The sequence below is a fragment of the Nerophis ophidion genome, linkage group LG10 (genome assembly GCF_033978795.1).
Source record: "Nerophis ophidion isolate RoL-2023_Sa linkage group LG10, RoL_Noph_v1.0, whole genome shotgun sequence".
Taxonomy (NCBI): Eukaryota; Metazoa; Chordata; class Actinopteri; order Syngnathiformes; family Syngnathidae; genus Nerophis; species Nerophis ophidion.
The window spans coordinates 47,793,595-47,865,683 of record NC_084620.1 but is presented as its reverse complement, the minus strand read 5'-3'; the positions used below and the strand labels follow the sequence as shown (position 1 = coordinate 47,865,683).

The 72,089-nt window shown below is 39.2% G+C and overlaps 2 protein-coding genes across 5 annotated transcripts; both read left to right on the top strand.

Moving 5' to 3' along the window:
* Positions 1–18,031: 18,031 nt before the first annotated feature.
* On the top strand, positions 18,032–51,850 carry nap1l1 (nucleosome assembly protein 1-like 1). Of its 4 annotated transcripts, XM_061913977.1 has the most exons (16): positions 18,032–18,158; positions 31,344–31,382; positions 31,742–31,830; positions 35,061–35,163; positions 35,466–35,607; positions 39,702–39,794; positions 39,930–40,058; positions 40,793–40,864; positions 43,382–43,521; positions 43,582–43,727; positions 45,704–45,723; positions 45,810–45,932; positions 48,381–48,413; positions 48,487–48,537; positions 48,998–49,034; positions 51,069–51,850. In XM_061913977.1, exons 2-15 carry the CDS (start codon positions 31,366–31,368, stop codon positions 49,001–49,003), a joined length of 1,164 nt encoding a protein of 387 aa, XP_061769961.1. In that variant the 5' UTR covers positions 18,032–18,158; positions 31,344–31,365; the 3' UTR covers positions 49,004–49,034; positions 51,069–51,850. The 4 variants fall into 4 exon arrangements, with proteins under 4 accessions (XP_061769961.1, XP_061769960.1, XP_061769959.1 ...); XM_061913976.1 differs by lacking the exon at positions 48,998–49,034 and having other exon boundaries at positions 39,702–39,782; XM_061913975.1 differs by lacking the exon at positions 48,998–49,034.
* A 5,726-nt stretch (positions 51,851–57,576) lies between these two features.
* phlda1 (pleckstrin homology-like domain, family A, member 1) lies at positions 57,577–66,971 on the top strand. Its single transcript, XM_061913974.1, has 2 exons — positions 57,577–58,266; positions 66,593–66,971. Exon 1 carries the CDS (start codon positions 57,774–57,776, stop codon positions 58,236–58,238), a length of 465 nt encoding a protein of 154 aa, XP_061769958.1. The 5' UTR covers positions 57,577–57,773; the 3' UTR covers positions 58,239–58,266; positions 66,593–66,971.
* Positions 66,972–72,089: the final 5,118 nt, after the last annotated feature.

Genomic DNA, 72,089 nt, shown 5'->3' with positions numbered 1-72,089 from the left:
CTTGGTCGCTGTCTGGACTAAATACATGTCATACACACCAAGTAAAGGACATGACGGGCCACATAAAATGATGTGGGGGGCCACCTTAATTATGTGGCGGGCCACGTGAATAACATGGCGGGCCACGTATATAAAATGGCGGGCCACTTATGCTTGCTCAACTTGTGGCTCCATCCGTTTTACTACCCTGTTGCAGACACCGTTTGGAAACAATTAAGGTATGTAAATAAACATTCACAGAATATTTCTGTTCAAATAAGTCCTTTCACAATGAATATATATGGGGCTTATAGTCCAGTGTAGCTAATATATGGGAACATATTTTTCTCTTATACAAACTTAGTGTGTGCGGCTTATTTGCATATGCGGTATATTTATATATTAGGGTTGTCCCGATCCGATATTTGGATGGGATCGGCTGCCGATATTTGACAAAAAATGCATATCGGCAAGGCATGGGAAAATGCCGATCCAGATCTAGTTTTTAAAAAAAACTCCCGCCCGTGTTTTCCAACGCACCGATTTAAATAATACATTCCACTCTTCTGCTGCTCCCTAAACTCTGTTCCGCATTTTCTAGCACACCTTCAAAACATCCACAAGTCTGTGTTCTAACCGTTAAGGCGGCCGTGTGAATTAAAAGTTACGGTAAAAAATGTCAGCTGTGTGGGATTATTTTACCCTACAAAAAGAAAAAGATGAAGAGGTGGAGTGTAAAACATGCCACAATGAAGTCCAGCGTGGTGGTAAAGTTCTAAGACATTTTAATGACTCTTCAGAGTGAGAGGCTTTTTAGCAATCATCAATGATGAACACAGGAGCAGGCTGACACCTGAGCATCTTGAAGTGCTCGTCTTGTTAGAAAGAATCTCCCCATTATGCTGGGACTTCAATTGTTTTCCCCCCCACCCCTGACTGGGGAAAACAATTAAAGGGAGTGTGTAGATATATATATGTATATATATATATATATATATATTTTTTTTTTTCTTTCAAAGTTTACACTTGTTCAAGAGTAAGTATTGATACTGAGTTATAGACATTTTATCCCACTCAGGTTGTTTGTTGTATCGATCCGTTGTGGTGAAGAAGGAGCTGAGCCGGAAGGCAAAGCTCTCAATTTACCGGTCGATCTACGTTCCCATCCTCACCTGTGGTCATGAGCTTTGGGTCATGACCGAAAGGATAAGATCACGGGTACAAGCGGCCGAAATGAGTTTCTTCCGCCGGGTGGCGGGGCTCTCCCTTAGAGATAGGGTGAGAAGCTCTGCAATCCGGGAGGAACTCAAAGTAAAGCCGCTGCTCCTTCACATCGAGAGGAGCCAGATGAGGTGGTTCGGGCATCTGGTCAGGATGCCACCCGAACGCCTCCCTAGGGAGGTGTTTAGGGCACGTCCAGCTGGTAGGAGGCCACGGGGAAGACCCAGGACACGTTGGGAAGACTATGTCTCCCGGCTGGCCTGGGAACGCCTTGGGATCCCCCGGGAAGAGCTAGACGAAGTGGCTGGAGATAGGGAAGTCTGGGCTTCCCTGCTTAGGCTGCTGCCCCCGCGACCCGACCTCGGATAAGCTGAAGATGATGGATGGATGGATGGAGGTTGTTTGTGTGTTTTGCTTTTTTAAATAATGTTTACAGCATTATTTGCACTTTATACAGTTCACTTTTTTTACTATTTAATGTTGCCATTTCTGTTTGTCATGTATAATTTTTGATATTTTGTGTTTATCCTTGAATACCAACTTTTGTGTATTATTCAAACTCACCTAATTCAGCTGGCTAGTTGTTATCAAGAGTACTAAAATCCTTTCCAGCATGAATCTGACAACTAAGTAGGCTAAATAACTTTAAACTTTAATACATGCTCGGATAGGCCGGTATCGGCCAGTATCGGTATCGGATCGGAAGTGCAAAAACAATATCGGTATCGGATTGGAAGTGCAAAAACCTGGATCGGGACATCCCTAATATATATATATATATATATATATATATATATATATATATATATATATATATATATATATATATATATATGTATATATATTTATGTATTTCTACATACATATGATCCAGATCTTTACTGACATATAATATTCATGTTTAAATAACTTTTACTGCAAATATCACTTCCAAATATCACTTATCGGCCTCCTTGACTACTAATACTCGGTGTCAGTATCGGCCCTAAAAAGAAAACCCATACGGGTGGATTTGTCGTCCTGAGCAAGCTCCCTGCTGGATGCAGTAGTAACCGATGCAGTACTCAGCACTTACGTCGCCGCCATGGCCCGTCGCATTCCTGCTTTTGACCGATGACAATGACCCGTCAACCCAAATAAACCAAGTCGGCACTTTTCATTGGACCTGAGGGATTAAAACCCACCCTGTCTTCTCAGAGGCCCCCGCCCATCCCCTTTAGGCCCCCCAGGGGCTCACACTGGCATCAATGAAAAAGTCCGACACAGGTACATCATTGTCATTTTGTAGTGGGGGGGGAAACGTCATATTTACTAGCAAGCTGGCACCGAATCAAAGAGCTAATTCCAGCAGTCATTTGAAATAAATGAGTTCATTATGTTAATTTAGTACCCTAAATGTGTACACACACTAAAACTGCTATACAATCATCATACTGTTTATTTTTCATTGATCATTTGCATGATATATTATAAAACCATGCAAAAATGTTGTTGTTCCCATGTACATAGTAATATTGTTTTCAGATAATAGTATTATTTTCCATACAACAAAAAGTGGTTATGCCATTCAATAAAGTCATATTTTCCGTTCCACATCATAAAAAGTGGTATTTTCCATATAATAAATAATAGTAATTTCCATATAACAAAAAGTAGTAATTTCCGTATGATAAAAAAAGTAGTATTTTCCAGATAATAAAAGGTATCATTTTCCATATAATAAAAAGTAGTATTGTACATATCATAAATTGTAGTATTTTTCCTGTGTATTAAATAGAAGTACTTTCCATGCAATAAAAAGTATTTCCCATGTAATAAAATATAGTATTTTTCATACGGTAAATAGGAACAGGAAATGATCCATTTTTCAATATGGGCTAAATGCTCACTTACGTTGCAAAAGCCCTGTACATGCTACTGATTAGCATTAGCAATTTTACACGGCCATTTCAACACCTCCAAATTTGTTAATGGAAATTACAACCAAGATGCATGTTACAATCCAACAGCTGATGTGTATTGTGAACAATATTTACAGTACTAACACTTTTTAGGGTGCAACAAGAGACAGGACTGGCTTCATGACAAAGACTACTTCCTGGTTAAGACAACACACTGTAAAAAAAACCTATATATATATATATATATATATATATATATATATATATATATATATATATATATATATATATATATATATATATATATATATATATATACAGATATATATATATAATATAATATATATATATATATATATATATATATATACATATATATATATATACAGATGTATATATATATATATATAATATATACAGATATATGTATATATATATATATATATATATATATATATATATATATATATATATACACACACAGCAGCTTGACACCGCAAAGCTTTGTATTTTTTCCTTGTCGAATCTGTCTGGAGCCAGGGCGATGTGTTGATGCTTGATTATTTGACCTTCATTAAGGATAGTGGATGATGTTGCTGCCATGACAGCGGCCCATTAAGCGCCAATAAAAACAACATTTGTCACTCTTCCTGATTACGTCCCCATCCACTCTATTTGAGCTGCTAGGTACAAATAATCCTTTTCCTCCTGCTGAGGATCAGTAATTCATCATTCTCTACAGTGTGGCCCTCAGCTCACTTTTTCACTGCCCTCGGCACATGTGTATAAATGAAAAAGTCAACTGGTGAAATGTTAAGTCGACTCTAATAACACATAGCTGACATGCTCAAAAAAAAAATAAATAATAAAAGCGTTCAATCGACAGGTAGATCTGACGTTGATCCTGAAATTTAAGCGTTGAAAATTTAAAAAAACACAACAGTATTTTTAACACTTTAATGAATGGGGCACTTTTAGTGGGATTTGAAAAAAAAAATCTAAAATAATAATGAATCAAAATCAATGTCGTTATAAAATATTGACCTATTGAAGGCTCCAAGAACTTCACATCAAATATTTCCCTTTAAAATACTTCTTGGAGAAAATATTGCATATTTTCTTTGTTTGCCACATAAAAAACTAAGTTTTATTTGACTAAAATTGCATATTACAAACAAAAAAATCTAAAAAAAATTATAATAAAAGCGTTTAATCGACAGGTAGATCAGAAGTTGATCCCAAAACTTAAGTTTTGAAGGTAAAAAAAAAAACACAACAGTATTTTTAACACATTAATTAATGGGGCTGTTTTAGTGGGATTAAAAAAAAAAAACTAAAATAATAATGAATCAAAATCAATGTCGTTATAAAATATTGACCTATTGAAGGCTCCAAGAACTTCACATCAAATATTTCCCTTTAAAATACTTATTGGAGAAAATATTGAATATTTTCTTTGTTTGCCACATAAAAAAACTAACTTTTATTTAACTAAAATGGCATAAAATATATATACATATATTAAAAAATAATAATAAAAGTTTTTGATTGACAGGTAGATCTGAAGTTGATCCCGAAACGTAAGCCTTGAAAGTTTAAAAAAAACACAACAGTATTTTTAACACTTTAATGAATGGGTGTCTTTTAGCGGGGTTTAAAAAATATTAAATAATTAAAAAAAAAAAGTTTATACTTATAAAATATTTGAAATATTAGTTGTTTTTGTGTTTTTGCCATAAAACGCGGTTTTGACCAAAAATGCATAAAACATGAACATTTTCAAAAACTTTATATTGACAGTTGATCTACGGATTCAAGCTTGAAAAAAGACAATTAAAAAAAATATTTATGACTGATTTTTAAATTTTTATGACTGAGACCCTACTGGGTCCCCAGGGACCAAACTTGAGAGGAGCCCGAATGGCTAAAATATTTTTTATATATTGTATTCGTTTTGGAAATGAAATGTGTCAAAATGATTTTTCAGTGTAAAAATTTTCAACAATATTAATCAACAGGGCCATAGCAACAGATTCTAGGGCCCAGTTCCACCCTAAACCCCGCTCCCACGCTCACACTTGCTATGTTTTCAAGCACTAAAACATACATTTTTGCATGGTTTTGGTTAAAATCAGGTTTTTAAAACACATATAAAAGACTAAATCAGGTTGTTAATCTGTTTGAATATGGCATTTCCATATCTAGACAAAGCCCCACGAATAATTTGGTTTCAATTATTATATATATATATATATATACACCATTCTCTGCATTTGACCCGTCACCCTTGATCACCCCATGGGAGGTGAGGGGAGCAGGGAGCAGTAGCGGTGGCCGCGGCCGGTAATCATTTTTTGGTGATTTCCTGCATTGAACTCGCCGCACTTGTGACACCGTCGACTTAAATAAAACCACATCAAAAGTAGCGTGTTGTGAGGGACCTAAAAGTTATTCATTTACGATGTTGTTATCATAAGCGCTGACACAGAGGAACTACTTTTAGCGGCTTTGTGATCACAGAGAACTAACTATCTTATGTTGCTATATTGACATATCGAGCTGCTGCATCGCCTCTGAGTGGGTGAAAGTTAATTCTAGATAATAAATCATGCTTCTCGTCTGGATAGCAGAAGGTTGTGGACATAAACCCACAAGTTGGTCTTTTTGACATCCAACTTAGACTCGGATATATCCAGAAAGACACAAAAAGATGCTATTTTTTAACCTTCTGTGAGGATTTTGATGAATTGCTGATGTAAAGGGGAAGATACAACCATCCCATCAGTCTTTATCCCAGTGAGAGCAGATATTGTACAGTAAGTGATTGTGTTTATTATTTTGTTGTCTCTCTTTTAGTCTGCCATGATTAGTAGTGTTTTTGTTGAAGGGAAAGTGAACAAAATTAATACTTACAGTGGGGCAAAAAAGTATTTAGTCAACCAGCGATTGTGCAAGTTCTCCCACTTAAAATGATGACAGAGGTCTGTAATTTTCATCATAGGTACACTTCAACTGTGAGACAGAATGTGAAAAAAAAATCCAGGAATTCAAATTGTAGGAATTTTAAATAATTTATTTGTAAATTATGGTGGAAAATAAGTATTTGGTCAACCATTCAAAGCTCTCACTGATGGAAGGAGGTTTTGGCTGAAAATCTTACGATACATGGCCCCATTCATTCTTTCCTTAACACGGATCAATCGTCCTGTCCCCTTAGAAGAAAAACAGCCCCAAAGCATGATGTTTCCACCCCCATGCTTTACAGTAGGTATGGTGTTCTTAGTGGACAACTCAGTATTCTTCTTCATCCAAACAGGACGAGTTGAGTTTATACCAAAAAGTTCTACTTTGGTTTCATCTGACCACATGACATTCTCCCAATCCTTTGCTGTATCATCCATGTATCCATTTTGGTATAAACTCAACACGTCGTGTTTGGAGGAAGAAGAATACTGAGTTGCATCCCAAGAACACCACACCTACTGTGAAGCATGGGGGTGGAAACATCATGCTTTGGGCCTGTTTTTCTGCTAAGGGGACAGGACGATTGATCCGTGTTAAGGAAAGAATGAATGGGGCCATGTATTGTGAGATTTTGAGCCAAAACCTCCTTCCATCAGTGAGAGCTTTGAATGGTTGACCAAATACTTATTTTCCACCCTAATTTACAAATAAATTATTTAAAATTCCTACAATGTGAATTCCTGAATTGTTGTTTCACATTCTGTCTCTCACAGTTGAAGTGTACCTATGATGAAAATTACCGATCTCTGTCATCATGTTAAGTGGGAGAACTTGCACAATCGGTGGCTGACTAAATACTTTTTTGCCCCACTGTAAATTGATGAAAATATGTAAAAATTACATGTTATTATGACTATTCCTACATCACACATGTACTTAAAGTGTGCATATAAAACCTTGATGGAGGTTTTTGGATGTTTTTTAAAATGTTTTATTGGCAGAATAGAGTAAGTCCTATTATGCTATTGTTGGCTGACTTTTGCTAGAGTGTATTGACTATTTAGAATGTATAAATAAAGAAAAACACATGTGTTGTCCTACAAAAGGATTGCGACTGATAGACACAATTCTGTAAAAGCACACTTCAACCTTCTAGCGGCTTCCGCTGTGTTTCTTGTCTTGAAATTGGTTACCGCGGCAACGTGTGCGCTAGTCCAGGCGACGTGATCAGCGCTATCGATCAGCGGGACTTTAGCGCGGGCCTTCGGCGAGGGGAAATAAGCTTGTAACCCGTGGCAACCACGACCCCATCTTCCTCCCGCCTCCTGAATCTTGTCGTTATGCAACAATCTTGTATTTACCAGTATTTAGGCACTTTTCTTCAAGTATGTGTGTGTGTGTGTGTGTGTGTGTGCGTGTGTGTGTGTGTGTGTGTCCGTCCCATCACAAGAATGACAAACACATTTGGGGAGAACATCCGCACCGTAACACAACATAAACACAACAGAACAAATACCCAGAGTCCCTTGCAGCACTAACTCTTCCGGGACGCTACAATAAACCCCCCCTGCTACCAACAACCCCCCCCCCCCTCCCCCCCAAAAAGATAAGCCTGTGGAATAAGTTAATGTTGATATTTTCCTCAGAAGGCTGCAAATAGAAAAGAGGCATTACATTTTTTATTTACATTTTATTTAATATACCATTGATGTTTTTTAATTTGTTTTTTGAAAGTTGATTTTGTACTATTAGGTTACACAAGTGTTGCTTGTTCCATTGTCAGTGTTAAAGCAAATCAGTGTAGCAAACTGAGCAATAATTAACATTTTATTCATGCACTTTATCTTGCTACTTCAAGGCTTGACGGTTTGATTCATCCATCCATCCATCCATTTTCTACCGCTTATTCCCTTTCGGGGTCGCGGGGGGCGCTGGCGCCTATCTCAGCTACAATCGGGCGGAAGGCGGGGTACACCCTGGACAAGTCGCCACCTCATCGCAGGGCCAACACAGATAGACAGACAACATTCACACTCACATTCACACACTAGGGCCAATTCAGTGTTGCCAATCAACCTATCCCCAGGTGCATGTCTTTGGAAGTGGGAGGAAGCCGGAGTACCCGGAGGGAACCCACGCATTCACGGTTTGATTCATTCATTATTATTTTATTTTCAAATTCATTGTTAGCCTGTGGAAAAAGTTTATTTCGATATTTACCTCAGAAGGCTGCAAATAGAAAAGAGGCATTCAATTTTTATTAAAATTGTATTTGATATGCCATTGATATTTTTTTATTATTAATATTAATATTTCAAACTCGATTTTGCATGTCACTATAAAGATATATAAGCCTTGCTTGTTCAATAATCAATGCAAAACTTGTTTGGGTCACTATTAAAAGGTTAATTTGTTCAACCTTGGCCAGCGACTTTGTTCAGTTTTAAATTTTGGCCCACTCTGTATTTGAGTTTGACACCCCTGTGATAGATCCACTATGGACTGGACTATCGCTCTATTATGTTAGATCCACTATGGACTGGACTTTCACACTATTACATTAGATCCACGATGGACTGAACTCTCACTCTACTATGATAGATCCACTATGGACTGGACTCTCACACTATTATGTTAGATCTACTATGGACTGGACTCTCACAATATTATGCTAGATCCACTATGGACTGGACTTTCACACTATTACGTTAGATCCACTATGGACTGGACTCTCACAATATTATGCTAGATCCACTATGGACTGGACTTTCACACTATTACGTTAGATCCACTATGGACTGGACTCTCACAATATTATGCTAGATCCACTCGACGTCCATTGCACCGGTCGCCTAGGGAGGGGTCCCCACATCAGCGGTCCCCTCCAAGGTTTCTCATTGTTATCCCATTGGGTTGAGTTTTTTTCTTGCCCTGATGTGGGATCCGAACCGAGGATGTCGTTGTGGCTTGTGCAGCCCTTTGAGACACTCGTGATTTAGGGCTATATAAGTAAACATTGATTGATTGATTGATCTACTGGTCACACTTATCAGTAAACATTAAACCATGTACCAAATAACATTGCATCGACGTCGGTAAGCACAACCAGATTTATGCCGTACATTAGGCGCACCGTCGGTTTTTGAGAAAATGAAAGGATTTAAAGTGCGACTTATAGTCCGAAAAATACGGTATATGCCAATCCGGCTATTGACGCAGATTCTTAAAAACACTGGAGTGCATAGTTTTCAAACAAGTCTTGCCGGACAAACACTTGGATCAGTTGTGTGCGCCTCTTTAGTGGTGACAAGAGACACGTTTGTCAGGGTGCAATAACACCGGAAGCAAGTGTCAAATGGACCATGTCAGAAGGGGAATATTCACCCTCACATGTCAGTGCCTTGTCCTGGTTGCCTAAACGTGGCAACTGAGGCCAATAATGGTGGCATGAATCCGTCCATTAGGGACCCCCACCAATGTGCATGGTGCCACGCCCTTCTGGCAGATGTTCTTTAGAAGAATCTCTACTTTCTGGAACTGTCAACGTGTTCTTTCGCACCAATCTTCCTGCTGACCCACTTTCCTTTCCTGGATATCGCAGCAAGCACCTCCAGCATCTATTTTTGTGCCAGTGGCTGACGTGACTCAGCGAAAATAGTACTCACTTTTACTCATCAGTACTTAGCTGCTGGGTCCCTGTTGAGACCTTTTCCTTGATGGCAGCCATGGTTTTGCTCAAAGTCTACAAACATGTGCTTGTCAGTCCCCGGAAAAACGTGTGCCAGATTGCGTGGCGATTCGACGAAACACCCTGGAGGTTCAGTGGGTGTAGTCAGGGCTCGAATCTAACCACGGCAACCGCGGCAATTGCTGAGACCGCCTTCGTCATTTCAGATTCAGATTCAGAAGTACTTTAATAATCCCCGAGGGGAAATTAGATTTTCAGCACAATCCCATTCAAGAGCAGACAAACTTTACGGAGAGACAGAAAAAAAGGATCGCTGACTGGTCTGCCAACTTCCGGCGCCCCTTACAAAAAAAAGGTGAGAAACAAGGGCGGCGTGGCGCAGTGGGAGAGTGGCCGTGCGCAACCTGAGGGTCCCTGGTTCAAATCCCACCTAGTACCAACCTCGTCACATCCATTGTGTCCTGAGCAAGACACTTCACCCTTGCTCCTGATGGGTGCTGGTTGGCTCCTTGCATGGCAGCTCCCTCCATCAGTGTGTGAATGTGTGTGTGAATGGGTAAATGTGGAAGTAGTGTCAAAGCGCTTTGAGTACCTTGAAGGTAGAAAAGCGCTATACAAGTACAACCCATTTATCATTTAAACAGGTAAACGTTGGGGAGGAGAGGGGCAAGAGTAAAAAAATATTCAGTCAAAGGCTGGACTCCAGATTGAGACCAAGGAAAACAACTCATAGCCATAGCACACATAAACAAATTACATAGAATCAACAAAACATGCAACAGAGGGAAGGGAATGGGAGTTACGGAGGCCGGCTGCTGCTGTATAAGTGATCAATCGCCCCTAAGGGATTCAAGCGTCGAGAGCGTTGGATGGGGCTTGGGGTATGTGTATGTGGCGTATATTTATCGTGGATGCATGTGTGTGTGTGTGTAGGCCTGCAGCGTGTCTCTGTTCCGCGGTCTTGGTATGATAACAGCCGCCACTCAGTCAAAAATCAACAACAACAGGTGTGTGTCCATGAGAGACAGGAAGGGAGTTTGTTGCATCTTCGCCATACTGTGCTTCGGAAGAGTTCCAAAGCCCGGGAAACATTTTAAGTTAGAATGCTTTGAATGGGAGTGAAAATAAAATCTGCTTTTCACTCTAAATTGTCTATGACTGGTCCTCAAATTCATCCTGCAGTGCAGACAGTCCGATGTTGTCCAAATCACAAACTATCCAAAGTTCTTCCCGGATCCTCCAATTATTTGTGGCAGCTTTGAGGTACTTTGAAGACTACCAGAAACTTCCAATTTCTAGACAAACCAGAGCAACGCTTACTCCAATCAGCAGATATCCTGTGGTCATAATTCCGAAAAGGTGGATATCTTCACGTCCTCGACTGAAAGGGTCGCCAGGCCCGCGGGACTCCTTCTTCTCCCAAGAGTCCGTCGTTTGTCCAGCAACAACCGGTTCGTCAAGACAAGCAAGTTCCCCCAAACCTAAGATCTTGTCAATTTCTTTGAGAGGCTAGTTAATTAGTTCCTATGTTTGGATTTGGAGAGCAGTGCAAAAAGAGGCAACAAGAAAGTTAAGACAAGACAAAGAAGCAAGCAGAAGAGATAAGGGAAAGGAAAGTGGAGCGTCCGCCCTCGATGAGTGCCAGTGAGAAAATATTGCTATGATACCCTGACAAATTGACCAAGATCGCAGCAAGAACATGGCAGGACCGCCATTGACTTTTTACTTGTTAATGGACTAGGGATGTAACAGTAAACGGCGTAATGATAATTTGCGATAAAATTCCAGATGGTTAGTAACACCGTGGGCAGCACGGTGGAACAGGAGTTAGTGCATGTGCCTCACAATACGAAGTTCCTGAGTAGTCCTGAGTTCAATCCCGGGCTCGGGATCTTTCTGTATGGAGTTTGCATATTTTCCCCATGACTGCGTGGGTTCCTTCCGGGTACGCCGGCTTCTTCCCACCTCCAAAGACATGCACCTGGGGATAGGTTGATTGGCAACACTAAATTGGCCCTAGTGTGTGAATGTTGTCTGTCTATCTGTATTGGCCCTGCAATTAGGTGGTGACTTGTCCTGTCTGTACTCCACCTTCCGCCCGAATGCAGCTGAGATAGGCTGCAGCACCCCCTGCGATCCCAAATGGAACAAGCGGTAGAAATGGATGGATGGAGAATAACACCGTCTTCCTCATCTCTGGCTCCGCCCACGCCAACAGCATTGTCTTCCTCGTCTCCGGCTCCGCCCACGCCGACGACATCAGCCTCCTCTTCCCTGGTGGCCCGTCTCAAGGCTTCGCCAGCGTCTCCAGCATCGTCGCCTCCGCGACCTCTACCTGGCCTGATGCGTGGGCGGCTATTAGGCGCCGGCATGTGGCCCTCTCGACGGCCACGGATGTGGCCGTTCCATGGGCGACTGGCTCGCCACTTGCAGCGGCGTGCAACTCGCCGTTGCCGCCTGACTCTTGCCCGCTGGTTGCGGGGACACTTGGCCTAGCGGCCCACCGCCTCGTCCTCCCTCCGCCTTGCCAGTTGCCGTGGCGTTCAACTTTCCGTTGCCTCCTGACTCTTCCCTGCTGGTTGCGGGGACACTTGGCCTGGCGGCCCACCGCCTCGCCCTTCCTCCGTCCTCCCGTAACTTTGGACTTTTTTGTGTTTTGTAGAACGTCTGGTATCCGTTTTTGGAAGGGGGTATACTGTTTGGTTATGTTTTAGTTTTTCCTCTGTTTGTGTTGTATTTCCTGTCAGCGTCTCCCTGAGTGCTTGTTTCCCTCACCTGTACCTGATTGGCAGTCTGGTACACCTGTTGGCTATTGCCAATCAGGCCACTAATCATACCTGCCCCGCCCTCCAGTCAGCGCTGGAGTATTGTTTGCTGTCAGCTGTTCCTGTTTGCGGGTTCCTGGTAGCTATTTGAAGTTTGCTGTTTCCTAGCACCTTGTTTCTTGGTTTCCTGTTAGCTGTATCCTGTTAGCTGTTTCCAGTTTTCCTGTTTGCTGGTTCCTGATTCCTATTATCCTCTGTTTTTGTTTTCATTAAATCATGTTCCTTGCATCCAGCCTGCCGTCTCTGCATTTTGAGGTTTGTCACCACCAATACTTGACAAACAGGAAGTCAGGCGCATGCGCACTAGTGTCGTTTGGTTTGAATATCATGGCGGACTAACGACACGGACTTTGCTCCAGAGATATCCCCACGTTAAACGGAGCCAAGCGCTTGGTTTAACCTCATTTTCCCTCACTTCCCGTTGTGCGTTTGAGGCTGCTTCTACACTAAGCGGGCTAAGGTTGTACAGGGCATATGCTACCTGTGGAGGGGGCGTGGTCCAGGTGTCTCCTGTGGGCGGAGCATGTGCGGAAGCCGGCTACGAAGCAGCTGCATGTGAGTGGATAACCCAGCTGGAACAGGTTGTCTAATCACCTGTCTCTCTATTTACCTTCATAAACACCTGCTGGCACTGCTTCATCCACTGGCCCAGCTCTGGGGCACCCTTTTGGGTGAGGTCAGTCAGAGTGCAGGTAAAAAACGTATTTAATGCTTAAACCAAAAAATAAGCAAACGCTGCCTTAGAACGGGCATTGAAGCTTAGGGAAGGCTATGCGGAACAAAGCTAAAACTGAACTACAAAGTAAACAAAACCAGAATGCTGGACGACAGCAAAGACTTACTGCGGCGCAAAGACGGGTTCCACAAAGTACTTCCGTACATGACAATCAACAATGTCCCCACAAAGAAGCATAATCCGTCCATATTCTACCGGTTATTCCCTTCGGGATCACGAGGGGCGCTGGAGCCTGTCTCAGCTACAATCGGGCGGAAGGCGGGGTACACCCTGGACAAGTCCCAACCTCATCACTGGGTAAAAACAACTGAAATATTCTTGATTGCTAAAACAAAGTAGATGCGGGAAATATCGCTCAAAGGAAGACATGAAACTGCTACAAGAAAATACCCCCAAAAATAGAAGCGCAAGCAAGAAGTAAAACACTACACACAGGAAAACCGTAAGAAATACAAAATAAGTTAGTGCGTGATTTGACAGGTGGTGACAGTACACCTACTTTGAGACAAGAGCTATAGTGATGCATGTTTGGTTATGCTTTATAGCAGGGGTCACCAACCTTTTTGAAACCAAGAGCTACTTCTTGAGTACTGATTAATGCGAAGGGCTATACACACTTAAATAAATTGCCAGAAATAGCCAATTTGCTCAATTTATTTTTTAATAAAAAAATCTATATATATATATATAAAAATGGGTATTTCTGTCTGTCATTCCGCCGTATATATTTTTTTCCTTTTACAGAAGGTTTTTTGTAGAGAATAAATGCTGAAAAAAACACTTAATTGAACGGTTTAAAAGAGGAGAAAACGAGAAAAAAATGAAAATTAAATTTTGAAACATAGTTTATCTTCAATTTCGACTCTTTAAAATTCAACCGAAAAAAATGAAGAGAAAAACTAGCTAATTTGAATCTTTTTGAAAAAATAAAAAAAAGAATTTATGGAACATCAATAGTAATTTTTCCTGATTAAGATTAATTTTAGAATTTTGATGACATGTTTTAAATAGGTTAAAATTAATCTGCACTTTGTTAGAATATATAACAATTTGGACCAAGCTATATTTGTAACAAAGACAAATCATTATTTCTTTTAGATTTTCCAGAACAAAAATTTTCAAAGAAATTCAATTCGGAAAATGTAACCCTAGTGCGTCCTGATTCTGTGGGTCCAAATGAGAAAAAGTGTATGGAGATGAAGGGAGGGGGTGTGTAAAAAGGACAGGAAATTGTAATTTAGGTGCCTGGGTTAAGAAAAGAGAACATACAGCAATAACAAACAGAACAACCGCATGTGCATGTATTGCCTTATCTATATTGGAAAATGTGTGTGAGAGAGAATCAACAGCTAATACAATGCACTCATACTATAATGAAAGTAAGTCATTGATTTCCAGAATATTAATGCTGAAATTCTGACAACTGACGTTTCAGCATTAAGGATAGTTTATGCCATTTACGCAAGCGTTCTACTTCTCCTCCTCTTTGGCCTTGCCGTCTACCCATCAAACAAACGCCGTGGAAACATCGCCCCCTGGAGTTACAAATTCCGATGGGTAACAGATGGGGGTGTGGGAAAAAATCGATTCGAAACTAATCGAATCGACTACGTTGTGCGATTCAGAATCGATTCTCTTTATTTATTTATTTTTTTATCAATTCAACAAACCACTACACAGCAATACCATAACAATGCAATCCAATTCCAAAACCAAAGCTGACCCAGCAACACTTAGAACTGCAATAAACAAAGCAATTGAAAGGAGACACAAACACGACACAGAACAAACCAAAAGTGGTGAAACAAAAATGAATATTATCAACACCAGTATCAATATTAGTTATAATTTTAGCATAGCAGTGATTAAAAATCCCTCGTTGACATTATCATTAGACATTTATAAAAAATAAAAATAAAGGATGTGGGCGTGCTGTGAAGCCATTGCCTTTGACACCTTCAACAACATGTACACACCGATTGTTAGTCCGGCAAAATGTTGTGTGCAGCTTACGCTATCACACGTACAAGAATGAAAGGCATACTGGGTGACACAGAGTACACTGATGGTTGTGATATAAACAACTTTAACACTTACTAATATGCGCCACGCTGTGAAGCCACACAATACAAGATTGACAAACACATTTCGGGAGAACATCCTCACAGTAACACAACATAAACGCAACACAACAAATACCCAGAATCCTTTGTATCCGTGAAAATCCTGAATATATTTTACACCCCCGCGCCCCCAACCCCGCCCACCTTACCGACGCACGGGGTGGCGGGGTTTGCTGCTAGCGAGGTGTATAAAATAGTCAGGAATTATCATGGATACAAAGGATTATGGGTATTTGTTGTGTTGCATTTATGTTATGTTACTGGGAGGATGTGTTTGTCAATCTTGTTTGGTGTGTCTTCACAGCGTGGCACATATTACTAAGAGTGTTACAATTGTTTATATCACAACAGTATAGCGTGGTTAACGGTGTCAAAGGCCTTCTGAATGTCCAGCATGACCATGCCGCAGTATTTTCCCATGAGGTGGACGCGGGAAAATACTGCGGCATGGTCATGCTGGACATTCAGAAGGCCTTTGACACCGTTAACCACGCTATACTGTTGGATAAGCTCCGAGCAATCGGATTCGACGAAACCTCATCAAGCTGGATGCAATCTTACTTGGAGGGGAGGAAACAGATGGAAGAGGTGAACGGCACCATGTCCCCTCCCCTCTCAGTAAGCTGTGGAGTCCCCCAAGGCAGTATACTAGGACCTTTACTGGTCCTAATATACGTGAATGACATGCCATCAGCATGCCACTGTGAATTGTTCCTGTATGCGGATGACTCGGCCCTGCTGGTATCCGGCAAGGACAAGTCACAGGTGGAACAAATCCTCAGTGCTGAACTCCTCAATATTTGCACCTGGCTCGCTGACAACAAGCTATCCATACACTTAGGTAAAACGGAATCCATCCTATTTGGGTACCCTATCAAACTTAAGAAGGTCAGTGACTTCACTATAAAAGTGGGTGACATTGTTATCACCAGGAAGGATGAGATCACCTACCTAGGTTCCATTCTAGAGGCTAATCTTTCCTGTGATAAAATGTCAACCAAGGTGATCAAAAAGGTCAACCAAAAAACGAGATTCCTCTACAGAATCTCCTCTCTGGTCAACAAAAGCACCTTGAGGATTCTAGCGGGAACTCTCATTCAACCCTTCTTCGATTACGCTTGCACCTCCTGGTACCCCAGCACCTCCAAAACCCTCAAATCTAGACTCCAGACATCCCAGAATAAGCTAATCCGGTTACTTTTAGACCTCCACCCCAGATCACACCTCAATCCAACCCACTTCTCCAAAGTGGGCTGGCTCAGGGTGGAGGACAGAGTAAAACAACTTGCACTGAGCCTAGTCTATAAAATCCGCTACACCTCCCTGATACCGAAGTACATGTCCAACTACTTCCTTAACGTAAATGACCGCCATAACCACAACACCAGGGGGAGCTCCACAAACCACGTTAAACCCAGATTTCGATCTAACAAAGGTCTTAACTCATTCTCTTTCTATGCCACATCAATGTGGAATGCACTCCCAACAGGTGTAAAAGTAAGTGCATCTCTATATTCCTTCAAAACCGCTCTAAAACAACACCTCCAGGCAACTTCAACACTTTACTAATACCCTCCTCCATTCACATCCCATCTCCCCGGATTATAAACAACTCAAATGTACTTCTAATGTATATACTTGTTCTTATGCTATGTGAACTCACTATGTTCTCTGCTGGCTGTACATATCCTACTAAATAAGACCTACACTGTTTCAATGTCCATTTCTCTGTTGATGCAATTGTTGATGACTGAAGTACTGATATCAACCAAAGCTCCTCATCCCACCCCCCCGATTGTAAATAATGTAAATAATTCAATGTACATACTATGATGATTAACTTGTGTGATGACTGTATTATGTTGATAGTATATATTTGTACCATGAATTGATTAACGTGGACCCCGACTTAAACAAGTTGAAAAACTTATTCGGGTGTTACCATTCAGTGGTCTATTGTACGGAATATGTACTGTACTGTGCAAACTACTAATAAAAGTATCAATCAATCAAAAAACCATTAGTGTACTCTGTGTCTCCCAGTATGCCTTGCAGTCGTGTGCGTGTTGCTGCGGAAGCCACACACAACATGATCAAAAAACCATTAGTGTACTCTGTGTCACCCAGTATGCCTTGCAGTCGTGTGCGTGTTGCTGCGGAAGCCACACACAACATGATGCTGGATTGACAAGGAGATCGTACATGCTATAGAGGGCGATAAAGTCAATGACTTCATAGCACACCCTAAAACATATTATCTGGGTGACTGCCGGCAGTCATTTTAGAGAATGTTAGCGTCTCCTATTGTCTTCTTCGCTTTATGACACGGGTCTTAAATGGCTCTTTGAATGGCAAACGATACCGATCCCAGAACCATGTATATCAAATAATTTCCGGATGGTTCAACCGCCACCCGCCAGAATCTAATTAAAATCAATTTTTTCGTCATGTCACCCGCCCGACCCGTGGTTTATCCGCGGACTCCGCGGATGAGACCGCAAACCGCGCATCGCTATTGGGCACCGCTGCTTTATTCAATAAAAGTAGGTACGTCACTTACGTGATGACGTCAGATGTATATGAGCGCAGGCGGCGGGATCTCTCTCCTCCTTTTTTTTTTAGCGCCGTTGAAGCGCAGTCTTCTACCTCCTCCCACCCCGGACGGACACACTTGCGCAGCGCCGCCTCTCAAGCACCCGCCGCCCGGCTACACAAGCGAAGGTAAGCGTCGTCGCCAACGCCCTGCATGCAGGCAGAACTAATAACTCACGTTTTTACGCTCAGACATTTTAATTTTTAAATTTTTTTTTAAAGAGACATTTTTAATAATAGCACGCGACGGTGGCGGGAAAGACTGCTAATGCTAAGCGAATTAGCAGCCATAGAGACGCTCTCCTCCATGCTAACATTCCACGCGGGGCGGGGAATAAAACAATTAAGATGTCATGACGATACACGACACATCGTGATTATTTCACCAGGTTTTGGACTTTTTTTTTGTTCACATGTGTTGTGTCGGAGTTGACCTTATTCTCGGTATGGAGGTGCCGCAGTAGTCGTGTCCGACGTGACGGCTCCACGCTAGGCTACGTGGGGTGCTGCTAACCGGTCCTCCCGTGGAAAGGCTCCGTCACCACCGTTAAAAGGGGTTTTAAAAGCGTTGTCAAAGCGGTTCCGGCCGTGAACTGGCGGCGGCGGCGAGCTAGCTGGCGCAAGTGCATGGACGGCGTTAGCAAGGCCAGCTAAAGTTAGCTTGCGCACTCGTTTCTTTTTTTTTTTTTTCTTTTTTTTCCGCGCACCTGGCCCACCGCGTGGGTTCAGGTCCACGCCGGCGGTCACCTAAAGGCGCTTCGGACAGTCGGCGGATGTGTTTGCGTCGTCTTCGGTGCACTTTTGCGGGTGCAACACGTGGTCGCAGGGAGCAATCTCAAGTACAAAACCCCTCAATGTTCCTATATCTATCACTCTTTTAGGGCAGTGGTTCTCAAATGGGGGTACGCGTACCCCTGGGGGTACTTGAAGGTATGCCAAAGGGTACGTGAGTTTTTTTTTTTTTAAATATTCTAAAAATAGCAACAATTAAAAAATCCTTTATAAATATATTTATTGAATAATACTTCCACAAAATATGAATGTAAGTTCATAAACTGTGAAAAGAAATGCAACAATGCAATATTCAGTGTTGACAGCTAGATTTTTTGTGGACATGTTCCATAAATATTGATGTTAAAGATTTCTTTTTTTGTAAAGAAATGTTTAGAATTTGGTTTATGAATCCAGATGGTTCTCTATTACAATCCCCGAAGAGCGAACTTTAAGTTGATTACTTCTATGTGTAGAAATCTTTATTTACAATTGAATCACTAATTATTTTTCAACACGTTTTTAGTTATTCTCACATCTTTTTTTCCAAACAGTTCAAGAAAGCCCACTACAAATGAGCAATATTTTGCACTGTAATACAATTTAATAAATCAGAAACTGACATAGTGCCGTATTTTACTTCTTTATCTCTTTTTTTCAACCAAAAATGCTTTGCTCTAATTAGGGGGTACTTGAATAAAAAAATGTTCACAGGGGGTACGTCACTGAAAAAAGGTTGAGAACCACTGTTTTAGGGCATAGAGGCCGATGAAATGAGATTTTTATATTTAAACGAGGATAGCAGGTCCATTATATGTGTCATGCTTAGGGGTGTAACGTAGGCTGACCATATTCTGAAATCCCAAGGCCGGGAGTAGGTGAAAATTTGCCAATGATAGTCGACCTTGCTTTATAAATAATACATTTATTTATATAAAGCATTTTTTCTCCTCTGTTGACGGCTGTGTTGGCGCTAGGGATTTCTAAAATGGGATCCCAGGAGCCCCATCAAGTCATAAAAATGGGGTCCCACAGTAAATTTTTGGGGTCCCGCTTTTTTGAAAACAAATGATAAACGTATTCATTATCCTGTTGTATCTCACATTCTATATCTTGTTTTGGAAAAGGGTTGTCATAAATGTCACCTAATTATTTTTAAAAAATAATAAAAAAAGAAGAATGTGTATACATATGTAAATGTGTTCAGTTATAAACATTCATTCACTTTCTTCTTTCCTTCATGGATCTAAATCTTACCGCTGCTGGTAGTTTTTCCTGTGTTTTTATTTAATGGAATGAAACTGGACTCACTGGTGGTGGTGGCAGAGAAGAGGACTGTTGACAAACTAGTAAGCATCCTGGATGATGCCAGTCACCCTCTGCATAGCGTTATCAGTAGCCAGAGGAGCCTGTTCAGTGCAGGACTAATAGACTCAAAAACTCCTTTGTCCCACACGCCATTAGACTGTACAACTCCTCTCTGGGGCAGGGGGTACAAGGATGACAGGGGATGCAAAACAATAACAGTGCAATACGTTTTCATACCATGGTCACTACTGCCTACTTTCTCTTGTTGTATTCTTATTTTACTGTTATATTTTTATTCCCATTGTTGATTTTTATTCTTATCGTAATATTTCTCTATTTTGTTTCCATTTAAACCCCATTATTTACTTTTTATTAAATTGATCTCAACTCTGTACACTGCTGCTGTAATTTTAATTTTCCTGAAGGAACTCTCCTGAAAAAGTACTAAAGTATATATATATAAAGTACTATATCTGTCTATCTTATCTATTTAATAAGTTGTAGGTGTATTTATTTCAGTATAAAAGTGTAAAAAGTGTTTTGCTTGGGTCATGAAATGATGATAATAATGGTGTGCCAAGGCATACATACATTTTTACACTCACCTTAGTGTTTACCAAGAAATCCATTTCCTTTTCCCGGCAAAACTCGAACCAATACTTCCTGTCAATAGCGTCACTTCCCTAACTTCCCCTGAAGTCCTGCCCCCCAACCAAAGCCATTGTCTAACACCCCGTAGCCAGCTGCTACAACATTTACAGCTAGTGTGATGTTATGAGCCAGGGAATAAAAGGACTACACTACTCAGCATGCAACAGGAGTGACGAGCATGCGTGGTAGCCCGGTAAAGAGGGGTGGTGTGTCGCCATGATGGCATCTTGTATGTTGTGATATGCACGCTCTGAAAGTAAACGTTAAGAACTCAGCCAACAAATACACGCAACCCTAATTAAAAATGCCGGACATTTGACGCGTTAAAAAAAACACGCCCGGACAACGCCGCAAAAGAGGACATGTCTGGGGAAAAGAGGATGTATGGTCAGCCTAGTATAACGGTACACCAACATTTCGATTCGGTTCGTACCTCAGTTTAGAGGTCGTTGTTCGGTTCATTTTCGGTACAGTAAGAAAACAACAAAATATACATTTTTTGGTTATTTATTTACCAAATTTGTAAACAATGGCTTGATCCTTTTAACAATGGGAACACTGTAATAATTCTGCCCATGTTAATCCACATTAAACTGCCTCAAATTGTTGCTTAGATGAATTAAAATGACAAAACTTTTCTTCTACATATAAAAAGTGCAACATTAAAGGTCTACTGAAACCCACTACTACCCACCACGCAGTCTGATAGTTTATATATCAATGATGAAATATGAACATTGCTACACGTGCCAATACGGCCTTTTTAGTTTACTAAATTGCAATTTTAAATTTCCTGGGAGTTTTTTCTTGAAACCGTCGCGTGATGTCACGGGCTGTTATGAATATGAGCGCTGCACACCCACACACAGCTAAAAGTGGTCTGCTTTAACGGCATAATTGCACGGTATTTTGGAGATCTGTGTTGCTGAATCTTTTGCACTTTGTTCAGTTAATATTGGAGAAGTCAAAGTAGAAAGACGGAGTTGGGAAGTTTTAGCCTTTAGGCACACAAACACACGGTGATTCCTTGTTTAAAATTCCCGGAGGTGAAACTTTAGTATGGATCACAGCGGACATGTTTCCCGACTACATGTCAACCAGCAGGTTTCGGTGAGAAAATTTTGTTTAAAAAGTCCCACTTACCGGATATCAGCTGAGCTTCTGCATCCCGTACAGCTGCCGTCAACTTCCCTGAGACACTGCGCATCAACACCCAGCCGTGGACGTACACTTTGTACACTCAGGTACTGTTAAACTCACTAAAACACCAGCAACACAATAGAAAGTTAAGGGATTTCCCAGAATTATCCTAGTAAATGTCTCTGAAAACATATGAATCCGTCTCAATGCAATGCGATTGCAATCGCGTTTTTTTTTCTTCTTTCCTTTTTTCTTTTTTTTCACTTTTTTTTTTTCTAGTCTGTCGCGGTCAATATCCTCGTACGAATCTTTCATTCTCGCTCAAATTAATGGGGAAATTGTAATTTTCTCGGTCTGAATAGCACTTTTTGTTGGAGGCTCCCATTAAAATCAATGTGTATATATGAGGAGCCATCAACATGTGACGTCATCGTCTGCGACTTCCGGTAGAGGCAGGGCTTTTCTCCAGTTGCAAACTTTATCGTGGATGTTCTCTACTAAATCTTTTCAGCAAAAATATGGCAATATCGCGAAATGATCAAGTATGACACATAGAATGGACCTGCTATTCCCGTTTAAATAAGAAAATCTAATTTCAGTAGGCCGTTAAATTAGTGCAGTGGTTCTCAAATAGGGGTACACGTACCCCTGGGGGTACTTGAAGAAGTGCCAAGAGGTACGTGAGATTTAAAAAAAAAAAAAAATTCTAAAAATAGCAACGATAAAAAAATTATTTATAAATATATTTATTAGGTGTGTGGGGAAAAAATCAATTTGAATACGAATCGCGATTCTCACGTTGTGCGATTCAGAATCAATCATTCAATCAATGTTTGTTTATAAAGCCTCCCACCGGTCGAACGTGCCCTAAACACCTCCCTGGGGAGGCGTTCGGGTGGCATCCTGAGCAGATGCCCGAACCACCTCTCCTGGCTCCTCTCCGTGTGGGGGAGCAGCGGCTTTACTTTGAGCTCCTCCCGAAGGGCAGTTTCTCACCCTATCTCTAACGGTGAGCCCCGCCACCCGGTGGAGGAAACTCATTTTGGCCGCTTGTACCCGTAATCTTATCCTTTTGGTCATAACCCAAAGCTCATGACCATAGGTGAGGATCGGAACACGGATCGACCGGTAAATTTAGAGCTTTGCCTTCCGGCTCAGCTCCTTCTTCATCACAACAGATCGATACGGCGTTCACATTACTGAAGACGCTGCACCGATCGACCTGTCGCTCTCACGAACCACTCTTCCCTCATTGGTACTTGAACTTCTCCACTTGTGGCAGGATATTCTGAGATTGTACATAACATAATGTTGGGATTTAAAAAAAAAAAAAAAATACACTTCCATGTTGTGGTTAATATAGTGTTCTATCTTTATTTCTTGTTAAGTTAAAGTACCAATGATTGTCTCACACACACACACACACTCGGGCCGTATGTTTGACACCTGACTTAATCAATCCATCATGACTTGTCCAAGTTACCACCTCAAACACTCTAAGTACCATTACAATGACCCATCCATCAAACGCTTATTTCTTTTGTGGTCGCTGGTGCCTCTCAGCTACAATCGGGTGGAATGTGGCGTACACCCTGGACAAGTCGCCACCTCATCGCAGGCCCAACAAAAATCGACAGACAACATTCACACTCACATCTTTTTTGTTTCACTTAAGGGTTTATCACTTTCAACTTTTAAAAAGTGCGTTTTTAATGATAAAAAGTTTTTACTTTTATTGCAGACTATAATGTCCAAGTAGACGATCACATATAGTACATAAAACAAACAAAATACAGTATAAAAGGCATTATCACATATTAGAAACAGTGCTTGTGCATATTCAGTAAAAGGCATCTCATAAATAAATACAAGCAGCAATAAAAAATAAATGCGTCTACTAGGGCTGGGCGATATTGCCTTTTTTTAATATCGCAATATTTTTTGGCCATATCGCGATATACGATATTACGATATTTTGCCTTGACCTTGAATGAACACTTGATGCATATAACCACAGCAGTATGATGATTATGTGTATACATAGGGCCGGGCGATATATACGATATATCGCGAGTTTGTCTCTGTGCGATATAGAAAATGACTATCGTAATATTAGAGTATACGTTCTCACGCAGGATTTTTAGCTCCGGGCGTACACTTCAGGCTCTTCTTGCTCTTTCCTGCGTGTCATTCTCACATACAAGCAGGCGCACATTCTTACATACGTCACATATACGCCCTCGCAGGGCAGAGAGGTAGCGGCGTGGCTAACGTTAGCTGCTAACGTAGCCGTACGAGAGAAAAATGGTGCGGCTCTGGTAACAAATGAAGGGAGACTTAATTTCCGATAAAAACAGCAGGGTTTCCATCGTCTGGCGGTGGTTCGGCTTCAAGTGGGAATATGTCGAACAGACAACCGTAATTTGTCAAGTGTGGGGGGAGGAAAGCGTTGCTATAAAAATTAGCATCACTGCTAATATGTAGCATCATTTGTAAAGTAACTAGCTAGAGAATGAAGAGAATTTCATAACCTTAGTAACATACCACATAGTGAAGGATGAATACTATTTGATTTCCTATTATGCAGCTCATTTTTATTTGACACTTAAAATGTCTCTGACAATCTTGCAATTTATGTTTTGGAAATTACTTGAATGTTGGTGCCATTGCTTAATAACTTTAATAAATACACTTTTGGTCAATTGACTTAGTTATGATTTCCCTCTCTGCATGAAAGTTTAAAAGTAGCATATATGAATGTAGTATGAAGAATGTTTTAATGTATACACATATAATCACCATACTGCTGTGATTATATGCATCAAGTTTTCATTCAAGGCCAAGGCAAAATATCGTTATATATATCGTATATCGCGATATGGCCTAAAAATGCGATATTAAAAAAAGGCAATATTGCCCAACCCTAGTTCAACCCTTTTTTTTTCCTTTAGCGTTAAAGATTTATGTATTTAATGTTAACTTACTATGGTATATTATTTATGTATTTACTGTTCTGTTACAGAGAACAGGGAAACGGGATAGAATTCTTACGGTATGAAAAGGAGTAGGATTAAATAAACTCAGCTTCTTCGTTCTCCTTTTTGGGCGTGCTGTAATGAAACAACTGGAAATATGATATGTGATGCATGTTCCAAATTTAACTGAACTACTTCCTTTAGGTTTTATTCAGTCACATGACTTAAACAGAAGTAAAAAGGAAAGTGTTGGTCCACCAAACCAACATGGCTACTGTGGAGCAAAGTGCGAATTGAGTACACAAGGGGCCTTAATCTTACCATTTAAAAGTAGATACAAGGAAAAAATCAAACAATGGAATCTGTTCTTGTATGTTGTCAAATAAAATTTGTCGAGTGATTTTAAAGATTATCCGTCGGTCGCTTTACCAGACATGTCGAACTATCCGATCATTCTAGATAACAAAATATATGACAACTTAGGAAAGCGCTCATTTGTGGGTTGTTGGGTCAATTAAATTGGTATCAGGACTCTCCTGGATAGAATGTGTATAATTTTTGCACAGGTCAGGTTACGTTTCATGATTTACCATATTTTTCGGACTATAAGTGGCAGTTTTTTCTTCATAGTTTGGCCGGGGTTGCGACATATACTCCGAAGCAACTTATGTGTGAAATTAACACATTACCGTAAAATATAATTCATGGAAGAGACGAAGAAAATGTCAGCAATCGTCACATACACGTCAACCAATAAGAATTAGGCGGAGGAGGGTCATGGCAGAAGTGCATTGTGGGTCATGGAATGCTAACTGCTACATGCTCTATGATACTGCCGTAGCTATTAAAATGGATCATTTCCTCGTTGGCGGTAACTTATAAAAACTGAAAAGGGCTGAACAAAAATGGCAGCGAAAAGGAAATAATGTACTGCAGATTACACAATATCTATTATTTATCTCATTCGCGGAAGAGACCAAGAAAATGTCAGCAATCGTCACACACTCGTCAAGGAAATCATGTACTTCAGATTACAAGATGGACGTAGTGAAGTATGCAGCAGAAAACAAGAGGAAGCAGCGCATACCTTTGGAGTTGGCAGAGTTGTTTAGAAGCGACATCGAGGAAGAAGATTTCGTCTGATTTATCGATTTAGTAGTGACCGATTGTTTGGTAAATGTATAGCATGTTCTATATGTTATAGTTATTTGAATGACTCTTACAATAATATGTTAGGTTAACATACCAGTCACTTTCTCAGTTGGTTATTTATGCGTCATATAACGTACACTTATTCAGCCTGTTGTTCACTATTTCTTAAATTGCCTTTCAAATGTCTATTCTTGGTGTTGGGTTTCATCCAAATAAATTTCCCCCAAAAATGCGACTTATATTCCAGTGCGACTTATATATATATATATATTTTTCTTCTTTATTATGCATTTTCGGCAGGTGAGACTTAAACTCAGGAGCAATTTATACTGCGAAATATACGGTACATGTGTTTTTCCGGGTCTTTATCAAAGTATAAGTACAGGTGTCAACATTGTGTAAGTGCTAAAAGATTTGTTTATGATTGTTTATCAAAAGATAATTGTTAGAGCTGGGTACCGTTTAAACTTTTTCGAAACCAGTACGCTTAAAACGATACTCAAATAGTGTATGTCCTTCACTCTGTGGTAGGTTCCTGAAGGCGTTATCTCATTCTGTTGACTATTTTTTTCGTACAGTGTTTATTTGGAATATCAAAATATAGTCGTTTTCTATATCGCACAGACAAACCCGCGATATCTCAAGTATATTTGATTTATCGCCCATCCCTATTTGCAATTACTATAGTAAAAATACTACAGTATGAAAAATGTTAATTGTATTTGAAACGGTTACTTACATTAACATTCAATGAAATAATCACATTATATCACATTAGTGCAAGGATTCCCAAACTATTACCGCGTGTTCCACTGGTGGTACGAGTGCTACACCTAGTGGTACGCCAAATAATCACTTTTGTTTCCCTATGTTCAGCGTTGTTCAAGTGATTAATGTTACAGTGGCCAAAAATACAGAATATACATCTTAAATAAAGCCGCTGCCTTGTTTTTAAAGACTGCTCCGGCCTACTTTGCTAATGTATTCTAATGTTGCTCATTATGCTGATACTTGGAGAGCCAAGTGTTTTCTGAGGTGCTACTTAGGTGGAAAATGTTTGAGAAGCACTGCATTAGTGCTTAATTTAGCCTCAGTCAATGTAAACGTTTTAACTATTCAACATTATCATATATGTCATATTTACAATTTGGTCTACACGTACACTTGTAAGCTTAACTGTAACATATTGTAAATTTGTTTTAAAGTGGCATTTAAAAACATAAAATTAGATTTCAGGAAATGCGCAAGGGTAATTGATGTGGGACGGTACTACACTGTCAAAATGTTTCAGGAACTATTTATCCATTTACGTGGTATTCTTATTAGAGTGAGAGTGTGTCTGGACACAGCCTGCTGCTTCAGTGCAACAGAGCCAGAAAAGTCTGCTCCCTCCCTCCATTATACGTGTGCCTCTCCTCTTGCATCCTGATGTGAAGACGTAACACACAGTCAGAGATTTGTATAAGAAATGTTGCTAGCATAGCCATGGGTGCTATCATTGAAATTTCATTTTGACTGCAACATCATGCCAGGTTATCCTATTCGCCAAAAATAAATCAAAATAACCAAACTTAACACCTCTGAATGTCTGTAGCTGACTGATGGACAGTTGGTAGCAATCCAGGACTAAATTAACATGTGTAACAAAGCCTGTTTTTTTTCCCGAAAGCTAAACAATACACGGGGTGAGTCAGACTAAAGCAGGGCTGTTCAACGACATCGTCAAGGGGGCCGCCGTTTCAAGAGCGCAGTGGCTCGGGGGCTGGACATCGAAATGTGGATGTTTCGTCAGGAAGTGCAGACTAAATGTTTTTGCGGCCGTTTACTAAATTGCAAAAAAAAAAAAAAAAACCCATCGGCTTTCACACCGCATTATCCTGCCTTCACGATTTGCTTTCCAGCGTGTGCAGCTAGTTAAAAGCATGAAGAAACGGGAGCTCCAAAAGTTGTGAGGATTGATGTTAATTCTTTGAAATAATTTTCCTTTCTCAGTTTTATTTCTTTACACTTCTTCCTTCATTTAGGTTTGTAAGACTAAAAATATTATCATAAACCAAACAAAACAAAAGTCCATTGTAGGGCTGGGCAATATATCGATATACTCAATATATCACGGGGTTGTCTCTGTGCGATATAGAAAATGACTATATCGTGATATTTGACTATATGTTCTCACACAGTTGCTTTTAGCTGCGGGCATTACACTACATGCGTTCCCCACTCTTTCTTGTCTCTCCTTCTCACAGAGACTTAAACAAGCGCACCTTCTTACATACGTCACATACTGTGACGCGTGCAACATCACACTGCCCTCCCCGAGCAGAGAGGTAGCTACGTGGGTAACATTAGCTGTGATGCTAACGGTGCGTCCCAGGGAGTGGTAATACGAGAGAAAGAAGTTGCGAATCTGGTAACAAAGGGAGGAAGAATTAATTCCCTAGAAAAATAGCACGTGGTCCATCGTCTGCCGGTGGGTTGGCTTCAAGTGCTAATATGTTGAACAATTATGCGGCAAAAGCATTGCTACAAAAAGTAGCAGCACTGCTAATGTGTAGCATAATTTGAAAAGTCACCCGCTAGAGAATGAGTGCTTGAAACTGCATGTCAACATCTCAGTTCGGTGCCACACCTACAAAATGCCGCAGCAACAATTTCCAGATGAACACCGTATGAACAAAAAATCAACAGGAGATCAGGAGATAACTTCTGCAGGAACCAACCACAGAACGAAGGACATACTGTATGATTTTGTATTATGCAGCTCATTTTTATTTGACACTTATTGAAATATCTTGTGTGACATGCACAAAAGCGCACTTTATTTGTTTTAAATATTGTAGTGGCGTTCTGTACAAAAAGTGCACTTTAATTTAGTGTTTTGATATATCATCAGTGACATCATGCAAAAAAGTGCAATAATCTTGCACTTTGTTTGGAAATGACATGAATGCTTGTGCCACTGCTTAATTACTGTTTAGTAAATACAGTTTTAGTTGTGATTTCCCTCTCTGCATGAAAGTTTAAAATGAGCATATATTATTGCAGTATGAAGAATGTTTTAATGTAGACACATAGAATCATCATACTGCTGTGATTATATGCATCAAGTGTTCATTCAAGGCTAAAGGGACGGCGTGGCGCAGTGGGAGAGTGGCCGTGCGCAACCCGAGGGTCACTGGTTCAAATCCCACCTAGAACCAACCTCGTCACGTCCGTTGTGTCCTGAGCAACACACTTCACCCTTGCTCCTGATGGGTGCTGGTTAGATAGTACTTTATAGATAGTACTTTATTGATTCCTTCAGGAGAGTTCCTTCAGGAAAATTACAAGGTTGGCGCCTTGCATGGCAGCTCTCTCCATCAGTGTGTGAATGTGTGTGTGAATGGGTAAATGTGGAAGTAGTGTCAAAGCGCTTTGAGTACCTTGAAGGTAGAAAAGCGCTATACAAGTACTACCCATTTATTTATCATTTAAAGCAAAATATCGCGATACATATATCGTGTATCGTGACATTGCCTAAAAAAATATTGAGGTATTAATAAAAGGCCATATCGCCCAGGCCTAGTCCATTGTGTATTTTACATAAATAAAATAGGTTTAGTGTTAATAAAAACTACCAATGTTTACACACCGAACATTGCACACCAATGTGACTCATCAGTTAAACCTAATGTGTAGCGTTGTCTCCCACTAATGGTCAAATTTAGCGCTACATGTATTAAATGAGCCTTGATCGGCAGTTACGTTGACAAAATACATGAACACGGATACAAACGACATCACAAAGCCAGCAATTTCGATTCAAAACAAACTAATATCTTTATGTACCAATTATATGGACGAATAAATGTTTGACCAAGTTTCGTGATGAAGCTTACATGCTGAGATTTGTACCGTCGTTGCTTGTTTGGATCAATGTTTCCGTCGCTTAATGGGACAGGAAACAATGACTGGAGCACTTGCTCAGGGTAGAAAATTCATACTTTTGGTGTCCATTCGTGTTAAAAGTCCGATTTTTGTTTTGTTTTTTTGGTATTTATTATTAATTTTTTATACAGACTATTTACCGTATTTTTCGGAGTATTAGTCGCACCTGCTGAAAATTTATAATAAAGAAGGAAAAAAACATACAAGTCACATACATGGTCACTACTGCGTAGTTTCTCTTGTTATATTCTTATTTTACTGTTATTTGAATTCCCATTGTTTCTTTTTATTTTTATTCTTATTGTAATATTTTTCTATTTTGTTTCCATTTAAACCCCCATTATTTACTTTTTAAATTGATCTCAACTCTGTACACTGCTGCTTGAATTTTAATTTTCCTGAAGGAATCTATAAAGTACTATTTATCTACTGTGCCACAAAAAAGTCGCATTTTTTGGGGAAATTTATTTGATAAAACCCAACACCAACAATAGACATTTGAAAGGCAATTAAAAATAAAGAATAGTCAACAACAGGCTGAATAAATGTATGTTAAATGACACATAAATAAACAACTGAGAAGGTGCCTGGTATGGTAACGTAACATATTATGGTAAGAGTCATTCAAATAACATATAGAACATGCTATACGTTTACCAAACAATCTGTCACTCCCAATCGCTAAATCCTATGAAATCTTATACGTCTAGTCTCTTACATGAATTAGCTAAATAATATTATTTGATATTTTACGGTAATGTGTTAATTTCACACATAAGTCGCTCCTGAGTATAAGTCGCACCCCGGCCGACCAAACTATGGAAAAAAAAGCTGCGACTTGAAAGCCCGAAAAATACGGGACTATAGTAGTCTTCTTCTAGTCACTCCACTGCTAATCCATTGTGACACATATGCCTCACTGTTGCCCCCTGCAGAGTGGCGGGAGTACTGCATACATGGTCGAGCCTAGTTTGAATGGTTTCATCAAGCCTATTTGAGCGATGTTCGGCGGGCCAAATAAAGTGTTGGACCTCCAGTTGAATAGGCCTGGACTAAAGGGACACCATAGCTGTTATTACATTGGTAAATTGTTTCACGTTTATGTTTTGATGGTAACCTTTCAATGTTATAAGGTCTTTAAGTTGCTTATGATCAAAGACATGCGCCATTTTAGCACAAAGGTTTTTTTTAATGGATGCCAAGATGGCATTTCACTTGTTTGGGCGCTTACTCTGTGATGCTGTCATGACAAGGTTTTACTGAAGACGGCGACACTATTCCCATGCACCACCACAGTGATGATGGGCTGCATGTGTCGTCAATAATTCAAGAGGCCAACCCGTTTAGTCATCCAGTGTCTCACTCATTGAGTTTCTCTTTGTTTTTGTAGTATCACTCGAGACTCGGCAAAGATGGCAGACCTCGACAAGTGAGTATAACTGAAATTCAAACTGACAGTTTGAGGGTGTCTGAATGAGTCTAAATTCAGCACATCATGAGATTGAACGGTTATTTACTACTTCCATGCCACACCCGACATGATCTATTCCAAACTAATTGCTGATTTCCACACCTGCTGGTGAAGCTGTTGCCTTCAATATCGCATGCTGTGTATGTGTTTTGGTGTCCTGTTTCACCCTGTGCTTGCAACAACCACCTTTTTGTTAGTGTTGCTCATTTCGACACAGCCACCTTTTGTTTTTGTTTTTTTCAAAATGTTTAGCAGATTGAGTAGTGTTCCTTGCTCACTTACTGGCTGACCTTTCCTCTCTGGTTCTCCCTGAGCAGCAAAGATCAAACCGAGATAGACCCGGCAGATATGGAGGATGTGGAGGACGTGGAAGAGGAGGAGACGGTGGAAAATTCCAAAAGCAAAGGTAACCGGGCACAGGGCCCTTTTCCACCAAAAGTTTGGGAACTTTAGGTTCCCTTTTAGAAGTGTTTGTGTTTCTTTGCACAGTATTTTACAGTCCAGGTAGTTTTATACAAACCAGGCTAAGAACGTATGAATGAGTGCTCAGTATAGTACTGCTTTAATGCCAAGTAAATAGACACTATTGGAAAAAGTTTGGCTATCTTGTGTCGAGTGTGCACACACACATAATTTTTTTGAAGTTATTTTGTCCTGTCCAGCTACTCAGGCAAATCATATAGTCAATGTAGATGCCCATATTGGCTGTACAGATTTACTTTATAAAAAAACAAGTTTGGGATACTTCCTGTAGCCTAATTTGTATTTGATTTTATTAAATGGATTTATATTATTTGGTGCAGGGGGGATTAAAAAGAGATAAAAAGGAAGACGGGGAAATTGCGGGGGGACAAGAGGGCGAAAAGACAGACAACAGTAACAGAGCAGAAATTACGCTATGTACAAATATGATAGCATAGAAGCAGTTGGTGAAGTAAATATTAACACGTAAATTACAATGAATATTGATACGCTACAAATGGAGCAATACAAATAGCAATAGCACCATTGATAATTAATAATCTCTTATCAGCAATACAATTGTTTCAAATGCAAATATACAAAAAAAAATGATAACTTGAAATACTAAAGAAAACAGATAAATGGAGAGGAACTAAAAAGCGAACTGTATTAACCTTGTATATTGTTAAAGTAACAATAGTTTAAGCTTTGTCAGTGTGCCGTGTTACCCATTTTCCCCTAGGGCAGTGGTTCTCAAATGGAGGTACGCTACATGGGGGTACTTGAAGGTATGCCAAAGGGTACGTGAGATTTTTTTTTAATATTCTAAAAATAGCAACAATTCAATAATCCTTTATAAATATATTTATTGAATTTGTAGTCATGTTATGATAGAATATACATTTAATGATATTGAGCATTAGAAGCTGAACTTTGCCAAATCACTATTCGCTCCTTACTAACATGTATAATGCATGTGTTATGTGGGCTGTTTACGCATAAGTGGGCAGGATGTTAGGTTTAAAACTTTTTTTGAAATTCAGCAACCCTTTGGACTAAGACACCTATACCAAAACAAGTAGGGTGCAGGATCAACCAGGGCTTCCCAAATGCAGACAAGCTACCAAATAAGGTCCAATATCAATTGGGGAAACAATAGCATATAACCCTGTTGAATTATGTAATTATTACATTATTGTATTGTGAACAAAATACATTTATTGAGAGAAATAACTGAACCAGTTTAAAGTTGTTTCACTGAATACACTATTTATAGCCAAGGCCTGTATTTATTTACCTTTTACCACTAATGTTCAGTAGCTCAGCCAACATTTTTAAAACGATAAAGCGAATCATTGTACTTCGAATGCATATACTGCCATCTTGTCGAGATGATAAACTACAACAGCCAATTGCCTACAGCCACAGCTGTTGTAGCTACTGTTTTTTTCCACCTAGAGCTATTTGGAGACTATGGCAGTTTTTTTGCTTTTGTAGACTGAACACTGATGTGGAGGAAATAATCGATTTGTAGAAGTATCGCAATTCGGACATGGACGGTTATAGAATCAATTTGTAAATGTCTATAATCGACTTATATATTTTGAATAAAGTAATGAAGACATTTCTAAAAGCCACCTCCATTGAGAGATCCGACCAGCTCTTTATCTTAAGGCATTTATGTTCCAGTTTCTATTAATTTCATAGTTGGGGGAATTCATTTTAAGGCCTACTGAAATGAGATTTTCTTTTTTAAACGGGGGATAGCAGGTCCATTCTATATCTCATACTTGATCATTTCGCGATATTGCCATATTTTTGCTGAAAGGATTTAGTAGCGAACATCCACGATAAAGTTTGCAACTTTAGGTGCTAAGAGAAATGCCCTGCCTCTACCGGAAGTCGCAGACGATGACGTCACTCGTGTGATGGCTCCTCACATATTCACATTGTTTATAATGGGAGCCTCCAACAAAAAGTGCTATTCGGACTGAGAAAACGACAATTTCCCCACTAATTTGAGCGAGGATGAAAGATTTGTGTTTGAGGATATTGATAGCGACGGATTTGAAAAAAATAAGGTTAAAAAAAAAAACGCGATTGCAATCGCTTTGCATTGAGACGGATTCATATGTTTTTAGAGACATTTACTAGGATAATTCTGGGAAATCCCTTATCTTTCTATTGTGTTGCTAGTGTTTTAGTGAGTTTAACTGTACCTGATAGTCGGAAGTGTGCGTCCACGGCCGGGTGTTGACGCGCAGTGTCTCGGGGAAGTCGACGGCAGCTGTATGGGAGGCGCAAGCTCAGTTGATATCTGGTAAGTGGCGACTTTATAACCACAATTTTCTCACCAAAACCTGCTGGTTAACAAATGGTCGGGATCCATGTGCACTGTGATCCATAGTAAAGTTTCAACTCCGTGAATTTTAAACAAGGAATCACCGTGTGTTTGTAAGGCTAAAGCTTCCCAACTCCATTGTTCTACTTTGACTTCTCCAATATTAATTGAACAAATTGCAAAAGATTCAGCAACACAGATCTCCAAAATACTGTGTAATTATGCCGTTAAAGCAGACGACATTTAGCTGTGTGTGTGTGTGTGTGTGTGTGTGTGTGTGTGTGTGTGTGTGTGTGTGTGTGTGTGTGTGTGCGCGCGCGCGCGCGCTCATATTCATAATAGCCCGTGACGTCACACATGCACGTCTATCTGACTGACTAGTAGTGGGTTTCAGTAGGCCTTTAACGGTTCCTTATTCCAATGTTTTTTTTTTAAGTTGCTTGTGAAAAACGCTTATTTAGTGAAACAAAAAAACCCGCATCAATAATCAGTTTTTAATAGAATATTAACTCCTGATTCGTAATGGAATTGTAAGGTGGCCAAAGATTCCCACCTCTAGTACACACCCAGCAACTCCTATTTAATCAAATAAATAGTCTTAGATTAGATATGTGTTGTTGAGTAAAGGAACTATTTTCTTTTTAAAATGTGTCAGCATTTTTTACCCAGAATACCATGCGAAAATGTTTTAATTCTCATCTGGAACTTGCAGTGTTGGTTACCTGACCAGGTAACCTAACCAAAGACAATGTAGCAGAAAATGTATGAAAGGCACTTTGATTGAACTTATCTAAACAAAATACATTGACAATTAGTTTTGTGTGCACCCGCAGCTCGTCAGCTGACAGAGCAGCTTATGCAGAATCCACAGATCCTGGCTGCGCTTCAAGGGGGGCTTGAAGGCCTGAACGGTTCACCATCAGGGTACATAGAGAGGTGAGTGTTCGTTTTTTAGATCCACCTTTCCCAATTCCCCGCAAGCGAGTATGACACTATCTTTGGACTGACCAAGTATTGAAGAATGCCTGCTTACCTTGCTGCACCTTAATAAGTACGAAAAACTAAGCCTGTTGCCATTCAGTCACAGCAGGAAGCATTGGGGGTTTATTGCTTGTACAAGTATGTCACTTATTCACAATACATGTCAAACTGAGTGTGTGCATTCATCCCTTCCTAACTGTACATGTCTTGTTCTGGCTTCTACATCTGCTCCAACGTAATTTTCATGCGTTCCGCAGTTTACCGAAAGTTGTGAAGCGGCGTATCAACGCCCTCAAGAACCTGCAGGTGAAGTGTGCCCACATTGAGGCCAAGTTCTACGAAGAGGTCCACGAACTGGAGAGAAAATACGCTGCCCTTTACCAGCCCCTCTTCGATAAAGTATGTCACTTGGCTCTTTTTTTAAATTAACTTTCTAGGGTTGCATCTAACGATTTCTGAAATGTTTTCATCTAATTAGTTTTCCCCATTAATCGGTAGATAAATTACTTTTTTCTATCTTTTATAGTACTCGTGCAACAAATTTAGCCAAAAAATACACAGTTTCCTTTCTCAATTATGTGTTGTTGGTCAGGGATATAAAAGTAAATTACTCTAAGGAGCTGTTTATTTCAAATACCATTTGGAGAAATGCCCCTGATGCCACCTTTTCAATCAAGCATGCAGCACTGCTACTGTAAAGTCATTTATGATTTGCACAGTTTTCTCTCTGACTAGGACGCTAAACAATCGCTTTTTTTTGTCCTTTCTTTCAATGTTTAATAATCATGACCGGCAAAAGAAATGTCTAACATTCTAAAACAAAACATTTAAGCTGCTATTTCCTTTGTTTGAGTAAAACTAAAACCATAGTATACGATAAATGACCATCTAGTACATTTAAATCCTTTCGGTTTTTGCTCTAAGTCCTGAGTTTGTAAACCATAAGAAAACCAATATAGAATTTTTTGACAACAAAAATCGATCTAATCTTTCGAGTATAAATCATGCAGTGTTATTCTTGGTATCAACATTATAGATGCATGGATCGATCAGCTTCCCCTACGTGTAAGCTCAGTGCTGTAGCTGTTTTTTCTCTTTTGGACTTGAATTGTTCATCTACTCTTTGTAGCTTTTTTATTTTTCAGCTAGAATAATATGCATTTCAATCTATTTTAGTGGCTATTCCAACAATTAGCATGCCATATTGTTGCCTGTGCTTTCTTGCACATTGTCTGATGTTTAGCCTTGCCTTCCTGTGCCGCTACTTTGGAGAAATGTAGTTTATTTGCCACAACAAAGGAGATAAAAGCACAGATGATTGGCGTGTATTAGATTTAAATGACGTCACGTCCGGCTCATTAAATACGCGTGGTGGTCAGGTTAGCTCTGTTTTCAATGGATACTCGGCGCCATTTAGCCATTCTCCCAAGAAAAAGGTCCTAGGCTTGCCTTGTTTTTGGCAGTACGAACCGTTCAAATCGCAAAATGGATTAACGTTTCTTGAGAGTTTCGAGAGATATAATTAAGAAGGGCATAAGAGTGCAATATTTTTCATGTTTTCCCAAGTTTTCATCTGTTTTTCCGTGTAGAATGTCTGGGGCACAAGATAGTTTGACGTGTTTGGAAACGCTATGGGCATAAAATCGTCGAATAATCCTTTTTTGATCAAATAAAGGATTTATTCCATTGCATAGTTATATATTTTTTTCAAGTCAGGTGTCAGGAGTAGAAGCAATACAGTCATTGGCTGCTAGAAGAGTGTGCGCTGCATTGGCAATGACAAGCATCTGTTCATCACATTAGCCTTGTTTACACTACAGGTCAATTCGCATTTTTTTCCGTATCCAACCTAGGCTTCTTTCGTATGTAAAAATCGGCTGTATATGTGATGCGTCCTTAATGTGAACTCTCTCGCGCTTGGGTAGCATGTATCCGAACAGAATTTTACCAAAAAGCGCCATAATTGTTCGCTAAAATAGACAGTTACAAAAAAGTTGACAACGGAAAAGCAATGAAAATAAAATGTTTTAGGAACCCTCATGAAAGTTCCACCACTCCTGCCTCCTTGACTGCTCGGCCACTCGTTCTTCAAGCAGACTGCAAAGCAAAAAATACCGTAAATCTGCCAAAGTATGTCCTCTTCCTTCCTAATGTTTTAAATGTAATTTAAAAAATTTTTACGCACGTGCAACACTTTAGACCTTCAGTATATCAATGTGGAATTACATTATGGAATGGCATAAGCAAAGAAATCAATGTACTGATATCCAATACAAGAAACTCTTCACTCTTAGTGTTTACAAAGAAGAACCATAACCATTATCCAGTTATTTCATCCATCCAATCATTTTCTAGATAATCTTATCTCACCATATGAAATATAACTTACCTCACTAATTTATTTATAATTTTAATGTTATTAATTATGGAGTATATTGTGAATAAATTGAGAACAGGAAGTGGAAAAAAGTTTTAGCAATTGCTACGTAAAGGAAAATAGGTAGGATTAAATAAGCTCGGCTTCTTCCTACTCCTCTTCAAACATGTTTAATTGAAAAACTGGAAATTGTGATGTATCAAGTTGTATGCACAAATGTTTGAAATAAACAACTAGTTGGGCTTAATCTTGTAGGCGCGCAATGATTCCCTTCAGAAAATGTTTGATTTTGCACAAAATCTTTGAAACTGTCCCAAATGCGTCAGGACTGAGACCTACCAGAATTAGTCACATTTACTGCAGCGTGTGCGACGCATACAGATCAAATTGCATTCACATTAAAAATCTATTTTTTTTGTAATGAAAAGATTGGATTTGGCAAAAAAAAAAAAAAATCTGACACCTGGTGGCCCTGCAGTGTAAACGTAGCCTTTTCTACGGAAGTCGGCCGCTTTTGAGCGATCATTGTTTAGAGCACCGCTGGCGTCATTTATTTGTCCGTGCGTGGCCATCTTTTCTCGCTGCGTCGATGCAAATTGACATGCTGTATTTTTATTAAAGGACGCACCAGATTAAAAGGTGCACTGTCGATGAGCGGGTCTATTCATGTCTTTTTTTTAATACGTTTTAAAGGTGTCATATGACTTTTTTTCTAAATTCAAAACACTATCTTGTGGTCTACAGAAGATGTGATGGTGGTTCTTTGGTGAAAGTGTTGCATAGAGTGTTTTACAGACCATTTTCAAGTAGCTTTCTGAGCGTCTCTTCTGGATGCGCTGTTTTGTGGGCGGACTTATTTACGTCTTATTAGCGTCTTCTCCCCCGTCATCTATGTTGTAGCGTGCAAGGACGGGAGTGGAAGAAGCGTCAAAAGATGGAGCTAACTGTTTTAATGACGTTCAGACTATAATTTAATCAATAACGAAGCAGTCTCTCCTCCTTTGTGTCTCAATAGTGCAACGTTAACCCTGGAAATGTGTCCTGTGGAAAAAAAAACGTCCGACAGGAACCCTCTAATAACTAAAGTTGAGGGTGAATTATGTAAACTCGCTATAGTTTTTAGCACTTTGATAGCTAGTCTACTGACAGATATGAGTAAGAACGTTACGCTACTTTATATTAGAAATGCCAACAGCGGAAGATGAATGTCCTATAGGAAGGTAGAGAAAAAGAAGCTTATGACTACAATTGCGGACGTGAGCACATTTTCAGGACTTATGCAGATCCCAAATACACATCAGTTGGTACCAGAAGATAAGAAGTTGGATTTGCATAATCACAAAACAAAACGGCAGGTAATATGTCTGCTAATGGTTGCTATTTTGCGGTCCTTATACACACACCATAGTAATACTCGTATGTTTAATACCCTGACAAACCATCAAACGGTGCGGCTTCAACGACGATGCCTAAGTCGTACTAAATATTTAGACAGATTTTTGAGCACTGTGTGTAATGTTCTATATTCTCAATAGAACATTTAAAGTTTTGGTGTTGTTTATTGCCATCATATTGCTGTCTACATGTATCTCTAATGGATGATTGCTATCTACTGGTCACACTTATTACATTATTTACCAAATAAAATTGCTTCGAGGTCAGTAAGTACAACCAGAATTAAGCCGTACATCAGGTGCACCGGGCTATAAGCCGCACTGTTGATTTTTGAGAAAATTAAATGATTTTAAGTGCGGCTTATAGTCCAAAAAATACGGTATTTGCATTATCAAATGCCTTGACTAAGTTGATAAATTGGTCGAGATCCATTTTCAGAAAGCACTGTTTATCATTTTTGGTCAGTAAAGCAGGAGGTTTCTACTTGAAAGAAGCGCAAAACTTGAACTGTTTTTTTTATTTTATTTTAGTGCCCTGGTTTACTGACTTACTTTTATATCAGAAAAATCCAAATGAAATCTTGTGATCGCTGCACATGACTCTTTATTTAGAACATCACATTATTGACAAGCCAATTATATTTGGCTTTAAATCACATTCTAAATGTATTTAACTGTTGCTTGGGTGGATCTGAACTTTCTCTGTGGGTTGTCTTTTGCAGAGAAGCGACATCGTAAAAGCAGCCTACGAGCCTACAGATGAGGAGTGCGAATGGAAAGTGGATGAGGAGGAAGAGCTGACAGTAAGTAAGAAGGTACAGGTGACTTATATGCTTGCATGTCTTCTTATATACCCTCTTGTCGGCTGCTGATAAAGTACAAGTTTAGTTACGCGCAGTTGTATTGGTGATTTTAGTCAACATGTAAACAAGAAAATGTCCACTCCGCAGGACGAGATGAAAGAGAAGGCAAAACTAGAAGAGGAGAAGAAGGACGAGGAGAAGGAGGACCCCAAAGGCATCCCCGAGTTCTGGTTAACTGTTTTCAAAAACGTGGACTTGCTGAGCGACATGCTGCAGGTGTGTTCACAGCCAAGGAGCGCCTCTTTCGTTATTAGAGAGAGGCAGATGTGTGCTCATTCATTACTGGTTTTCCCCTGTCAAAACATTTTTCAGGCATGTGATTGTCTCGTCTATAGTTGGAAATCCGTCGTTTTTTTGTTTTGTTTTTTTATCTATCTGTAAAAATATATAAAATTATTTTCCGCTTTTCGTTTTTTCCGACCTACAATGTGAGTTAAAATCTTGATCCGTCTCTTTGCCATACCTGTCAAGAACTACGGTTTTCCCGTAATGAGTACGGTTTTTAATCATGGTAAAAACCTTTTTTTTCCATTTAAAATGATTAACTTACAAATGGAAGCAACTCCACGGGCAGGGGACAACATATATATGGGTAACATCAATGATGATGGGTTGGTTTACGTATGAGAAAATCTATGATTGTTTCGTTAGTTTTACTCTGAGTCATAATTGGTTAAGATGAAGGCAAAGCAATATGGACAGGACAATCTGAGGCAAGATAGGGCAGGTCATCGAACCAAGATGGGAAATCACAACAGACTGAAAGAGTCCCAGTGAAGAGGGAATATTCAAGTTAAAAAAAAGATTTATATATTACAACTAGTGGAAGATGGCCTGCAACCCCCAGTCTTTTTCATTAAGTTCAAATCACAGGCCTGATTGTGCTATCTTTAAAAAGACAACTGACTTTTGAACAAACGCATTAAAGCCTTTTTGTCTTGTCTCCCCAGGACCATGACGAGCCCATCCTTAAACATTTACAAGATATCAAAGTGAAATTTTCAGATCCAGGCCAACCCATGGTGAGCAATTGTAATGCAGTGGAAGCTGCTGTTGTCGACAAACTGTCTACGTGGACGAGATCGGTCTCGCGCCACAAAGTTCTTATTACAAACAAGTTTCTGACTAAGTGGACGTTGCCCAACATGGTCGTTGTCAACATAAAACTGGGACCGTTTTTATGTCAGATCTGTCAACTTCATCATTATCGGTAAAAGGACCACGGCAACATTAGACAGCTTTACATTTACAGACTACCTTCTACTTCAGTGCAAAGTAAGCTTCAAAATAAGAGTATGGCACAGGACTTTGAAACTTATTAGTAGATTGTACAGTACATATTCCGTACAATTGACCACTAAATGGTGACACCAGAATAAGTTTTTCAACTGTAATCAATTCATGGCGTGGCTCGGTTTGTAGAGCAACTCCATTGTTCCTGGTTTGATTCCCGGCTTCATCCATCCTGGTCACGGCCGTTGTGTCCTTGAGCAAGACACTTTACCCATGCTCCCGACTGCTCGTGTTTAGGGCCTTGCATGGCAGCTCCCGACATCACTGTGAATGTGGAAATAATGTCAAAACCCTTTTGAGTACCTTGAAGGTAGAAAAGCACTGTAAAAGTATCACCCATTTGCCATTTATTAGCAGAACTAGGCAAAATGCGGCCCGTTATGATTTTCAATCCGGCCCGTTGGACGGTCTACATAATTTTTTTTTAGACCTTTTAATATCAAAACTGTCGCCGCTAATATGATGTTCATTGCTGTTTTTAAATAATAGTAAGTCGTTTAAAAGTATTTCAATGGTCAAAATCTGCGCTTTTGGGTGTTATAGGCGTTATGGTAATCTACGTCACAGCAGCTCAGACGAGGAACAAACCAGAGTGGGCAGGGTTTGTTTCCAGAGCAGCCAGCCCGAGACGCGTGAATCACAAACTGATGTGGAAGTAGATTTATGTGATTATATATCATGTTGTAGGTGTCTATTGCACTTTGCATCCATATTATGCTGTTGTTCTTTTTTACATTTTTGTTGTTTGCTTGATTGGAAAATACACGCAACTATTGATGAGCTGTTCTGAGAAGTAAAAGAGAAGCTATGTTCATATTTTGTCAATATTCAGTGTTTTATTGTTCATAGTTAACATTGTAAATCTCTCTATTTTTAAGCTACATTTTGGGTGTCCCATTCAGTAAACTGTAAAATTCCATTCTGTTTTTTTGAGGTGGTCTGTCATAACGTTTTTAGAACCATCAGACATGACTTTTGGTATTAGTCTTCCTGGGGAAAAAGAGGAACCCTAACACACATACTGTACAGCAGATTTTTTTTTTACTAAATACACCTAGACATTTGTTTCTCTCAATGTGGGCCCTCCCACCCCGAGTCAAAATATTTGCCCAGCTCTGTCTTATAGTAACGTAGATTCTACCACAGTAACTTTAAAATATACACCCTTAAATTTGTTAGTCACTGGAAGAAATATTGTGTATTAATGGTGAGGATCTTGTGGCACCTAACGATTCGATCCGGTTCCTGGGGTAATGATTTCATTCAGAATCGACTCGCGATTCAAACCGATTCGTGCAATGTATTGTTGGGTGTAATATTTTGGAAAGACTTATGTATTTCAGATAATGCCTTCATATATGTCCTCTTTAATGTGTTGAAGTGTAAGTTTCCCTGCTTGTGGTCTGCGCTGAGTGCTGTGCTTCCTCCTTCAGAGTGAGGCGGGGTCTGAGCCGCGCTCACTTGAGAAAAACTCCAGTGCGAGGAGCGTGTGATGCATACCTATTTTTGCCGGGAAATCACCTATTTTGTCTTGCCGATCCCGGATTTTGCTCTTATTACAAGAAATCCTCAGTGTTCGCCAGCGATCGGCTACGTTTGACTCGAGCCTCGGCAACACACGTTCATGACCGCAGCAAGTCGCAAATTAGGTGATTCAATCAAGTCGCCAACGCACGAGAGAGGGATGCACTTTACGATGTATAAGACATTTCTGCCAAAATGTGTAAAGATATGTTCCTTGTTGCAACAGTATGGGGGAGAAAAATAGGTTTCTGAAAGGTGCCAGAAATCTTCTGTTAAATGAGCTTCCAGTCAACACTACTTTGCTCAAGAAGCGTAGCCGCAACAAACGTTTACGTACACCATCTGAAAGGGTGTTAAGCTGCAGTGGTTACATTGTCACCTGCCACTTCCTGCAGCTGACATCTTTGTCTTCCTGGTTTACATGTCAAAGAACAAGGGTATTCTAAAATGTTGAGGCAATAATTATTTTTTTAAATTCAAAATGTTCTTTTAAACAAGGGACTGTTTTATATTTCGTTCTTTTGTGTTTGTATATGTTGAGGATTTCAACATAGGTCAGAGCTGGGCAAATATATTGACTCATGGGGGCCACTTTGAGAGAAAAATGTGCCTGTGTGTATAAATGTGTGTGTGTGTATGTATGTGTATGTATATATATATATATATATATATATATATATATATATACACTGTCTATTAATCAAAATGTATTTCTTCTTCAGAGCTTTACGTTAGAGTTCCTCTTTGAGGCTAACGAGTTCTTCACAAACACACTTTTGACAAAAACCTACCAGATGAGATCAGAGCCTGATGAAGGCGACCCTTTTTCTTTCGACGGACCCGAGATCATGTCCTGCACAGGGTAAGAGTCTCTGACATTTTGTTGACACGGTGATTAATCACGAACCATGTCCCATCACAGTTGTACGATCGACTGGACAAAGGGCAAGAACGTCACGTTGAAAACCATCAAGAAGAAGCAGAAGCACAAGGGCCGTGGCACAGTCAGGACGGTCACCAAAACTGTCCCCAATGACTCTTTCTTCAATTTCTTCACCCCACCAGAAGGTATGATTACACATGGCTATTACACTGCAACATGATTCAAACTTGCTATACATGAATGCAAGGAGGAAATTTATTTATTTCACCCTTTTCCTCCATTTTAATTTTTGTTTTGCTGTATTTTATTACTTAATACAAAACCAGTAAAGTTGGTACTTGGTGTAATTCATAGATAAAAATAAAAACACAATACAATGATTCTACAAATACTTTCCAACTTATATTCAATTGAATAGACAAGATTTTTAATGTTGGAACTGAGAAACAATTTTTTGGGCAAATCATTAACTTAGAATTTAATGGCAGCACCACATTGCAAAAAAGTTGTCACAGGGGCATTTTTACCTCTGTGTTACGTGGCCTTTTCTTTTAACAACACTCCGTAAACGATTGGGAACTGAGACCAAAGTTTGAAGTTTTTCAAGTGGAATCCTTTCCCATTCTTGCTTGATATACAGTTTAAGTTGTTCAACAGTCCGGGGTCTCCGTTGTATTTTAGGCTTCTCATTGCGCCACACATTTTCAATGGGATACAGGTCTGGACTACAGGCAGGCCAGTCTCGAAACCGCACTCATTTACTATGAAGTCACGCTGTTGTCTTGCTGAAATAAACAGGGGCGTCCATAACGTTGCTTGGATGGCAACATATGTTGCTCCAAAACCTGTATGTACCTTTCGGCAATAATGGTACTTTCACAGATGTGTAAGTTACCCATGCCTTGGGCACTAATACACCCCCATACCATCACAGACGCTGGCTTTTACCCTTTGCACCTTGAACTGTCCGGATGGTTCTTTTCCTCTTTGGTCCGAAAGACACGACGTCCACAGTTTCCAAAAACAATATGAAATGTGGACACGTCGGACCAGAGAACACTTTTTTCCACTTAGCATCAGTTATTTTTTAAATTAGCTCGGGCTCAGCAAAACCGGCAGTTTTTGTGTTGTTGATGATTGATTTTCCCTAGCATAGTAGAGTTTTAACCTGCACTTAAAGATGTAGAGACCAACTGTAGTAACTGACAGCGGTTTTCTGAAGTGTTCCTGAGATTATGTGGTGATATCCTTTACACACCGATGTCGCTTTTTGATGCAGTACCGCCTGAGGGATCTAATGTCTGTAATATAATTGCTTATGTGGAGTGATTTCTCCAGATTTTCTTAACTTTTTGAGGATATTATGGACCGTAGATGGTGAAATCACCAGACTCCTCGCAATAGCTGGTTGAGAAATGTTCTTACACGGTTGGACCCTTTGCTCAGGCATTTGTTGACAAGGTGGTGACCCTCGCTCCATTCTTGTTTGTGAATGACTGAGCATTTCATGGAAGCTGCTTTTATACCCAATCATGGCACCTGTTAATAACACTTATTTGGATGTTCCAAATAAGTGTTATATGAGCATTCCACAACTTTCTCAGTCTTTTTTGCCTTTTGTGCCTGCTTTTTTGAAATATGTCGCAGGCATCAAATTCCAATAGTTCTAATTGCAAAAAATAACATTTTACCTGTTTGAACGTAAAGGATCTTGTCTTTGCAGTCTATTCAATTGAATATAAGTGGAAAAGGATTTTGCAAATCATTTTATTCCGTTTTTATTTACCATTTACACAACGTGCCAACTTCACCGGTTTTTGGGGTTTGTAATTTGTCTTCAAAGGTGAGAGTCTTCCTTAGGGTGGGTAACACTTTAAATAAAAATGAGCACTTTTTAAAAAAAAAAACTGTCATTCTGCGGCTGAACCGGAAGTCGCTGCATGTTTTTAATTCCTTGCAACTAAACAGTAGTTGCTCCTCTAGTGATGACAAAGTTAGTATTACAATACATGTCGACAAAAAGTGTTACGTCAGCTTGAGCACTTTTTTAGTTGTAAGATGAACACATTGTACCCGAACTTAATAATCTCTTCCACATTTGCGACGTTGCACTGTATTAAGGAGATTTCTCTTATTGGCATGTTTCTTGTTTGTTTCCCAGTCCCTGAAAATGCAGAACTGGTAAGTTGTTTGAAGTTTTGCAACGCACTAAAACCCGCTGACTTATTGTGAAGGTCAAACTAATGTGTCCAAAACGGATTGTACAGGATGAGGACTCTGAGGCGGTCCTCGCTGCCGACTTTGAGATCGGCCACTTCATCCGTGAGCGCATTATTCCTCGTGCAGTGTTGTACTTCACGGGAGAGGCCATTGAGGACGACGACGATGATGTGAGTGTGCTCGCTACTCCAAACTGAAACATTTCAGTGTAAATGTCTGAAAAGTGTTACATCTAGGAAGTAATGTACAGCATAGGGTCAAAAATATTACTGTACTTTTTGGAATTTTATTTTTATTTTTTTTACGACTCAGACAGCTCTCCGTTGGTTTTACAAGCAGAGGAGCATGTTCGGCAGCGCATAATCACATTACTTTCAAACAGACAGTGTATAGACAAAAAAAGGGAGGACTCATTTTGGCTTAAAAACTAATGACAAAGGTGAAGCTAAAACACTGAAACTCTGCATGATGTGCTTTGAAACATGGCTATCTAGCAGTGTTTTATCTACTTCTAAATCACTAATCCTCGCTTCCATGGCGACAAAGTAAGTTTCTTACAGGTAACTTTATCACTGCAGGATAAGGAATAGCTAAACATGCTTCACTGCACACCGTAGGAGGATACAGTAGCTACATAGCGTTCTTCAATGTAAACAAATGCCATGGATGGATCTACAACCATTACCATGAATTGATTAACGTGGACCCCGACTTAAACAAGTACCGAATTTTTCGGACTATAAGTCGCAGTTTTTTTCATAGTTTGCGACTTATACTCAAGAGCGACTTATGTGTGAAAGTATTAACACATTACCGTAAAATATCAAATATTATTTTGCTCATTCACTTAAGAAAATAGACTTATAAGATTTAATGGGATTTAGCGATTAGGAGTGACAGATGGTTTGGTAAACTTATAGCATGTTCTATATGTTGTAGTTATTTGAATGACTCTTACCATTATGTTACATTAATGTACCAGACACCTCAGTGGTTATTTATGCGTCATAAAACGTAAACTGATTCAGCCTGTTGTTCACCATTCTTTATTTATTTTAAATTGCCTTTCTAATGTCTAGTTTTGGTGTTAGGTTTTATCAAATAAATTTCCCCAAAAAATGCGACTTATACTCCAGTGCGATTTATGTATTTATCCTTTTTTATCATGCATTTTTGACAGGTGCGACTTATACTCCGAAAAATACAGTCCCAATGATTGTCTCACGCGCACACACACACACACACACACACACACACTAGGTGTGGTGAAATTTGTCCTCTGCATTTGACTCATCTCCTTGCTCACCCCCTGGGAGGTGAGGGGAGCAGTGGGCAGCAGCAGTAGCTGCGCTCGGGAATCATTTTTGGTGATCTCACCCCCAATTCCAACCCTTGATGCTGACTGCCAAGCAGGGAGATAATGCGTTCCATTTTTATAGTCTTTGGTATGACTCGGCCGTGGTTTGAACTCTGAACCTACCGATCTCAGGGCCGACACTCTAACCACTAGGCCACTGATTAGATGATACGATATTTAACAGTCAGAAAATGTGTTATTTATTTAAATACATATGGTTAGGCCCCTGGACACATGTGGACTTAAATTATGACCAATGTATGATCCTGTAACTACTTAGTATCGGTTCGATATCTAATTATGACCAATGTATGATCCTGTAACTACTTAGTATCGGATCGATATCTAATTATGACCAATGTATGATCCTGTAACTACTTAGTATTGAATCGATATCTACATTTGTGGTACCATCCAAAACTAATGTGAAGTATCACACAGAAGAATAAGTGATTATTACATTTTAACAGAAGTGTAGATGGAACATGTTAGAGAAATTAAGCAGATATTAACAGTAAATAAAAAAACGGATAGATTAATAATTCCTTTTTACAGCTTGTCCTTAATAATTTTGCCAAAATATTAGGTAGACACTGTTACTGCATACGTCAGCAGACTAACTAGGAGTCTTGGATTGTTTACTTACTACTAAAAGACAAGTTGTCTAGTATGTTCACTATTTTGAGGACAAACTTGCAATAATAAACAAATGTTTAATGTGCCCGAAAATGTTTTGTAAAATAAAGCCAATGCAATTTTTTGTGGTGCCTTTTTATTTAGAAAATTATCGAAATACATTTTGGTACAATATCAAAATATCTGTATTGGGACAACACTAATTTCTACCGTATATGGATAATCCAGTTGACGTCACACTTTGTAAAAACGTCACCAGTTGGGAAAATACCAAACGGTTCGTTTAGTGCAAGTATGAAGGAAGGCGTGATTTTTTTACTTTTCTTTTCACGCATGCAACGAATGAAGCGCCAGACAAGCAAACGTGATAATTGATACTGTCCCCTTATTGGCTGTTGGCGTGTCCTTCCCAATTAACACTGATCACTTCCTGCGTTGCTGGGTCACCAGAGAGCGAGTGCCTTTGTTCATGCAACCTACCTTACTTCCTGTTCCTACCGATAGAGAAAAAAAATGTACACAGCAAACGTTTTATCAAACGCAGTTTCATTGATATTGTGTGTCTATTGCAATGTAATCATCTTATTGGCCTGCCCTATGGCTAACGCTGCTTGATGTTTTGCAGTACGATGAGGAGGGCGAGGAGGCGGATGACGAGGTAAGGCTGCGTCAACTCCAGATGATTATTTAAACGTATCACTTGTTAAATATGTCATGCCTGCGTGTTTCAGGAAGGCGAGGAGGAGGCAGACGAGGAGAACGACCCCGACTATGACCCCAAGGTGTGTGAGCCCCTCCCCCCACGGCGTACACAATATACTTGAACTTACACGGCAATTCTCTACGTCCTCTCTGCACCTTCACCCTAAAACCTTCACCAGGGCATGACTTTGAGATAATAATACTAACGAGAGGATGAGAACTGCTGTTGTAACTGTCAACATACGGACCACTCACATTCCATTACTTTTTATTTTTCTTGCTTCTGGGCTAAAACTCATGACTGTCGTATTGTCGCCCTCATGTACTTACACCTCTTTGATATTTGGAAAAAAGTTGAAGTCACCGCGGAGACAAGCATGTTGCTTTTTGCATTAAAAAAACAACAATCTCTGATTTTACTGTATGACGCGAGTCTGGCTTTTTTTTGTTTTGTTTTGTTCTCCGACTCATGAATGTTCATCTCCGACGGGTCACTTGTTTGACATATTGTCAGCTCCTCTTCAAATCTTTCCTCACTAGGTTTAAGTGGTGACAGTAGAAAAATAACCCTGTCCTGGTAGGTACAGCTTGTCAACTGTCGGCTCACTAGCGCCACCTTTTTTTGCTTCTTGGCTGTCTTTTTCATCGTCATCCTCCTGCACACCCCCCGCCCCCTTCCGTTCTCACTAACACACTGGTTTGCATTTGGTTGCATTTTTTTGGTTGACCTTTAACCCATAGTGCGTGCTGCATTGTACACGTTTCTGTCTGACGCAGTTTCTGTTGTTTTGCTACCGTTTTATAAGATGGCTGTGTGTTAAACGGGTCCATTTCATTCTTTATTTGTCTCATCCCTCCTGACTGATATCTGCAAGTTGTTGCTTTTTATACGCTATATCCCTGGTATTATGGTTTGAAAACCAACAAATATAAATAAAATTAGCTATTTTTCCTATTTAAACCAGTTATTGAATTACCGCCATATCCCTGGTATTATGGTGGAAAACCAACAAATATAAATGAAATTGCTATTTTTCCTATTAAAACCAGTTATTAAATTACCGTAATTCAGTTTTCAGAACAATAACTGGTGTATGATATTCTTCAATAAGAAATATCACGTCTTGTTAGAGCATCTTCCTGCTGGAGAATGTTGACTGAGTTAGAAATCGACCGATTATTATTGCTTATATTTAGCATTTTGACGTATATCTTTATCTGTATCAACATATTTTCCCCCTCAACTACAACAGATGCAATATGTACATGATGCCAGTGCTAAGTATTTAAAAAATATATATATAAGTGAAGTAGTAAGTTCCTTGTGCAGTGCTGGACACTTGTACACACTATCTCTACTGCTTAACTTTCAAAACTTAAATAGTTTTGGTTTTTGGCTGACAAATCCAGTTTTTGTCCTTCTTTCCCGTGTGGGCTCATTAACCTCTTAAGGTCCAAGCTGTTTGTTTACATGCTTTTTTTTTTTATTTCTCTTTAGTATTTGGGCTTATATGACCCTAATTAGAATAAAAACTAAGAATCATCTGTTGATATGATGTACTTAGTCCATAAGTACACAAACGTGTACTTCATGTTTAGTGACACACTTTTTTTTTTTCTCCCAAAGTCCAATGTATGTTATGCTCCTGACATTACCAGATAGTAGTATGTGTCCACATAAGTGGCTATAATACCCCAATTCAGTAGTGTACATCCATCCATCCATCCGTTTTCTACTGCTTGTCCCTTTCGGTGTTGCGGGGGGTGCTGGAGCCTATCTTCGCTGCACAAGGGTGGAAGTCGATGTACAATTTTGGAAATAAGAGCTAGGAAGTCGATGTACAATTTTGGAAATAAGAGCTAAAAGGTGCTGTCCACTCATGTGGCCACTAAGCCTTTAGTGGTCTTAAATGAGCCCATTGACATAAAAATGACAAAATATTTCTGCAAAAAATCTGAACTTTGTAAATATGTTGACATTTATCAAGTGCGCGTAAAATAATTAAAGGGTAAAAACGCTCTCGGTCTGAGACACTCATTAGCGTTAGAGGAGACACACAAATCAATCAAATCATCTTTTCAATTGTCCAACTTGTCATTAATGCTTTGTTTTAGTCCAATGTAATGCTGGGTAATATCCTGAATTCGGATTTCTCAAGGTTGACAAGTATGGGTGAGAGACTTCATTTATAATCTAGAATTAACTTTCACCAACTCAGAGCCGATGCAGCAGCTCAATATCTCAACATAGTCGCATAAGCAAGTTAGCTTGCTAAAAATTGTCTGCGTTAGTACTTGTAATAACATCGTTAAAACTTGTTGCTATTCAAGTCACGACATGCCAATGGAGTGTTGTTGGTGTGGAATAGTGTATTTTCCATATCAGCTATGTTAAAAATGCAAAAGAAAAAAAATGTTGTTTTTTTTGCAAAGAGATTAATTTAATTTCCCCAAAAAGCAGAGTTGTCCTTTAAAACAATCATATTAAATTTACACCAACATAAAGATGAATATGTAACTTGTGGGTAAACTATTTCCCAGTACCAGGTTGACATGAAGTACTTTGTGGGAAAGATGAACTTGTTGTAATGTTGCTCTTTGTTTCTTGCAGAAGGATTCAGCGCCAGCTGAGTGCAAGAACCAGTGAAGCCAGCCTTTGCTGCCGTGAGAGGATCCACTGCACTGTTACTTCCAAACATGGGGTCTATATATATATATAAAAACAAATAGTAACTTACCGCCTTATAATAATGTTTTTCTATTTTTCTTGGTAGAGAATTTGAAGGGTTTTCTTTACAACAACAACAACAAAAAATCATGGTAATATACTTGGAGCTGCGTGGCTCACTATATAGTATTTTACTAGACCAGTTTTTTCTTCCGTACGATCTAGACTAGAGGGACAAACTCTGGAAGCATGTTCACCGCTAAAATAGTTGGGGTTCTTGTGAAGTCTTTTGTGCTCCTTGCTCTTCGACAACAGCTGCGCTCGCTAGTCATCGCTCTTGGTGGGGGTGGCCTCAAATATCAAACATTCCAGCAGGCAAACCAATCAGGTCCATTGATTGTCATAGCGCGCTCGTGGAGGATTGACGGCGACGGGGGCTAACATTCCGCAGAAAGAGGGTCCTTTGGCGCTTTCATGTGGAGTAGTAGCAGAGTGGCAGAATACATGTCAGGGTTTCACTCGCCTGTGGAACTTTCCAACACTGTGAAAGCGAGTCGGCCTCCTAGAAGGTCTAACATCAGGACTGAGGACGACGGGGAGCTGGGGGTCCACATGTAAAAAGCAGCTGTTGTGAAGGCAAAATGCTATGTTATGAAACAAATACTAATGTACTCAATAACTGTTCGTGTCTGTTCATGAATAAATCGGTTAAACATGTCGCACAACTTTTCCCCAGCAGTTTTTGCTTCGTCAGCATGCATCTCCTTTTGGGGTCAGCAGAAGGCGCTGTTGCCTTGTGTTGACATCTATTTCTGCAGGCTGGCTACTTTTCAATTGACCTCATTCATATATTGTATTTATTTATGAAAGATGTTTTTAAGTTAAATGTGTTAAATGATAATCATGTCATCGGCGGTCACTCAAGCGAGTATGATTATCCTCGTGGTAGAGGTGTATCCCTTCTATGGAGGATGCATATGCGTGTCTTAGTTTTAACATGGGGAGACTGGTGCACAGACAGTCACCACATGATCCTTGACAGGATCGGGTCAGGGTCCAGTGGCATGGAGTCCAAGACAACTGGGGACCCTTGTCCGCTGCAGCCGTTGTGGTAGTTCTAAAATCTACCGTCTTTCGCCTGCTCTGCTGTTGAGGTCTTCACCGTATGGCTGGCTAGGAGGCAGTCCGGTACTAGGCCTTTGCCAAGGGCCACCTGGGGTCACAGTAGAAAATGGGTTAACCTCCTAGTGCCCAAAGACCCCCATAGAGGAGCTTCCATTGCTGGATGCACTTTAACGTCATGCCAAGGACACAATATAATAATAATATTATAACCATGTTCAACACATATATTCCTTTCTTTCATGAATATAAGTTGGTGTATTACCTGATTCAGATGACTTGCATTGATTGGAATCAGACAGTTATGATAATGTCCACATTTACAAGTGGAGGGGAAATTTATTTTCTGTCCAACACCACATGAAAGTGGTTGCTTTTTGGCTTCTTATTTGTCCAGCTGCCATACTCCTTTTTATACACTTTCCAACGGGGTCACCAAAAGTTTTGACCCGAGGCCGCATTGGGTTTAAACACATGTTAGGTCAGGAAGAAACACAAGAGGCTATTTCATCCCTACAAGCCTGTTTCGCAGGTTTCCCTGCTTGTCAGGTGATTTTATAAAATGTATAACCCGGCCCCTGGCAGGAGATTTTAAGAAATCCCCTGACGAACAGGGAAACTTGTGAACAGGCTTGTAGGGATCAAATAGCATCTTTTTCCTGACCTAACGTATATTCCGTTCTGCCCCGGTGCTGAGCACTGTATAATGGATAAACCACAGAAACTTTGACTATATGTATACTATATATATATATTTATTACACACACGTTCCATAAAAGCAGAGGCCATTTGATCCCTACAAGCCTGTTTTGTCCTGGGGATAAAATGTATAACCCGGCCTGCGAAATGGGGAAATCGTGGTGCGGCATAGCTCGGTTGGTAGAGTGGCAGTGCCAGAAACTTGAGGGTTGCAGGTTCGATTCCTGCTTCTGCCATCCTAGTCACTGCCGTTGTGTCCTTGGGCAAGACACTTACCCACCTGCTCCCAGTGCCACCCACACTGGTTGAAATAACTTAGATATTGGGTTTCACTATGTAAAGCGCTTTGAGTCGCTCGAGAAATGCGCTATATAAATATAATTCACTTCACACAAATAGGCTTGTAGGGATGAAGTAACCTGAGTAATAATATATTATTACAGAGGCTATTTTTAATCACTACAAGCCTATTTCGCAGGTGTCCTCGATTTATTTATATATATATATCTGTCTCATTGCAGATTAGACAAACTGCCTTTTCCTTACATTGAACAAGAAAGTCATGACTGATATTTAAAAATAAAAATAAATGATTTTTTACATTTCCCCCAACAATTTCGCCATTTTTTTCCTCTCCTCGTGCACTAATTGACTGAAGGCGCGTGTACATGCTGCACTCTCGCCAGACTTTGTGGAGTGAGCGTGATGAAGTCTCGTTATCGACAGGAAAATGCATTTTTAGACTATATGATCGGCCTGAGCGGCTGGGAGACCCTGAAACAAGCGATAGTAGATGGATTGATGAATGGGTGAGAAAAGACAGAATTAAAAAAAAAAATTTAATAGGGACTTCATGCGGGCCAGACTTAGGAAGCTTGCAGGCCAAATCTGGCCTGTGGGCCGTAGTTTGGGGACCCCTGCTTTACAAGAAATACATTAGCGGCAAACTCCGTAGCTTGTTCACACCAGTTTTCTGAGACTCTTTAGTTCGCGCAGGCAGGAACTCTGCAGTCGGTCTTTAGAGTTTTGACGGCAGGTACGACGCAAGAGTGTTGAAATAGTGTTTCTCTCGCCTCCCTGTCGGTCATTTTTTCTTAACAATCTCACAGCGGCCAGAGTCATCTCACAAAACCCTCGGCTGTCAATCTTCTCTAAGACAAGTTATTGCTATCGGTTTCTTCTTGAACAATATGCCGAGGGCCGATTAGAAAGACATAAAAGCTGCAGTACAAAAATGGCCCTGACTATTTGGACACGCCAACAATCAGATCAACCCTTTACTCCACTTTATACCACAAAAGGTTCCCAGTAATTTAGTTGCAGATTACAAACACGTACAGTTTGACTAGGATATATATATATATATATATATATATATATAAAACATTCTCTACATGTTAAGGAGTAGATAGGACATCTTATTTAATCAATCCACTTAATGGCAATTATGTTAGCTTCCTGTTCTCAATATGTAAAGATTTCTCTAAACTAAAGTCCTCTCTAAATAGTTAATTCAGTTGTAATCCACCTGACTCATCCCATTTTCATTCAATTTAAGATGTTTATCCTATTTATTTATACTTTTAGCCAGTCACTTTGACCTCACAACCTGCTTTTATGACCATAACTATGATGGACGCACATGAAGCAAATTTTAATGAAGCTTATTGCATTAATTCTACAATAAATTAGTATGTTCTTGTATTCTTAAAAGTACCACTAGATGGAGTCCAAGTACCATTAGTGGAACTCTTGCCACTGTTGGCCAATTACGAACTTCTGTTCTCTATAAAAACATTAAAATTTTGTTTTTGCAGTTGCTATGTTAATGTTTGATTGCCAAATCGGGGCCTGTAACAAACTATATTTGTGTATATAAATTCCAAAAAAATGTGCATATGGTATATAAAATGTGTGTGTATGTACATCTGCATATATATATATATATATATACACACACACACGCCATAGTGACAAGCTGTAGAAAATGTGTATGCGAATAAATGTGTGTGTGTATGTATATGTGTGTGTGTAGATATATATATATATGTATATATATATATGTGTGTGTGTATATATATATATATAATGTGTGTGCATATATATGTATTTATATGTGCGTATATATATATGTGTATCTGTTTATATGTATATACATGCCATAGGGACAAGCTGTATGAAATGTGTATGTATATATGTGTGTGTGTATATATATATATATATATATATATAAATGTGTGTGTATATATTTATATGTGTATATATATGTGTGTGTATATGTATGTATACAGTATATATATGTATGTGTGTATATATATATATGCACGTGTGTGTGTGTGTGTGTATGTATATATATTTGTGTATATATATATATATGTAAAATGTATACCGTATTTTCTTGAATTGCCGCCGGGGCGCTATTTATTTTAAAACCTCTTCTCACTCCTGTGCTTACAGAAGGCATGCGGTAAAAGTAAGCATGTGCTAATTATATTTAAACCTCTTCTCACTCCGGCACTTACCAAAGGTATGCAGTAAAAATTTGAGTGTAATGTAAGCTTGGACTTTAAATCCCACTGAAACGCTCTTAATCTTCTTCCCTTTAAGCGATTACAAATGATAGGTAATGAAATCAGCCTCCTCCATTTTGAAAATGATGACAGGGGAAGTGTCACTCGTGATGTCACGAGTTTGACCAGGCGGTAATACTAAGCATGCGCTAATCATTTTGGGAAGCGAGTTTGACCTGGCAGTAATTCAAGGCAGGCGCATACTATATGCCCTGCGGCAATTCAAGGAAATACGGTACATATAAATATACATACACATCTAATTTTCCCTCCAATTTTACATATGTGAGCAAACGCCAAAACTCCTTGAGCATTCAGTGGCGCACATGTGAGCAACGGCAGACTTGCACACTGTTATCCACTTATCTTTTCTTTTGTATTTTGTGCGTGGCCTAGATTTGCCGTGAGCAATTGCACAGGAGCGTACCTTTTTAGAGCAGTGGTCCCCAACCACCGGGCCGCGGCTCGATTGGTACCGGGCCGCAGAATTTTTTATAATTTTAAAATTTTTTGTTTTTATCAAATCAACATAAACACAAGATACACTTACAATTAGTGCACCAACCCAAAAAACCTCCCTTTTTCATGACAAAGAAGAAGAAGAAAAAAGTCTTGGCCATAGTGGAGTTTGGAGTCTGCCTGTTTGAGGCTGTGGACAGGTGTCTTTAATACAGGTAACGAGTGGAGGACAGAAGAGCTTCTTAAAGAAGTTACAGGTCTGTGAGAGCCAGAGATCTTCCTTGTTTGAAGTGACCAAATACTTATTTTCCACCATAATTTACAAATAAATTATTTAAAATTCCTACAATGTGAATTCCTGGATTTTTTTTTCACATTCTGTCTCACAGTTGAAGTGTACCTATGATGAAAGTTACAGACCTCTGTCATCATTTCAAGTGGGAGAACTTGCACAATCAGTGGCTGACTAAATACTTTTTTGCCCCACTGTATATATTTATGTATATATATATGTGTGTGTGTGTGTGTATATGTTTAAATACCTTATGACCCCGTGTTTATCACTGATTACGTGTCTAAGCATCCTGGTGAGGTGTATTCAACTTTTATTTATATATATATATATATATAGCAATACATGACACATTTGTGTATGAATGTATTTTAAAAAAACGGTAAAATATTTTAAATACATGTAATATATGGGGGGAAAAAATCAAGTGCTGATATACATGTGTACATACAAATACATATACACCATAGGAACAATCTGTAGAAAACCATATCCATATATATATACAAGCAAAATCATAGTTTGTTGAAATGGTGTATGAATAGTTGGTTTACATTGAAGTTATTTTTTATTTTTTGTTAAATGTAATTCAGAATACCCTGCGATGAGGTGGCGACTTGTCCAGGGTGTACACCGCCTTCCGCCCGATTGTAGCTGAGATAGGCACCAGCGACCCCAAAGGGAATAAGCGGTAGGAAATGGATGGATGGATAGTTCAAAAATAAATATTTTAAATACATGTAAAATAGGGCTTCACGGTGGCAGAGGGGTTAGTGCGTCTGCCTCACAATACAAAGGTCCTGCAGTCTCGGGTTCAAATCCAGGCTCGGGATCTTCCTGTGTGGAGTTTGCATGTCCTCCCCGTGAATGCGTGGGTTCCCTCCGGGTACTCCGGCTTCCTCCCACTTCCAAAGACATGCACCTGGGGATAGGTTGATTGGCAACACTAAAATTGGCCCTAGTGTGTGAATGTGAGTGTGAATGTTGTCTGTCTATCTGTGTTGGCCCTGTGATGAGGTGGCGACTTGTCCAGGGTGTACCCCGCCTTCCGCCCGATTGTAGCTGAGATAAGCGCCAGCGCCTCCCGCGACCCCAAAAGGGAATAAGCGGTAGAAAATGGGACATGTAAAATAGGGGAAAATAACAACTTAAGTGAGATTTTTTTCTATTTCAATAGTTTATTGAATAAACGCGTGTTAGGTATATTAATGTGTGAATTCCGGATATTGAAGTTAATTGGATTCTATTGTGGCGGTGTACCTATTTGAGTGGGCGCTGGGGGAACTATAAATGTGCGTCTCGGGGGGGCCACTCGTGTGGGCGGTGCAGCGGTCAGACCACCCCCGCCCACCTCAGACAGCCAGTCGTGCAAAACAAACCAGCCGCCACAGACAATCCCCCCACCGCGACCACAGTGTGCCGCGTGTCCCGTATGCCTTCACCCTCTCCGGGGTAGACCTCCGCGTCCGAGTCGGTCCGCGCCTGGAAGCCGCATTGAGGCGAGGATGCTGGAAAACGGGAGGAAGGTGCTGAAGGAAGGCGTGCTGGAGAAGAGAAGCGACGGTCTGCTGCAGCTGTGGAAGAAGAAGCTGTGCGTCCTGACCGAGGACGGCGTGCTGCTGCTGCCGCCCAAGCAGCACGATTCCCCGCAGCAACACCAGGGCGGCCCCGGGGGGGAGGCGGGAAAAGTCAAGGAGCTCCACTTCGCCAACATGAAGACGCTGGACTGCGTGGAGCGGAAGGGCAAGTACGTCTACTTCACCGTGGTCATGTCCGAGGGCAGGGAGATCGACTTCAGGTGCCCGCAGGACGAAGGCTGGAACGCGGAGATCACCTTGCAGATGGTCCGCTACAAGAACCGTCAAGCCATCCTGGCCGTCAAGTCCACCCGCCAGAAGCAGCAGCTGCTCGTCGTCCACATGCCCGCTCACAGCCGCAAGACCCTCCGGAGCTCGCCCAATGTGGCGTGACCTGCGGGCCAGTCGTGCACCATCTGCGGTAAGAGGAAGGGAGACGGCGGGGGAAGGTGTATGGGGGGGGTGGACGGTCTCTCTGGTCCCTCTGGTCCGGGGACCACCCCGGGAACCCCCGTGTAAACTGGACCGGTACTTTAGTCCTGGATCTTAATATTTTAATTTATCACCATTTGGCTTCTTTTTGGATGTTAACTGGCAGGTATTGATAAAAGATCAATGCATCAACTAGTAGGCAGCATTTGTAAAAGATTACTTTATCAAACCTCTGATGGAAATTACGTTACAATTTCATAATAGTAAAAAGACACAATTGTAATAATGTATACACACAAACTCCATTTCCATATGAGTTGGGAAATTGTGTTAGATGTAAATATAAACAGAATAAAATGATTTACAAATAATTTTCAACTCATATTCCGTTGAATTTGCTACAAAGACAACATATTTGATGTTCAAACTGATAGAAATTTTTTATTGTGAAAATAACTTTGACAAAGAATTTGGGAAAGAAGGCAATAAATACTGATAAAGTTGAGAAATGCTCATCAAACACTTATTTGGAACATCCCACAGGGTTGCAGGCTAATTGGGAACAGTTGGGTGCCATGATTGGGTATAAAAGCAGCTTCCATGAAATGCTAAGTAATTCCCAAACAATGATGGGGTGAGGGTCACCACTTTGTAAGCAAATTGTCTAATAGTTTTAGAACAACATTTCTCAACAAGCTATTGCAAGGATTTTAGGGATTTTACCATCTACGGTTCGTAAAATCATCAAAAAGTTCAGAGAATCTGGAGAAATAACTGCACGTAAGCGATAATATTATGGACTTTTGATCCCTCAGGCGGTACTGCATCAAAAACCGACAATGTGTAAAGGATATCACCACATGGGCTCAGGAACACTTCATAAAACCACTGTCAGTAACTACAGTTGGTCGCTACATCTGTAAGTGCAAGTTAAAACTCTACTATGCAAAGCAAAAGCCATTTATCAACAACACCCAGAAACGTCACCGGCTTCGCTTGGGCCCGAGCTCATCTAAGATGGACTGATGGAAAGTGGAAAGGTGTTCTGTGGTCTGACAAGTCCACATTTCAAATTATATTTGGAAACAGAGGATGTGGTGTCCTCCAGAACAAAGAAGAAAATAACCATTCGGATTGTTATAGGCACAAAGTTGAAAAGCCAGCATCTGTGATGGTATGGGGGTGTATTAGTGCCCAAGGCATGGGTAACTTAAACATCTGTGAAGGCACCATTAATGCTGAATGGTCCATACAGGTTTTGAAGCAACATATGTTGTCATCCAAGCAACGTTTTCATGGAAGCCCTTGCTAATTTCAGCAAGATAAGTGTTACAACAGCATGGCTTCATAAAAAAAGAGTGTGGGTTCTTTCCTGGCCCGCCTGCAGTCCAGACCTGTCTCCCATCGAAAATGTGTGGCGCATTATGAAACGTAAAATACGACAGCGGAGACCCCGGACTGTTGAACGACTGAAGCTCTACATAAAACAAGAATGGGAAAGAATTCCACTTTGAAAGCTTCAACAATTAGTTTCCTCAGTTCCCAAACGTTTATTGAGTGTTAAAAGAAAAGGTGATGTAACACAGTGGTGAACATGCCCTTTCCCAACTACTTTGGCACGCGTTGCAGCCATGGAATTCTAAGTTAATTTTTTTTGCAAAAAAAAATAAAGTTTATGAGTTTGAACATCAAATATGTTGTCTTTGTAGTGCATTCAACTGAATATGGGTTGAAAATCATTTGCAAATCATTGTATTCTGTTTACATTTACATCTAACACAATTTCCCAACTCTTATGGAAACGGGGTTTGTATATATATAAAGTGCAACTTTAAAAAATGTCTACACTTAGCTACATTTCAAAAAGGGTTAAAATAGATTTCTGACCTATAAACAAATACATCATGACAAAGTTCACATTGTACAAAACCAGTGAAGTTGTCACGTTGTGTAAATGGTAAATAAAAAAAAGAATAAAATGATTTGCAAATCCTTTTCAACTTATATTCAATTGAATATACTGCAAAGACAAGATATCTAACGTTCGAACTGGAAAACTTGTTTGCAAAATTTGCTCATTTGGAATTTGTGTTGGCCCTGCGATGAGGTGGCGACTTGTCCATGGTGTACGCCGCCTTCCGCCCGATTGTAACTGAGATAGGCACCAGCGCCCCCGCGAGCCCAAAAGGAATAAGCGGCAGAAAATGGATGGATGGATGGATGAAATTTGATGCCTGCAACATGTTTCAAAATAAGCTGGCGCAAGTGGCAAAAAAGACTGAGAAAGTTGAGGGATGCTCATCAAACACTTATTTCGAACATCCCACAGTTGAACAGGCTAATTGGGAACAGGTGGGTGCCAGGATTGGGTATAAAAGCAGCTTCCCTGAAATGCTCAGTCATTCACAAACAAGGACAGGGCGAGGGTCACCACTTTGTCCACAAATGCGTGAGCAAATTGTCCAACAGTTTAAGGACAACATTTCTCATCTAGCTATAGCAAGGAATTTAGGGATTTCACCATCTATGCTCTGTAATGTCATCAAAAGTTTCAGAGAATTGGAGAAATCACTGAACGTAAGCGGCAATCCCCATGACCTTGGACCTCTCATGCGGTACTGCATCAAAAAGTGACAATGTGTAAAGGAACACTTCAGTAACTACAGTTGGTCGCTACATCTGTAAGTGCAAGTTAAAACTCTAGTTATGCAATGCCAAAGCCACCTATCAACAACACCCAGAAACATCGCTGGCTTCTCTGGGCCCGAGCTCATCTAAGATGGACTGTTGCGAAGTGGAAATATGTTCTATGGTCTGACGAGTCCACATTTCAAATTGCTTTTGGAAACCGTGGACGTCGTGTCCTCCGGAACAAAGAGAAAAAGAACCATCTGGATTCTTATCGGCACAAAGCCAGCATCTGTGATGGTATGGGGGTGTATTAGTGCCCAAGCATGATTAATGCTGATGGGTACATACAGGTTTTGGAGCAACATATGTTGCCATCCAGGCAACGTTATCATGGACGCCCCTGCTTATTTCAGCAAGACAATGCCAAGCCACATGTTACAACAGCGTGGCTTTGTAGTAAAAGAGTGCGTGTTGAGCAACTTCAGCTGTATATCAAGCAAGAATGGGAAAGAATTCCACCTGAAAAGCTTCAAAAATGTTTCTCCTCAGTTCCCAAACGTTTACTGAGTGTTGTTAAAAGGAAAGGTGATGTAACACAGTGGTAAAATTGCCTCTGTGACAACTATTTTTGTAATGTGTTGCTGCCATTAAATTTTAAATTCATGATTATTTGCAAACAAAAATAAAGTTTCTCAGTGTGAACATTAAATATCTTGTCTTTGCAGTATATTAAATTGAATATAAGTTGAAAAGGATTTGCAAATCATTGTATTCTGTTTTTATTTACCATTTACACAAAGTGAAAACTTCACTGGTTTTAGGTTTTGTACTTGGCAGAACTGTTCCAAGGTTGTTGAACTCGAGGGTCAGTCTGGGTTCTCATTTTGTGGTGACGTCTGTTGACTTAGAGAATGTTCTCGGTCTAAAAAAAAATTTTTTTCACCAGAAAATAATTCTTCAATGGTCAAGCATGAGTTTTCTGAGCTTTGTTCCTTTATAAAGAAGGTTCCACCAATACTTGTATTGATTTATCATCTCACTCTAGACATGTTCAGTAACTTTTAACAGCTTTATCACTGCTTTGTTTTTCATACTAAATTCATTACATTTTATTGTAAAGTTAAAAATATATAAACATTAATGAAAAATAGTTATTATATTGATATAAATTCAGAATTTTGGGAAAGGGAAAACATGTTTTGTGATGGATATATGTGAAGAGTAGTTTGAGAGGATGGTTGAAAGGTCGAAATCGGGTTTAAAAATTGTACAAAATTTAGAGAATTTAAGACATCGTAGAACTATAAATACGTTCATTCATTTAAATGGGAATTTCCTGGAAATTTCAGAAAAACTGGTAAAGAGTTGATGTTGGAATTTTTGGAATCGGTTGACAAATGTTGACGTAGTGACAGTTTGAATTGAGGATGGGTGATTTGGAATTCCTGGAATTACCAGGAAAACTGGGAATTTTTATGGGGAAAAAAGAACGTGTTGTCCCAACTAAAAATAATGTTTTGAAAATGGAATGGTCAAAAACGGTTAAAAACTGGACTGTGAAAACATTCCAGGAACAGGTAGAAATAGGGCTTTGGGGAAAACTGGGAATTCCTGGAATTTATTTAACTTGGTAGTTAGATCGTCCAAAGTGTGTGGATGTTGGAATGGTTCAAGTTGGATGAGAAACGTGAGATATGGAGTAGATTGTGTATTTCATCGTCAATGGGGGGGAAATTACCAGAAAACCGGGAATTTTGGTAAAGGGAAAACATGTTTTGTGTTGGATATGTCAAGCTTTCCCCTGATAGTTTGTCTATGTTTTAGTTTTCCTCTGCATTTTTCTGTTTCCTCTGTGTTTAGTATCTCCTGTCTAGTGCTCTTATTTTGTCAGCTTCCTGTCTTGTTCCCTCAGTGCTATGTTCCTCCTCAGCTGTTGCTGATTGGCACCTGGTCACACCTGTTGCCAATCAGCCCGCTCCTATTTGTACCCTCTTCGTCTTGTGTCAGTTGCTGGATCATTGTATTGTCATTCGGACTTGTCGTTGCCATATGTTGCTCTTGTCGTGTCTGTGATTCTTTTCAGCTATTACCTGTCATGCGACATTTGGTCCTGGTCGTCGTAGCGGTAAGCTATTCTTGTTAGCCATTAGTTATTTCTAGTTTTTCTGTTTGCTATCCACTAGCTTCAATGCTAAAGTTCCTTTTTGTTTTCTAGCTTCCAGTGCTAGCTCCCTTAGTTTGTTATTCCGCCCACGTGCGTGCTTTTTGTTTGTTCTTATTCTATTATTTGTATTAAATAATGTCTTCATATTCAATGCCTGCCTCCGTCTCTGCATCTTGGGGTTCGACAACAAATAACTCTGACAGGATATATATGAAGAGTAGTGTGTGAGGGTGGTTGAAAAGTCAGAATCGGGTTTAAAAATGGTGCGAAATTTACAGAATGTAGGACATTGTAGAACTTCTAATACATCCATTTGAATGGGAATTTCCTGGAAATTTTGGGAAAACTGGGAATTTTTGGAAATATATATACTAGCACAATTGTCCCAGATGATGTGAAAGGGTTGATGTTCGAATTTCTGGAATCGGTTGACAAATGTTGACGTAGTAACAGTTTGAATTGAAGATGGGTAATTTGTAATTCCTGGAATTACCAGGAAAACTGGGAATTTTTATGGGAAAAAAAGAACATTTTTTGGCTCAACTAAGAGGAATGTTTTGAAAATGGAATGGTCAAAAACTGTAGACTGTGAAAACATTCCAGGAAGAGGGGAAAATAGGGCTTTGGAAAACTGGGAATTCCTGGAATTTATTTAACTTGGTAGTTGGATCGTCCGGGGTGTGCGGATATTGGAATGCGGATATTGGAACGGTTCAAATCGGATGAGAAACGTGAGATATGGAGTAGATTGTGTATTTCATTGTCAATGGGGAGTAAATTACCAGAAAACCGGGAATTTTGGTAAAAGGAAAACATGTTTTGTGTTGGATATAGGTGAAGAGTAGTGTGTAAGGTTGGTTGAAAAGTCAGAATCGGGTTTAAAAATGGTGCAAAATTTAATGAATGTAGGACATTGTAAAACTATGAATACGTCCATTTGAATGGGAATTTCCTGGAAATTTCGGGAAATATGGGAATTTTTGAAAATATATATATATATTAGCACAATTTTCCCAGACACATTTTTGGAATCGGTTGATAAATGTTGATGTATTAACGGTTTGAATTGAAGATGGGTAATTTTCTAATTCCTGGAATGATGGGAAAACAGGGAATTTGTACGGAAAAAAGAGCATTTGTTGTCCCAACTAAGAGGAATGTTTTGAAGGTGGAATGTTCAAAAACTGTGGACTGTGAAAACTTTATATTCATATTTAGTATTTAGAAAATGTGGGGCATCGTAGAACTATAAATACGTTCATTCATTTAAATGGGAATTTCCGGGAAATTTCGGGAAAACTGGGAATTTTTAAAAAATAGATATACTAGCACAATTGTCCTAGACCAGGGGTATCCAAAGTGCGGCCCGGGGGCCATTTGCGGCCCGCAGCTAATTGTTTAGTGGCCCGCCACACATTCTGGAAATGCTATTGCAAAAATAAAAACACTAAAAAAAAGTAGGATGAGTTGAAATCTAACGGGGGAAAGTTGCCATGCAGGCTGTTTGTTTTTCCTTTGTCTTTCTTTATTTTGCTCTTTTTACCAATGCTAAAAAAAACGTAAAACAATTTTTTTTTTATAATGAATTATTGACCTATTTAAGGCTCTAATGTTTTATGTGGAAAATTTTATGTGCATATATTGTGACAAAAGAGCATAAAACCAACAAAATAATAGTTCAAACGTAAAATCGACAGATACATCTGAATTTGATCTCGTAACTTAAGTGTTGAAAGTAAAACTAATAATAATAAAAATGTATCATTTTATGAGTGGGGGACCTTTTGGATACCAAAGATATTTAGTGGTATTTTATTAGTTTTTTCATTGTGATTACTCAGAAATAATAATACATTTAAATCAATGTTGTCCGGCATTATTGATCTTTTTAGGGCTCCAATTACTTCAGATCAAACATTGCTTTCTGAATGTTTTGCACTGGGGGAAATACTGCATATTTCAGTTTTACTATAAAAAACAAAGTTGTCTTTGACGTAAAAGGCATAAAACCTTTATATCAACCTGAAGTTGATATAGATATTTATTTGTAAGCGTTACATAAAAAATGAAAATAATAATTTGACTTATTTTTAACATGTTAATGACGGAGACCCTCTATGGTCCCTGGGAGTCCTAAAGGTAAATAAAAAAAGAATCCATATATGTAGTTATGGTTTGAAAATGAAAAATATCAAAACGGCCGTCGCATGGTTTAATTTTTCCGTTTGTGGCCCTCAGTGGAAAAAGTTTGGACACCCCTGTCCTAGACGATGTGAATGGCTTGGTGTTGGAACTTTTGGAATCCATTGACAAATGTTGACATAACAGTTTGAATTGAAGATGGGTAATTTTCTAATTCCTGGAATTGCGGGAAAACTAGGAATTTGTATGAAAAAAAAGAGTGGCACTTGATGAATACTTAGGTCTACTACGCTACTGTATTGTAATGTTGTCATTATGGTGGTATTTGATTAATACTTAGGTCTACTACACTATTGTATTTTAATGTCATTATGGTGGTACTTGATGTATGGTGGTACTTGATGAATACTTAGGTCTATCATGCTACTGTATTTTATTGGTGTTGTTATGGTGGTTCTTAATGAATACTTAGGTCTACTACACTACTGTATTTTAATGTCATTATGGTGGTACTTAATGAATACTTAGGTCTATCACGCTACTGTATTTTAATGTTGTCATTATGGTGGTTCTTAATGAATACTTAGGTCTACTACATTACTTTGTTAATGTTTTCATTTTGGTGGTACTTAATGAATACTTAGGTCTACTACCCTACTATATTTTAATGTTGTCATTATTGTGGTACTTGATGAATACTTAGGTCTACTACACTACTGTATTGCAATGTTATTATGGTGGTACTTGATGAATACTTAGGTCTACTACGCTACTTTATGTTAATGTTTTCATTATGGTGGTACTTGATGAATACTTAGGTCTACTACCCTATTATACTTTAATGTTGTCATTATGGTGGTACTTGATGAATACTTGGGTCTACTACGCTACTGTATTGCAATGTTATTATGGTGGTACTTGATGAATACTTAGGTCTACTATGCTACTTTATTGTAATGTCATTATGGTGGTAATTGATGAATACTTAGGTCTACTACCCTACTATATTTTAATGTTGAATTATGGTGGTACTTGATGAATACTTAGGTCTACTATGCTACTGTATTGCAATGTTATTATGGTGGTATTTGATGAATACTTAGGTCTACTACGCTACTGTATTGCAATGTTATTATGGTGGTACTTGATGAATACTTGGGTCTACTACCCTACTATATTTTAATGTTGTCATTATTGTGGTACTTGATGAATACTTGGGTCTACTACACTACTGTATTGCAATGTTATTATGTTGGTACTTGATGAATACTTAGGTCTACTACGCTACTGTATTTTAATGTTGTCATTATGGTGGTACTTGATGAATACTTTGGCCTACATGGTGAAGTGTGTCTAATTGATGGTCGTACATCCTTAGGTTCCCTGGACACTGGAGGATGAACACACACACACACACACACACACACACACACACACACACACACACACACACACACACTTTGTCCGGGACTCTTCCACGTTGGTGACTTCCTCCCAGACAGGAAGTGACCTCACCAGAGACTGAGGGACTAAAAAGCAGGTGAAGGTGACATTATTTATTTATTACACATGTAAATAGTTTTTTCTACAGAACAGAAGTGTTGTCGCCGCACGAGCGTAGACAGGAAGTGCGCCTCTCTTCGGTCTTATTAGAAGGCTCCTCCTACTGTTAGTGCAAAGCAACGTTCTCTAATTGTGCTCGAATTCCGTCCGATGTCACTTTTTATTTGCCAGTAGAAATAAAAAAGATGCTGTCATGTTGGTGTGTTTATTGATCAGTGAGCTTCATGTTATTATTTATTCTGTTTTCCATCGAGTTTTTAGGTTTTTTTTAATCAAATCTTTCTTTGTGAGGATTTTTGCCATGAATTTGTCAAATTTGTGTTCTTTATTTGATTTATTTGACACATTGGAATTTTTTAGGTCATTTAAATTTTCTGCTAGTTTGTTGTGTTAGCCTAGTGCTAACTGGTCCCCACATTGTTAGAATTATGCTAGCATAGTTTTGTGTACAATTGTCCCCCAAACGTATTTATAGACCTTCATTGTTTATAAACATTTAAATAATGACCTCACCAATCAGTTCTATGATTATCAGTTGTGAAAAGTTAGTAAAAAAAAAAAAACCTTGGTTATTTCATGTTATTTTAAATTAGAACATTGTCGCGGCCATTATTGGCATCATGCTAAGCTATGTTAAATCTTTTGTTTGACAGGATGTGTGTTCTTTATTTGACCATTAGAATTTTAAGTAAGTCATTTACAATTTTTTGCTAGTCGTTTGTTGTGTTTGCCTAGTGCTAACTGGTCCCCACATTGTTAGAATTATGCTAGCATGGTTTTGTGTACAATTGTCCCCCAAAAGTGTTTATAGGCCTTCATTGGTTATAAACATTTAAATAATGACCTCACCAATCAGTTCTATGATTATCAGTTGTGAAAAGTTAGTAAAAAAAAAAAAACTTGGTTATGTCATGTTATTTTAAATTAGAACATTGTCGCGGCCATTATTGGCATCATGCTAAGCTATGTTAAATCTTTAAATAATAACCCCAACAATCCGTTTTAAATGATTATCAGTTGTAAAAAAAAAAAATTAAGTTATTTCATGTTTTCATTTTAAATTAGGACATTGCGGCCATTGTTAGCATTATGCAAAGGTAAGTCAAATATTGTGTCCGACAGGATCCGTGTTCTTTATTTGGTTTATTTGACACATTGGAATTTTAAGTGAGTCATTACAATTTTTGGTAGTTGTTTGTTGTGTTAGCCTAGCACTAACTGGTCCCCACATTGTTAGAATTATGCTAGCATAATTGTGTGTACAATTGTCCCCCAAAAGTGTTTATAGACCTCCATTGTTTATACACATCTAAATAATAACCCCAACAATTCGTTCTAAATGATTATCAGTTGTAAAAAAAAAACATCAGTTATTTCATGTTCTCATTTTAAATTATCACATTGTTAGCATTATGCTAAGGTAACTACATTTTTTTGTCTGACAGGACGTGTGTTCTTTATTTGATTTATTTGACACATTAGAATTTTAAGTTAGTCGTTTTGATTTTTGCTAGTCGTTTTTTGTGTTAGCTTAGCGCTAACCTGTTTGTACATTGTTAGCATTTTTCTAGCGGGGTTGTGCAAACAATTGTCCCCCAAAAGTGTTTATAAACATTTAAATAATGACCTCAACCATCAGTTCTAAATGATTATCACTTGTGAAAAAAAAACTCCGTTATTTCATGTTCTCATTTTAAATTAGCACATTGTCGCGGCCATTGTTAGCATTATGCTAAGGTAACTACATTTTTTTGTCTGACAGGACGTGTGTTCTTTATTTGATTTATTTGACACATTAGAATTTTAAGTAAGTTGTTTCGATTTTTGCTAGTCGTTTTTTTGTGTTCGCTTAGCGCTAACCTGTTTGCACATTGTTAGCATTTTTCTAACGGGGTTGTGCAAACAATTGTCCCCCGAAAGTGTTTATAAACATTTAAATAATGACCTCAACCATCAGTTCTAAATGATTAATACTTGTGGAAAAAAAACCTCAGTTATTTCATGTTCTCATTTTAAAAAAGCACATTGTCGCGGCCATTGTTAGCATTATGCTAAGGTAACACATTTTTTTTTTGTCCGACAGGACGTGTGTTCTTTATTTGATTTGACACATTAGAATTTTAAGTAAGTCGTTTCAATTTTTGCTAGTCGTTTTTTTGTGTTAGCTTAGCGCTAACCTGTTTGCATATTGTTAGCATTTTTCTAGCGGGAATGTGCAAACAATTGTCCACCAAAAGTGTTTATAAAGATCTAAATAATGACCTCAACCATCAGTTTTGTAAAAAGTTAGCAAAAAAAACCCCTCAGTTATTTCATGTTGTCATTTTTAATTAGCACATTGCCGCAGCCATTGTTAGCATTATGCTAAGGTCAGTCAAATATTTTGTCTGACAGGACGTGTGTTCATTTGATTTATGTGACACATTAGAATTTTAAGTAAGTCGTTTCGATATTTGCTAGTCGTTTTTTGTGTTAGCTTAGCGCTAACCTGTTTGCACATTGTTAGCCTTTTTCTAGCTGGGTTGTGCATACAATTGTCCCTTAAAAGTGTTTATAAACATCTAAATAATGACCTCAATCATCAGTTTTTTCAAAAGCTAGTAAACCCTCAGTTATTTCATGTACTCATTCTAAATTAGCACATTGTCGTGACCACTGTTAGCATTATGCTATGGTAAGTCAATTTTTTTGTCTGACAGGACGTGTGTTCTTTATTTTATTTATTTGACACATTGGAATTTTAAGTAAGTCATTACAATTTTTGCTATTTGTTTGTTGTGTTAGCCTAGCGCTAACTAGTCCCCACATTGTTAGAATTATGCTAACGTGGTTTTGTGTACAATTGTCCCTCAAAATTTTTTATAAACATCTAAATAATGACCTCAACCATTAGTTTTGTAAAAAGTTAGTAAAAAAAATAACCCCTCAGTTATCTCATGTTTTCATTTTAAATTAGCACGGCCATTGTTAGCATTATGCTAAGGTAAGTAAATTTTTTTGTCTGACATGACGTGTGTTCTTTATTTGGTGATAAATGTCCAATAAATTATGTTCTATGGTTGCAAAAATGAATGTTGGCCGGTCTCCAAAGTGGCTAAGGGCTAAAGGGAGCGACTTTAAAGCTAAGGTGGCGTACAAAAAGCCTTGATTAGCGTGTAATTTCAGGTGTGTTGTTGTCAATCTTTTCTCTCCGTGTGTCTTTGTTGTGGTCGTCATGACGATGACATCATCTTCCGGTGAAATAAAAAAGGTGAGGTCCATGTTTCCCAGCGCCTTCTCTTCTCCCGCTCTAAAAGTAGCCGCCGTCTTCCGGCTGGGATCGGCTTGCATCGCCAGTTGTCGCGCGACGTCAACGAGTCCATTCCGTCACTGAGCACGTCCTGTGCGACGCGCATCGCTGCTTTCAATGTTCAAACGCCGCTGTTTTCAATCCTGGAGACATGTGGATGTCACTCAAATGGCTGTTTTGGATATTTGAAATTAGGACATTTTTAAAAAAATTTATTATTTAACTAAAGAGTAAACAAAAGTAGTCGTTGCCGGCAAGCAAGAGGACACCTGTGTGGATAGTTTTATTGTTCCAAAATTAAATGAAAATAGAATTGTTTTAATTAAAAATATTATTTTTGAATTGTCTGTTAATTGATGAAATTATGAAATACAACCCATAATAATATTATATTTTTAATATTTAATTTTGATCTGTTATGTACTCATATTGGTGGGTTTTTTTTAGAATTTTTAAATCCTACAATTAAATTTTTTTAAGTTTGTAATTGCATTTGTTTTCCTTTATTAACTCTGTAATATGTCATCACATATTTTTATTTACTTAAATTATTATTTTATTTAAAAAAGGTACTCTGGATTTTTTTCTAGTTATATTTTCAACTATCCATTATTATTGAAATTGTGAAATACATATTCCATCCATCCATCCATTTTCTACCGCTTTTCCCCTTTGGGGTCGCGGGGGGCCCTGGTGCCTATCTCAGCTACAATCGGGCAGAAAGCTGGGTAAACCCTGGACAAGTCGCCACCTCAAGTACATATTCCTTTATTTCTAAATAAAAATATTGAAGCTTTTTGTTTCTTTTTTATTTCATGTCTTTTATTTCATCACAAGCATTATATAAGTTTATTAATTGTTTAAGATTTTTTTAGTTTTTTTCAAATTTGGCTTTTTAACAAAAAAACAATATTCTAAAATGAATTAGGTAATTCAAAATTGGCTTTGTATTCATTTAAGTGTTTACAAACGTGCTCCATTTGTGGTGAACTAATACAAATATTTGTGTTCACTTATAATAAACACGCATGCCTTTGATCCTGTAATAGTTGCGCTTTGACACATTTATTCCAACTTCAATCTGATCAGTTACACAGTTATTACTCTTATAAACTATTACGTGATACCAAATATAATTCTAGAACATTGCATCAGCCTGAAGGCCAACTTGTAATCCAGTACTTCCAACCTGTTCTGACTCAAAGTACATGAATAACTGCATACAGTTTTGTGTGTGTGTGTATATATATATATATCCATCCATCCATCCATTTTCTACCGCTATATATATATACACACACACGATACATGGCCCCGTTCATTCTTTCCTTAACACGGATCAATCGTCCTGTTCCCTTAGCAGAAAAACAGCCCCAAAGCATGATGTTTCCACCCCCATGCTTCACAGTAGGCATGGTGTTCTTGGGATGCAACTCAGTATTCTTCTTCCTCCAAACACAACAAGTTGAGTTTATACCAACATGGATACGTGGATGATACAGCAGAGGATTGGGAGAATGTCATGTGGTCAGATGAAACCAAAATAGAACTTTGTGGTATAAACTCAGGGCTTCACGGTGGCAGAGGGGTTAGTGCGTCTGCCTCACAATACGAAGTTCCTGCAGTCCTGGGTTCAAATCCAGGCTCGGGATCTTTCTGTGTGGAGTTTGCATGTTCTCCCCGTGAATGTGTGGGTTCCCTCCGGGTACTCCGGCTTCCTCCCACTTCCAAAGACATGCACCTGGGGATAGGTTGATTGGCAACACTAAATTGGCCCTAGTGTGTGAATGTGAGTGTGAAGGTTGTCTGTCTATCTGTGTTGGCCCTGCGATGAGGTGGCGACTTGTCCAGGGTGTACCCTGCCTTCCGCCCAATTGTAGCTGAGATAGGCGCCAGCGCCCCCCGCGACCCCGAAAGGGAATAAGCGGTAGAAAATGGATGGAGGGATGGGTATAAACTCAACTCGTCGTGTTTGGAGGAAGAAGAATACTGAGTTGCATCCCAAGAACACCATACCTACTGT

Bases quoted from the DNA above. Each gene is read 5' to 3' on its own strand.
- phlda1 (XM_061913974.1), top strand. From the start codon at position 57,774: ATGCTGGAAAACGGGAGGAAGGTGCTGAAGGAAGGCGTGCTGGAGAAG.
- nap1l1 (XM_061913975.1), top strand. The intron at 43,728-45,703 runs GTATGATTACAC...TTTGTTTCCCAG, and splicing joins TTTCTTCACCCCACCAGAAG to TCCCTGAAAATGCAGAACTG. The intron at 45,724-45,809 runs GTAAGTTGTTTG...CGGATTGTACAG, and splicing joins TCCCTGAAAATGCAGAACTG to GATGAGGACTCTGAGGCGGT.